At 34.6% G+C, this 72089-nt stretch overlaps 1 non-coding gene and 2 pseudogenes across 1 annotated transcript; 2 read left to right on the top strand and 1 right to left on the bottom strand.

Annotated features, from left to right (window-relative positions):
- The first annotated feature begins 46220 nt into the window (after positions 1–46220).
- Positions 46221–46327, top strand: LOC147826764 (U6 spliceosomal RNA). Its single transcript, XR_015438762.1, has one exon. It is a non-coding gene; the product is annotated as a U6 spliceosomal RNA (small nuclear RNA).
- A 3501-nt stretch (positions 46328–49828) lies between these two features.
- Positions 49829–54139, top strand: LOC101696490 (cell division cycle 7-related protein kinase pseudogene; annotated as a pseudogene).
- Positions 54140–71472: 17333 nt separating this feature from the next.
- Positions 71473–72089, bottom strand: part of LOC101726626 (archaemetzincin-2 pseudogene) — a 992-nt pseudogene continuing 375 nt past the window's right edge.

Raw genomic sequence — 72089 nt, 5'->3', positions numbered from 1 at the left:
GTCATGCTTCCAAAACTGCTATATAGATTTAATGCAATTCCAATTGAGATCCCAGGAGCATAATTCATGGACCTTGAGAAAAGAGTCCAAAAATTCATTTGGAACAGGAAGAGACTCAGAATAGCAAAAGCAATTCTAGGTAACAGATGATATCACAATCCCCAACTTGCAACTCTATTACAAAGCTACTGTGATAAAAACAGCATGGTACTGGCAAAGAAACAGATTTGAGGATCAGTGGAACAGATTAGAAGATGAAGAAACAATTCCAGACACACTCAGCCATCTCATTTTCAACAAAGGAGCCAAACACCCTCACTGGAGGAAAGATAGCCTCTTTAATAAATGGTGCTGGAAAAATTGGGCTTCAACTTGCCAAAGATGAAAACTAGACTTGTATCTCTCACCATGCACTAAACTAAAATCAAAATGGATTAAAGATCTAAATATTGAAATAGAAACTCTGAACCAGTTGGAACAGAGGGTAGGTAGAACCCTTGAAGACATCGGTGTAGGAAAAGATTTTATGAACAAAACCTCAGTTTCCCATGAACTAACACAAACAACCAACAAGTGGGATCTCTTCTTATTAAAAGGCTTCTGCACAGAAAGAGAAACCACCAGCAGTGTGAAGAGACAACCCACAATGTGGGAAAAAATCTTCACCTGCTTTTCCTCAGACAAAGGTCTACTATCTCCAATCTATAAAGAACTTAAAAAGATCAGACCTCCCAAATTTAAAGACCCAATCCAAAAATGGGCAGCTGAAATGAACAGACATTTCTCATACAAAGAAGTAGAAATAACAAATAAATACATAAAAAAAATGTTCAACATCACTGGTCATTCTAGAGATGCAAATGAAAACAATGCTGAGATTCCACTTCACTCCAGAAAGAATGGCTGCTATCGTGAAATCAACCAATAACAAATGCTGGCAGGGCCGTGTGGAAAGAGGAACCCTGCTCCACTGCTGGTGGGAGTGTAGACTGGTGCAAGCACGGTGGAAATCAGTATGAAGATACCTCAAAGAATAGGACTGGAAGTCCCATTTGACCCCGCTATTCCACTACTGCGGATCTTCCCCAAAGCATTAAAAGAATCATACCACAGTGATATATGTGCACCCATGTTCATAGCAGCACAGTTTGTAATAGCTAAAACTTGGAAACAGCCCAAATGCCCATCAACTGGAGACTGGATCAAGAAAATGTGGTTTATTTATAAAATGGAGTACTACTCGGCCATAAAGTGAAAAATTAGAGACATTTATAGCTAAGTGGATGCACAATGAGGTAATACTCTTAAGTGAAATAAATAGGACACACATGTGTAAATACAGAATAGTTTCTCTGGTGTGAGAAACTGAAAGTGTAAATAAGGACTAAATGTACAATAGATAATGTGAAATAGGAAGAAAGGGGGCAAAAGGGAAGGAAGTGGGAGGGCTAGGGGAAAGGATAGAAGGGAATGGGATTAATATGAGAAAATGGAAAAATAGGAACAAAATCTTTGTAAATAGGGAGGAATGGAGGGGTTGAAGAGAGGGCTGGGCAAGGGTAAAAAATAAGAACCAGAGAGACTATGTAAAGGTGCAAATTTCCAATGATGAATGTCATTATATTGTATACCTAAAATGTACCAATGATTTGAATGAATAATCGATAATGTAAAATAGGAAGAAAAGGTCCAAAGGGGTAGGGGTAGTGGGAGGGGCAGGGGAAAGGAAAGAAGGGAAAGAAAAAATGACAAGAAATGGAAAAAATGGAAATAAAGTCTTTGTAAATAGGGAAGGGTGGAGGGGGTGAAGGGAGGGCTAGGAATGGGGAAAAAATAAGAACCAAGATGCATTATGTAAAGGTACAATTCCCAATGAGAAATGTAATTGTGTTGTATACCTACAATGTACCAATAAAAGAATTTTAAAAAAATTAGGATCTGTTTGGCTTTTGTTATTGCTGTGGTTACTTTATCTCACTGCTGTCTTCAAATTCTTGTTCATTCTTCTTTGGAAATTGTTTTTGGTGTGGCTTTGTGTAATATAAGGTGTTTTGTTTTCTTTACCCTTCTTCCATCTACAGTAAAGACATCTTACACTGATACAATAGAGCTTGCTGCTATTCCTTGGTATCTTATGACTTTTTAAAGTGAGAAGAAGCTAAGGGTAGGAGGAAGCTTCATGTGTTTCCTACACTGGTGACTGCTGCCATTCTGCAAGCATGTATCCACAAAGTAAGCTGTATCAAGTATCTGCTAGGCCAACAAATTTTCATCACCTACAAGTGGCTATCAGGCTCCCAAGAACTCTATATTCATTAAATCCTTGGAAATTCATTAAAATGCACAGTGAATCATCTTATCCACTTGTATGGCAGTCTTGTCTTCCTTTTGTGCTTTTCCATGGGTTAATCTACTCATTCCCAATGACTTCTCACAAGCACTATGCACAAGCACTAAACTCCTCTTCTCTGATTTATGCTGTAATAGCTGAGCCAAAGCCTTTGCAACAGGCTGCAGCCATCTACTTGCATTACTATATACCAGTACAAAGTAACCTTTTTACCAGAGACTTTCACATTTTTTATTAGTCCATAGTGTGTTTTCTTCCTCATTTTCCCTATGGTTGATTTTCTAGAGGGAAGCAATAAATAGCTTATACTAACTTGAAGTCTTGACATAAAATGGAAACTCCTACAAACAAGTTTATGAATGTGAAAGAGAAAACAATATCACTGTAATGGAATAAAACTAAACTATAGTATAGTCTTCTGAGATACACAAAACAGAATTCTGGGAGGAACCTCATCTAATTATACTTTTAACTGCTTGGCTGAAATATATCTAAACTGTTATTTTTTAAATAACATGGTCTCAAATGCATAATCTAGATAGTTTAAAGTTTAAAAAATTGGAATAAAAGTTACATAGTTTAATTTAAAATTTAACTTATATTTTTTAAATTATAAATTAAATATAATATAATAAAAATATTTATTATAAGAAATGCAAATGACCAATAAATAAACTATTCAATGTCTTTACCCATCAGGGAAATGCAAATAAAACTACAATGAATGCCATCTCAACCCAGTTGGAATAGTTATAATAATGTTAGAAGAGCTGGCAATAATATGGAGAGAAAAGGAACCCTTATATACTATCAGTGGAAAAGTAAATTAGTACAACCACTAAGGATAACTATGGAATTTTTCTCAAAAAACTGAAAATAAAACTACCATATGACGCTATAAAAAAAGATACCTGCGTAAGTATTTTATAGCAGCATGATTCACAATAGCTAAGATATAGATTAAACCTTGGTTATCATCAGCCAGTGAATAGATAAATGAATAAAGAAAATGTGGTATACAAACATTATGGAATATACTCAGTCATAAAAAGGGGAATTCCTGTCATTCCTGGCAAAATAGATGGAACTGGAGAGCGAGAGGATGCCATGTTAAGTGAAATAAGCCAAACACAGAAAAATAAGTACCACATATTCTCTCTCATATGTGGAAACAAACAAACAAAAAGACCTGAAAGTAAAAGAGGGAGAGGGGCTACTAGGGAGTAGTAGGACATGTGCCAAAAGAAGAGTAGAAAAGGGGTGAATAGACATGATCAATACATAATGTATGGAAATATCACAGTGGAGCCCATTGAAAATAAAAAGACAGTGTTTTTAAAACACACTTATTTAAATATAAATAAATAGTGTTTTAAGTTTGAAACTGATTGCAATGTTCTAAGTGATGTAACTAAATTTCTATTCTGAGCTAAAATATTTCTTCATAGAAACCTGTCACCAGCATTTCAAATATAATTTTCATTACGCTCACTTGAAGCTGTAGCTTTGAAACTATCATATAATTCTACTGGCACTGGCACCAAAAAAAAGCATGTAATTATTTATTTTTGAATGTCAATCTTCCAATATATCAATACTGGGAATATTTTCTTTGAATTTTTGGTTTTACTTTAAAAGTCCTGGAGATAGAAACCACATTAAATGAAAGCTAAGTAAAAGAAATATTTAGAAATTTAAAACCTAGAAATCTAACCTTCCCTTATATCTCACTGATGGTACTACCCAGATCCCTGAAATTCTACCATACGTAATCTATTTAGTTTAGTAATTATGTTGCATTAAGATGAAAAAAAACCTCCTAAAAAGGGAAGTCATTTCCTATGCTATGCAATTGGGTATTATTTTTATCAGATCATTGGTACTGTTTGAAAACCAGATTCATCAGACATTGAGAGAAAGATATCAAAGGCAACACAGAGCTATTAGAGAGTTTTAGGATATCAGGTGGGATATGAATGCTAGTGGCCCTTCTAGTTCTTATGTCAGAGTGGGGAAGGAAGAAAATACTTGAGAGGAGATGGAAATTTGTTGATGGTGATTGCCTGTTTTACATTTTCATTTTGATACAACTATAGCAAAGAGATTAGTAATACTTGTGAAATCATACATGTATATATATATTCCAAAGACAGGGTTATAGATTGCAATGAGAGCAAAATTTTGATTTTTCCCAATCTGTGCACATAGCATGCTTATAGCTATTTACACAGTAACATATACAAGTTCTAATTTGAGATTCCCTCTTAGGGACTTTTCATGTGACTGAAGGACATGAATTTGAATCTTCCCCTATACTCAAAATGGATCAATCATCCTCTTACATCTTAAATGAAGTCATTCCTTATCATTATTTCCCAAGCATATGCCTTTAGTACTTTTATGTCTATTGGTGAAATGAACAAATTCATATCTCAGAAAAGAAAATAAATAGTGAAATTATAGAGGAAAACATGGGCATATATTCATATGTGGGAAAAAATTTCCCTCTCAAATTGCTTCATAACTAAAGCCAACTCTAAAGTTGTACCTATTGCAGTTGCTTTATAATATTTAGATACCTGAGTCAGAAAAGTCAAAGAAATTCTCAAATAAGAGCCTTTATTTTCAATTATAAACCATCTACTACTCTCTCAAATTCTCAGATATTAAGACACAGAGTCAGTGATGTGCCCACATATTTAAAATCCAGACAGGCTTAACAGATTTCTCTTCTATTAAAGAAAATGCAATGTTAGTAATAAGGATATGAAACTATACCTATTGTTAACAGTTTTATATATTCCCATAGCAATAAAAACATTGCTTCAATTACATATCTGTAATTTTCAAATGTTTCTTTGTTGAACTCCTTTGGGTCAATGGCATTTATTATTGGTATAGAAACCCAACTTCAAAGTCCTTTATTGGGAATCAAAATGACTACACATCAGTTGTTGGTTTCACAACAGAACTGCACATGACTACAAGTACTTACAAATTTCCGAAGAACCAAAAATGCATGACTACTGATTCAAGAGTTTTTTTATCTACCTAACAGATAACTTTTAGTCTTTGGTTTTAGCTTGATATGCTAATTATTTTATGTAAATGATTAATTAACTAATTTTAATAAACTCAGAGCTTCTGCAAAGACACAATTTAAACAACAGTATCTTTTATCTCTTGATCCATTCTGTAGTTTTAAACAAAAAAGTGCCCAAGAAACAGCATGTTTCAATCTTAAATTAATTATTTAAATCTCATAAAATATTTCAAGTGAGCATTAAATTTTGACTGTGCAAAACAAATATATCAGACATTATAGTTAACACTTTATTTCACCATTTAAAATTTTAAACACAAAGCTCTAATGGTACATAGAATTACAAATGCAACATAGTTCAGTTTCCATTTCACTTCCCCTATAATTTATACTGTAATTCTCCTGCTAAATGAATAAATGAGGGATAGGAAGATAAAATTAATTCTAAATTTATACTTTTATAGGTCTTGTGTGTGTAGAAACAAATAAAAACAGATCTTTATAATTTCCTGATTTTCTTACTAAGGAAAATTTAATTAAATTGTTACAATATAAAGTATATAATGGTGAAATTTTCTGAGTAATGTCTTCCAGAATCAAGGTTTATTTCTGTGCAAATAATGCAAAAATTTGCTGAGTTGTTTATGCAGCAGTTTTCCTCTTGCTAATCTATTTCGTTATTTATCCTTGTACCAGCTCTTATAAAGAAGCCTAATATATTTATTGTTGAGTACATGACTTTATTGGAAATTGTGAAAATAGGATAACACATTCAATATTGGTTCAATGAAGGTAAACTTAAAGGGTAAAAAGCATACCACCAGCCAGTTAAATATTGTCTTAAACACGTAACATACAAGGAAGTGATGGCAACAGGAAAATCTGAAACTCTAGTTAGCAACATGATTTGGTGGTAGGATTAGAGTTCACAGTAGTATGCATCCTGATAAAATATTGCAAAATGGGAGGGGGGCAAACAAAATGTCATTAAAAAATTGCTGAAAGTGTTTTTTGCAAAGATTTATGATTTTTCTCTGAGCTAGAGAGGTATATTTTATCATGAAGTGAATGGAAGAATATTTGACAACAAGAACTGCTATCAATAGATGATTCTATTGTTGTAAAATATTTTATTTTCTTGAATTGCTACAATTTCATTGGCTAAACTGTAGTCATTTTCTATACTGCCTCTTCCACAAACTTTGCATTTTGATTAAAAGTTCAATAATATAAAGAACAAAACACATTAGAAATTAACATAGGTGGTAAAAGTATCGGCACATATCAGTATATTTTACATCCAAATTTAAGATATTCATTCTAATCAACCCTAAAATCCTGCTACAGTACTACTTTCAGAGAATGTAAAGGTTTGATGAGAATGTAACCATAAGGAAACTCTATAAAATTCTGCCTGGAGTCAATGATCCATCTTTAAATGAAGCGTCCTCGATGCTACTGACCAGTCACAGTAAATCTGCTCCACGATCATTGGAAGAGCTATTAATTTATAAATCAATAAACCTATACAGACTCTAGTTTGACACACTCTAGGATTTTCAATTTCAGACTCAGTCATGTGACTTAACTCCACCAATGAGTTGTAAATACAGGTGACCTTCCTAAAAGAAAGTGGAAGCTACATTTCATCTTCCCTTCTCAACCCTCCACCAGACAGCATATGAAGCTAAGCATCTGCCTGGTTTCTGGACTCCAGATAATACAGAGCTAAGTACCAGTTAGTTGGTCTATAACAGACACATAATTTGAGCCAGAAATATTTGTGGTTCTATTTTTAAGTTTCTGTTACAACAGCACAACTAAGTCTTAGTGGAAAAATAAAATGTGTATTTAACAAACTGGGTAAAAAGATACATTATACTGTTAGCAGGAACTGATATTTTGGAGATAAGAGATTATGAATAATCTTTTTAATTTTTTTTGTTTTTCTGCATTTAACCAAAAATATATATGTAAATGCTGGGATCACTGTAGTACTTTATAAGTATTATGAAATCAAATGTTTTTAATATACACACACTGTTCTAGTTTCAGCCCACTGCAAGCAGCTAAAAAAGTACTGTGAGAAATAACCTAAAGTAATACCCATAAATGAGCAAATTGGATTACATCCTTTTTCCTTTGGAAGAACAGATCTATTCATCAGCAATATATTGGACAAATAAAGAGTTTCCCTCAAAATCTAAAGCCCTTGATGTCCGATTCTTCGTATCATGCACAGATATCTTCACTATGTTAGGCTATTTTCTGTTAATACAACAAACTGGGCCACACCCCAAGTAAGCAGCAAACAGACTGTGAAAACCTGGCCTTGTGTAATGGGGCTCCCTTCTGCCGGAGCCCCACCCCCCAGCAACCAGCTCACCCTCACAGGTGCCTGCAACAACACCCCCACACCCTCCACCCCTGCCTCTGACCTCCTGGCTGTGCTTCTACCTGGTTCCACACTACAGAGGCACAGGGGTCATAAAGGCCATTGTCCTGAGCTCCAGAAGATAGAGCAGAAATGAACTACAGAAAGAGGGCCTCTCTCAGGCTCCTTGTCGAAAATTGAAGCCCACTGGAAAAGTGAAGAAAATCTCTGCAATAAAGCCACACCAGACCACCATACTTGGTAAGTTGGAGTGATCATCAACTCCCATCAGAGCCTGGACCATCTTCAGGGGAAGGGGAGCTGGAACCTGCATTAGAACCTTGCAGAATTCAACCCTGCAGAAGGACAGGGAGCTCATCTTGGGACTTACAGCCAGAAATCTGCCTGAATCTCACAGGTCTGTGACTGGCTTGCTGAGACTCATTGACTTATATCTGCACACTGCTGCCCATTTTATCTATTGTGACAGTAGAGACATATCCTGAAGGAGGCCCTTCATTTTTATTTTTTATTTGTTATTTTCAACTTTTGGGGGGCTGGTATTTTTAATTTTTATTTTTTCTACTTCTTTCAATTTTTTCTTATTTTCTTTTATCTCTTCTCTCTCTCTCTCTCTCTCTCTCTCTCTCTCTCTCTCTCTCTCTCTCTCTCTCTCTCTCTCTTTCTCCCCCCCCCACATTGTTCTTCATCTCTCTTTGTTCCAATTCTGGTCCTAATTCAGATTTCTTCTTTATTTTTCTCTTCTCTTTTTCCTTCTCTTTATTGTTATTAGTTTTAAAGGAAAGTAAACACAGTTTCTAGCCTCCCTATTGCTGGTAAGTTGTTCTGTTCTCGTCTTCGTTCTTTCAGTCTGTCTTTTCCTCTTGTCTTCAACAGTTTCGTAGAGTTTGCATGATTTTCCTGTGTCCTCTGGCCTCACTGCTAACCTTTCCCTATTCTACCTATCTATCCCTCCATCTCCAACTCCTTCTAACTCCCCATCTTAAAGGGTAAAGTTGCTATATTGAAGAGTTTATTCATTATAAACTTGGGCTGGTCCTCAATTTGGATTTAATTCACACAGTTAAAGGTGATAGATTAATATCTACCACAAATTGTCGTTTTCTAAGCTGTGCTTCATGCTATGGTGTTACTGAATGTATCACTTCTGCTAAGGTGTTGTGATTGATATAACCAGCTGTTCTTAGAGATATAATGAAAATGAGATACCCTCAGAGTCACTAAGACTCAAAACCTAAAGACCAGATATATCTGGAAGACACTTCTGAGAAGCAATCTTTCTATAAGGGTTCTAAACACAACCAACAAAGATACTTACAATGAGCAATATCAAAGTATGAACACAGGAATTAAACCAAGGACAGTACCAAAAGCAAAAATGAGAAGACAAGAAATTTAAGCAAGGCACAAACCCAGATTTCCACACCACCAAAGGCAAATTCTGGGGGAAACGAGGTAGAAAAGTCTGATAATCACCGACCTGGACACCTTGAACTGATAGCACAGGAATTAACAAAACAGATTAATGAGGCTCTAGAAAAATTCAAAACAGAAATAATATCCCAGATAACTACAGAGATGGAGAGCAGAGTGAAAGACATGAATAGAGACTCTAGAACAGAAACAGGTTAAAAAAAAAAAAAATGATGAGCTCAGAACCATGCTGGAAGCCATGAATGCCCAGCATAAGAAAGAAATGGAGTAGTACTCCTTTTTAAAAAAAAAAAAAATGGAGTACTACTCAGCTATAAAGAATAAAAAACTAGAATCATTTATAGCTAAATGGATGCATATCAAGGCCATACTCTTAAGTGAAATAAATAGGACACACGTGTAAATACCGAATAGTTTCTCTAGTGTGAGAAACTGATAGTGTAAACAAGGGTTAAAATGATTAAAATGAATGATTCATAATTTGAAATAGGAAAAAAGGTCCAAAGATGAAGGGGTGAAGGGAAGGGAAGGGGAAAGGAAAGGAAAGAAAGGAAAAACTATGAAAAAAGAAAAAAATGGAAATGAAATCTATGTAAATAGGGAAGGGTGGAGGGGGTGAAGGGCGTACAGGTGATGGGGAAAAAATAAGAACCAAGATACATCATGTACAGGTACAAACACCCAATGATAAATGTAAATGAATTGTATACCTAAAATGTACCAATAAAAGAACTTTAAAAATAAATAAATAAACAAACAACCAAATAAATAAATAATAAAAGAAATGGAAACCATGATTGTCCAACATAGGAAAGAAATGGAATTCATGAAACAGATTCAAACAGATATCCAGGAGATTAAAAACTCCATTGAAAGTATTCACAGCAGATTGAACATACGTGAAGATAGAATATGAGATATAGAAGACAGAATTGTAGTTAGTGACCATGAAAACATGGATTTCTTAAAAATAGTAAGGGACCATGAGAAATCAATCCAGGAACTGCTAGATGATGCAAAGAAGAATAACATAAGACTGATAGGAGTCCATAAAATAGCAAGAGAAAGTATAAATGACATTAAAAAAAACCTGTTCACAGAAGTAATACTTGAAAACTTCCCAGACAGAGGTAGAGAATTGGACATACAGATAAGTGAAGCATATAGAACCCCAACTAGTCACAATAAAAAAAAGATCTACACCTAGACATATAATAGTTGAGATCCCAGAAACAAAACAGAAGAACAAAATCCTACAAGCAGTTAGAAAAAAGAAACAAATCACCTACAAAGGAAAGCCCATCAGAATCACAGCAGACTTCTCAACACAAACCCTCAAGTCAAGGAGAGCCTGGAATGAAGTATTTCAAGCCCTAAAAGAAAATAACTTCCAACCTAGACTGTTGTGCCCTGCAAAATTACCTTTCAAAATCAATGGAGAAATTAGATATTTCAACGATAAAGAACATCTGAGAAATTTCATGAACACCAAACCAGCACTCCAAACAATTCTAAACAATATCCCAGAAAAAGACAAGGAAGATCACAACTCCATGAGGCCAATAGAGGGAAGCTACCATGCAAGGTAAGAAACTAAAGGGAAAGGGGGAAAATAAAAAATAAAAGAGCCAACAAAAATAAAGCATCATGACAAGGATGAGTCAATATCCATCAATTATAACCATCAATGCTAATAGCCTCAATTCACCAATCAAAAGAAATAGACTGACTGAATTAAGAAGAAAAATCCAAAAATATGCTATATACAAGAAAAACACCTAACACAAAAGGAAATTCTTAGACTGAAAGTAAAAAGATGGAAAACTTCTCCATGTGACGGGAACCCAGAAAAAAGCAGGGGTAGTAATCTTATTTGCAGACAAAGTAGATTTCAAACCAAAACTAATTAAGAGAGACAAAGATGGTCACTACATCGTTCTGAAGGGAACAATCCAAGAGGAAGAGATGACAATCCTAAATATATATGCACCAAATATGAATGCCTCCAACTATACAAAATAAATATTAATGGACATGAAAAACCAAATAAGCACTCATACAATTGTAGTTAGGGACCTCAGTACACCACTATCACAAATAGACAGATCATCTAGACAAAAAATCAACAACAAAATTCTAGAACTGAACCAATCTATTGAACAAATGGACTTAATAGATGTTTACAGAGTATTTCACCCCACAAAATCAGAATATACATTCTTTTTGGATGCACACAGCTCATTCTTCAAAATAGACCACATGCTAGCACATAGGACATGTTTAAGTAAATGTAAAATAGATGAAGTAACCCCACTATATTATCAGACCATAGTGCAATAAAATTGGAGATCAACAGCATAAGAAACTGCAAGACCCCCACAAACACATGGAAATTGAATAACACTCTCCTGAACAACAAAATGGGTCACAGAGGAAATTAAAGAAGAAATTAGACAGTTTCTACAAGTAAATGATAATGCCAATACAACATACAGGAATCTATGGAATACAATGAAAGCAGTTCTATGAGAGAAATTCATAGCAGTGAGTACCCATATTAGGAAAAGAGAGAGCTCAAATAAACAGCCTAATGCTGAACCTCAAGCTCCTAGAAAAAGAAAAGCAGGACAAACCCAAAGCTCGTATAAGGGAGGAAATTATAAAGATCAGAACAGAAATTATAAAGACCAGAACACCCCAAATGAATGACTGAAATTGAAAATGTAATTAAAAATTTGCCAACAAAGAAAAGCCCAGGTCCTTATGGCTTCACTGCTGAATTCTACGACATTTAGAGAAGAACTATCACTGTTAATCTTTAAACTCATCAAGGAAATTGAAAGGGAAGCAAGCCTTCCAAATTCATTCCTGGAAGCAAGTGTTACTTTGATTCCAAAACCAGGGAAAGACCCAACCCAAAAAGAGAACTACAGGCCAATCTCCCTAATGAACATAGATGCAAAATTCCTCAATAAGATACTGGCAAGCAGAACACAGAGGGTCAACAAGATCATACACCCTGACCAAGTCAGATTTATCCCAGGGTTGAAGAGATGGTTCAAAATACATAAATCTATAAATGTAACACACTATATTAACAGAGCCAAGGACAAAAACCATATGATCCTCTCAATACATGCAGAAAAAGCATTCGACAAAATCCAACACCCATTCATGATAAAAACCCTACAGAAAATTGGAATAGAAGGTCTTCATCTCAACCTGATTAAGGTTATCTATGAAAAACCAATAGCCAACATCATACCAAATGGTCAAAAAATGAAAACTTTCACACTAAAATCAAGAAGAAGACAAGGATGCCCACTATTTGCACTCCTCTTCAATATAGTTCTGGAAACATTAGCCACAGCAATTAGAAAAGAGAAAGAAAAAAAAGGAATAAAGATAGGAAAGAAAGAAGTTAAACTGTCATTATTTCCTGATGATATGATACTTTAAATGGAAGACCCAAAAAACTTGGCCAAAAGACTTCTAGACTTAATTGACAGATTCAGTAGAGTAGCTGCATACAAGGTCAATACTCAAAAAACAATACCCTTCTTGTACACAAATAACAGACTCACTGAGAGAGAAATTAGGGAAACAATGCCTTTTACAATACTATCCCAAAAAATGAAATATCTAGGAATCAAACTAACAAAGGAAGCAAAAGACCTCTACACTGAAAACTACAGCACTCTGCAAAAGAGATTGAAGAGGATATAAGAAAATGGAAAGACATGCCTTGTTCCTGGGTAGGAAGAACCAATATAGTGATAATGGCCATACTTCCAAAACTACTATATAGATTCAATGCAATGCCAATTGAAATTCCAAGAATATATTTCACAGAACTAGAGAAAACAATTCAAAAATTCATTTGGAACCAGAAGAGATCTAGAATAGAAAAAGTAATTCTAGGCAACAGAGATGGCAGGGGTATCACAATCCCCAACTTGAAATTATACTAAAAAGCTACTGTGATAAAATCAGCATGGTACTGGCAAAGGAACAGACCTGAGGATCAGTGGAATGCATTAGAAGATGCAGAAACAACTCCAGACATGCTCAGCCCACTCATCTTTGACAAAGGAGCCAAGCACCATCATTGGAGGAAAGATAGCCTATTTAATAAATGATGTTGGAAAAACTGGATTTCAACCTCCCAAAGATTAAAACTAGACCCATATCTATTACCATGTACTAAACTAAGATTGAAGTGGATTCAAGATCTAAATATTAAGACAGAAACACTAAACTTGCTGTAAGATAAGTTAGGTAGAACTCTTGAAGACATTGGCATAGGAGAAGACTTTATGAACAAAACCTCAGAAGCATGGGAACTAGCACAAAGAATCAACAACTCAGATCTCATCTTATTAAAAAGCTCCTACATTGCAAGAGAAACCATCAACAGAGCTAAAAGCCAACCTACAATATGGAGAAAAAATTTTAGCAGCTGTACCTCAGACAAAGGTCTACTATTGAGAATATATAAAGAACTGAAAAAAATCAGACCCCCCAAATTTAAAGACCCAATTCAAAAATGGGCATTTGAAATGAACAGACATTTCTCAGACAAAGAAGTAAAAGCAGCAAATATATGAAAAAATGTTCAACATCATTCATCATTCGAGAGATGCAGATGAAAACAATGCTGAGATTCCACCTTGTCCTAGAAAGAATGGCTACTATCAAGTAATCAACCAATAACAAATGTTGGCTGGTTGTGGGGAGAAAATAACCCTTCTCCATTGTTGGTTGGAATGCAGACTGGTGTAACCACTGTGGAAATCAGTATGGAGATACCTCAAAGAACTAGGACTAGAGGTCCCATTTGACTCAGCTATTCCCCTGCTGAGTATCTTTCCAAAAGAATTAGAAGAATCATATCACAGTGATATATATGCACCCATGTTTGTAATAGCTAAAGCTTGGAAACAGCCCAAGTGCCCATCAACTGGAAACTGGCTAAAGAAGATGTGGTTGTTTTATAAAATAGAGTACTCCTCAGCCATAAAGAATGAGAAACTAGAGACATTTATAACTAAATGGATGCATATTGAGGTCATACTCTTCAGTGAAATAAGTAGTACATGCATTGTAAACACTGAATAGTTTCTCTGGTGTGAGAAACTGAAAGTGTAAATAAGGATTTAGCTGATTAAAATAAATAATTGATAATTTGAAATAGGAAGAAAAGGTTCAGGCCTGGGATTTACCTCAGTGGTTTCACTGCCTGCTGTGGAAGCGCAAGGACCCGAGTTCAATCCCCGGTACAAAAAAAAAAAAAAAGTAGGAAGCAAAGGTTCACAGTGGTAGGGAAAGGGGGAGGGAAAGGGGAAAGGAAAGAAGGGAAAGGAAAAATTATGAGAAAAGGGAAAAATGGAATTAAAGTCTTTGTAAACAGGGAAGGCTGGAGGGGTTGAAGGGAGGACAGGGATTGGGGAAAAAATAAGAACCAAGATCCATCGTGTACAATTACAAGTACCCAATCATAAATGTAAATGTATTGTATACCTAAAATGTACCGATGAAAGAATTTAAGGAGAAAAAAATACAACAAACCCTCTGAGGTTTGATATTTTAAAAAAAAGAGGTTTAAAATATAGTCCTGGGGGTCCAATGGCAAGGTGCTGGCATCAACTGGCTGGCCTCTGTTCAGTATTTCATGACAGATAGTATCACAATGTCAGAAACACTTGCAATTTGAAGAGCTCATGTGTAGCAAAACAAAAGAGAAGCCAGAAGTTCAGATTAGGTTCAATTCTTTCTGAGAACTCACTCTTCCTCAAACTTACTGAGATACCATCTGAATTACATTAGTCCCTTCTCAACCATATGGAATTACAGCATTCACATTCTGGGTGAAGATAGCAGGTACCTGGCAAGAGACATTATCTCAATTATCTCCTCTGTGATATTAGTTATTCACTGGCCCTTATACTTCAGTAACTCATCCCAAATCAGAATCTTTTTCCAAATCCCCTCTGAACTAGCAGGAAGCTCATGGCTGAGCCTATCCTCTTTCCCCTCTGGCATTTCCACTAGGAGCCTGGTTCTCACTTTCACACTTTTTTCTCACTTTTCTTTTCCCTCATTTTCCTTGCTTTATAAAGTAGCATCAGCACTGAAATATCTAAAACAGGCCCTCTCCTTACTACCTTTGGCTTTTCACTTCTAAATTTAGTATTTTTTAAATTAAATTAGTCTTCATTGCTACAGGTTGAAAATTCAAAAGCAGGAAAACAAAAAAAGCATTTAAAAAATTTATAAAGATTAATGTATGCCATGTCTCCAAGGAAAGTTATAAACCTAAAATTTTCAGATTCTACATCCTACAAATTTCTCTCTGTACTGAAATAGTCATAACACTATTCTTTAAGAATACCCAGAAATTCATACCAAGAAAAAGAGATTTAAGCAGTTATTTAAACAATGGTTGTTTACAAAAATATTATTCATTAAATTAACCAAAGCCACATTAACAAGCACTATAAATATGCTGCTATAATGTGAAATTATAATTTTCAAAAATATTTTAAGAAAGCATAAAATGTACATGATGTATTAAATGAAAAGTAATAATTCAAAAGTGTTGATTTATGTAAACATATATACTTCATCCAATTTTACCTTTTTAAAAGAAAAACTAGAAGGAAATAAGTATCTTAGGATCACAGAATTAGGAATTAAATGTCATTTTTATTGTCATTATATAAATCTGGGGGTTTGTTTTGTACTTTCAAATTTTTCAACAAAAACATGGCTTTCATGATTAAAAACCAAAAAATATAAAAGGAATATCTATAGTATATAAAAATTTCAGTTTTAAATAGGTCAAACACAATTTAACCAATGTCTTAGTTGAACTAATAATGTAGTATTAATATAGTAACCATTTTTAAATCCTTATGATGAAATTTTTTAAAACAGTATTTCTGAAAATAGTTTGAGAAACAACTTTGCCTACTATACTCTGTTATGTAGCTGAGCTTAAAATTTTAAGCCCTTTTCCCGCAGCATTGCAAAATTCCAACAAAGATTAAGGCCAAGGGGTGTATATTTCTGTTCATGGCGCTCAGATTGTATATCATAAAAATTAAAGCACTTTCCTAGGCCAGAACTAGAAATTATTCACTAGTAGGGTGGTGATTTTTGTCTCATGACTTCCAATTTAACCTTTTACCATGTAAAAGAAATCATATTTTAAGTGTTTGCATCATAAGACTTCATGCCCAAAATTTAACCATAAGGAATGGTTAAAATGTGAGATTAGAATTTACTTTAAATCTTAATAAGGGGCAATTTTTTTTCTGTTTTACTTTAAAATTAAACTGACCAGCCAGGTGAATGCATCTCTGTAAGAGGTAAAGAGTCCCTGAAAATATATTTATTCAGGTCCCAAGTGATCTGATTTCACTAGTGCAATGCCAAGCTTTAGAGAATCATCAAAATCTTACATGCAGTACTCAATGATATGATGTAAAAGCCCAAATTTCAATAAGTCTTAAATGCCTAATTCTGTATGAAGAAAAGTAAGGAAAACAGAAATATTTATCAATTCCTTCCTTTCTATTGTCGTCTTCTTGAATCTTCACAAAATTCCTTCTTCTTTATCCTATTAAGTTTATATCTGGAGATTTCAAGGCACGTGTTGTTATCCTTACTCTTATTCCCAGTGTTAGATATGTTAGTTCACTTATTTTTATTCATTTTTGTTTAATTTTGTTTAATAATGAAAGTCATTCAATGGCATAAAATTTGCCCCAGCAATTGATTTTGTGACAGTTTTGTGCTTCCATTCTAAATGTTGTGTTAGAAGTATTCTCTAATTACAGCTTGGTTCCCTCATTGACCATGAAATTATTCTGCAATATGTTTTGTACTTGAACAGGGTTTGCAAAAAGTAATTTTTATTCTATTGCTAATTTCTGGGTTTTAAATTATAATTATGGATCAGGTTATATAAAAAGTTTGCCTCTTCATGTTTATTGACTTTTAGACTATGATACATGATTACTTTTTAAAAACATTTCATGGGCATTTAAAAATAGTTGTAAGAAATTCAAATTGGTAGACAGTATATGATTAAGCCAAGAGCACAGTTTGTACTTGATCTTAGCCAAAAGGCCAAGAAGCAATAAACACACAGTTTAATATTATAATTCTCAATTTTTTATTTTCCTTCTTGAATTTGCAAAAATTAAAACCATTGCATTAAAGTTTACTATGCAGTCACCCTCCTATTTCTTTCCCTCTGTACTGTAATAAATTAAGGATCTTTTCAAACTCCAACACTGATTTCTTGGAATTTACTAAGAATATTAATGAATATTTTGTTTAAAAAGCCACCTTTTATTAACATGAACAATTATTTTGGACCTAGTTTAATAAGTTTAGGCTATAATTCCTGACAATGTCCTGTTTTTCATTTGTTTGGTGCTCTTTGTTTTCATATTTCTATTATAAATTTGTTTTGTCACTTTAAGTTTCAGAAGAAGTAAGACAGTTTCTTCTTTGAAATATCTTCATCAAGCTTTAGCATCAGGTTATGGTAGCCTCCATGATCCACCCAGATATGCCCACTAGTGTGCTTCTCCAGTCCCCAGGCAGATCCCAAACCCAATCAAGTTGATAATCCACCCTAACCGCCACAGACCCCAATAGCTGTGACAGGCTATTTTCATAGCTGACATACACTTTGAGTCTAATTCTCTTTGCAGGAGCTGATTTCCTCATTGTCTTTGCTAACTTTTGTCATGCAGAACCCAATGGGATTTGAGCTTCAGTACAAGTCTATTTCTGTGCATTTCCATTTATTCTAGTTCCCTTACATATTTACCATGGTTTCTGACCTACTATGTATTCTTCAAATTTCCCATACTTTATCAGTCATTCCTATGTGATAGAAGAGAGCAGAGTAGAAGGACTACAGAAGCCTTCAGTAATTCTTAACCAAGTACTGCATCTCAAAGGTTATTTCTGCAGTTCACACATGCCTAGAGAAAAAGTAACTGCCAAACATATTTTGAAGTTACTCTAGATAAGCAGAGTCCAAGTTCTCAGTCTAATATTAGACCTAGCCAAAATACTTCTGGGGGAAAAATGCTTGGAAACTGAAGGAACTTGGTCCTCATTGTTGCAATATACATCTAATATCTAATCCAAAAAGGAAGATATACTTTTTGTTTGCTTCAATATTTTATTAAATCTCTTGTTGATCTACATCTTTCTGCTTGGTTTCTTATAAAAGGAAAAATAAATGGGTACCTTTAAAATTCATGTGGAAAATAGAGCTCATTAATCCAGGGGAAGTGATGCAAAATGAGTGCAATGGGAATAGCTATCAAGAAAGGCAATGATATTACATTTATCCCTTTTAAGAGATAATTCAGATCTACTTGAGACAATTAAGGGAGAAATGAAAGTTAAGTAGGGACTTAGAAATTCTATCAGTAAGATAAATGGTTTAAGCAAAGATCAATTAAGAACTAGGGGAAGTGCTTAATGCTTAGAACAAGTGTCTTGGAATAGGCTAATAGATAAAGCGACAAACATCACCAGGAAAAACCAATAGGCTGCCAAAGATAAGAGAGCCAATATTTAGAAAGGCTAACTAGTTTTGCTGATGACAGCGTCTAATTGAACAATGAAATCTAATTTCTCTTAATACTTTTCTCACTGCTCACTTCTATTAACATGGGTTAAAGAGAAGGCAGGCACACACTTGGGAAAAAGTGAGAGGATCTTTGGAGTGGATAATGGGAAGGAAGGCCACACATATGTAGCCCAAATAATAGTTTGAACTACTTTTTTAGAAAGCTAAGATACAAAATTCCAATACTTGGGAATATATGAAAACTAAAATTATAAAAATGATTGCTACCAGTTTTTAAAAATTAGATATAACAATTCATTACATAAAAATCATTCACTAATGTATCATGCCCTGATATGATCAAATATCCTTATTTTGTGCATGTTAACATGTGTGTGCAAACACATGGTCAAGTATTACTCATTTGCCAATTTTTTCAAGTATCTAATCAACTTCTAACAACTCATATCATGTGGAGATAAAGTCCTTTTGAGAAATCATAATGCCTTCTATTTGAAACCACTTTGATTCTTTTGTCCTGTATTGATTTAAGCAAGAAAAAGTTGAATTGTTCATAAGAATCACCCCAAGATATATTATGATCATTATGTGAGAAAAGCCACTATAATTTTGGCTTAATTTATTGCCTTTAATTCCCATATCCCTGTCTCATTTAACAGCCATTGCAAAGAGTTATTAAATATTTTTGTTTATATGTGTTCCTCCAAAATGTGCTTGGTGGTTTTGTGGACACAGAACCCATGACTCTATGAAGATATAGAACGTTTCTGTCACCCTGGAAAGTTAAATCATGACCATTTCAAGTTAATTCCACTCCCTCACAAACAACTACAAATCTGTTCCAATCTCTGCTATTTTCCTAATCTAGATCTCCATCTACATAAAGTAATGCATTAATGTACTTTTTGTGCTTCTTGTTTCTGTCAGCCAGTATAATGTCTTTGATATTCAACTGTGTTGTGATTGTAATACTATTTCTTCCTTTTTATTTATGAGATATAATCTGCTTTCACATTTAACATTGCTTTCTATTCTGTCAACAACTCCATGATATTCAGTTTGTTTATTCCTTCTTTTGGTGTACCTGGGATCTTTCTGCATTTGGGATATTGTATGTGCATCATGGAAATTGTTATACAAGTCTGTTTGTGGCAGTGTGATTTCATATCTCCTAGATAAATATTTAGAAGAGATTTGCTGAACCATCAAATAGATGTACATTTAGTGTTATAAATAATCACAAAATTTTGAATTTTGTGACATTTTGCATTCCAAAATGAAAATACAATAGTTATCCTTACTCCCCATTTTGCCAAAATTTAGTATTATCAGTCCATTTATTTTTAGATATTCTACACTATTTTTGAAGTAGTGTCTTATGTCAATTTAACTTTAGAACATATGAAAATACTTCTAATAAGTTTTAATGTATTCTTTCGTTAATTCAATCAAGACTGTAAGTTTTCAGTTGATTAATCTTATGTAAATCTTGTTTTTCTATTTTTTGTTTCTGTTTTTCATGCCTGGTAATCTTTGAATTAATATAAGACAGTGAATATCATCTTGTTGATTGCTGGATTTTTTATTATTATAAATATTATTGGATTATTTCCTGAAGTGTGATTTAAGTTTCTTGAAAACTATTTGATCTTCTTGGGCAATGTTTTTATGGTTTCCTGGTGAGTCTAGAGCAGTGCTCATTAGGGTTAACTATCATCTACTACTGAGATAGTCTGCCCAGTGTCCTGTGAATTACGAGTTTTTGAGTCTAACTGGAGAAAAGGCCTTATCCCCAGCCTTTTGTGAGGGTTGGACATAGATCATTCAAATCATTTCTGATGGTGTCCTTGCCAAGCCTGGAGCTCTTTTCTCTAATGTGTGCAATGATAATACTGAGGTGAATACTTAAAGTGGGCACCTGAGAAAAAACGAGGCTCTCTCTATGAGCAGCCCCCACTTTGGCTAAAGTTTGAGGCTGTTTGCTTTGTATCATAATGACCACACAGCAACAATGAGCTACCCATCTTATAATTAAAACACAAGCAAACATAATTTCTTCCCTCTACATATCCATAATCTGTAGTCCTCTCCCTCTCTAAACTGCTTTTTCTTCCTCAAAACAATGATTCTTAAACTCTTTGCAGCTCTATGGTTTTGTGTGTATGTGTATGTTGTGTTTTGTTTTGTTGTCATTTTAATCTTAGTTCAAGAGAACTGATCACTTTCCTAGACCTCATTTTGAGGCATTTATAAGGATGGAGTCAGGGAAAGGAGATGGTAGTACATACTAATTTGTTGATATGTCATAAACCAAAAGTTTGGCAAACTGATTTTAATGACCCAAATATATTCACACCTACTACTCTACCATTAACTTTGGGTAAAATTCTTATTGTCCACAAAACAATCAGCCCTAACAACATATAAAAAATTTCTTTGATCCTAATTCTTTCTCGTTTGCTTTTCTAATTTTCTGTTTCACTCAAGTTCGATAACTATAGGCACTTTTATTTCTAACTAAAAACTTCATTACAATCTGAGATATATAAGATTTATGGGTGCTATGTTAAAAGAAAATGCCCCTTTAATGTGCTAGTAAAAAGTTTTATTTTCTACAATGTGCACTAAACTAAGGTACCAGGGACTTGTCTTCCATAGAGGGTGACATTTTGAAGATTCTTTCATATCCATAAAAGCACAAATATTATTTTATTTTAAAATTGTCCCTTAATTGAAAGATTATATCAATTTAACTGTACATTTAGTAGCAGAAAACACTATTGAAACCAGAGATCTTTAAAATGTTTTTCCAAATATCTATTCCAAATTTCTATGAAAGATTATTTTTGTAGATCTTCCTGAGTACCTTTATTCCATTTTTTCTGAGAAAAATATTGTGTAATTCAAAATTTTTACAGCCTTCTTGATTTATTTAGCACATTTTCTTTAAAGAACTTAGCCTTCCTTTTATAGAACTAACTCAAAAAAGTCCTACTAATAAATAAATGCAATGAGTTACATTCTGTTTTTCCGTTTTACATACTATTTAGAGTTTTAAACTTTTCTTACTCTACCTGGCTGTTTATTTGGTTATAAATCAGGTCCCCTCAGATACAGCGTTGCTCTGATGGGAACTTGAGAACACTCATGGTTACATTACTGACAGAATTGCACTCCAGTGTCCTGACAAAACAAAACACTGGAAAGTGCACCATAAATTCTCATAAACAAATAACTCCAGCAAAAAACCCTATTTAGTGGTAAGAAAGAAGAGAGTAGAAAAGCAAATTAAGTAAACATCATCACAACACAGCACATTAGGTGACATTTTTATAGCAATGTATAAAAATGACTTTGTCAAAACCTTTAGGGACTTACAGCCAAACTTTCTTCCATTTGCATAAAATCATCCTGATATCATTAAAATCTTTTGCAGTTATAAGGAAAGTCATTTTTTAAGGAGCACTGTAATTCTGTTTTAATATTAATGTGAATATTTTGAATTAAAATCCACTTTACAGAAAAAGCAGGTCACAACTAATTGGTGATAAATTAAACCATTAATTAAATTTATTTGTACAACTATTTTATTTTTTTAATTTATATATTTATTGGTATATTTTAGGTATAAAATACATTTACGTTAATCATTGGGTGTTTGTACCAGGACATGATGTATCTTAGTTCTTGATTTTTCTCCCATTACCTGTGCACCCTTCACCCCCATCAACCCTTCCCTATTTAAACAGACTTTGATTCCATTGTTTTTCTTTCTCATAGTTTTTCCTTTCCCTTCTTCCCTTTCTCCTTCCCCTCCGACCATCCCCAAACCCTTGAACCTTTTCCTATTTCAAATTATCAATTATGCATCTTAATCATTTTCATCCTTATTTACACTTTCAGTTTCTCACACTAGAGAAACTATTCAGTATTTACACATGTGCATCCTATTTATTTCACTTAAAGAGTATGGCCTCGATATGCATCCATTTAGCTATAAATGTCTCTAGTTTCTCATTCTTTATGGCTGAGGAGTACTCCATTTTATAAAAAAAAAACCACATCTTCTTTATGCAGTTTCCAGTCCATGGGCACTTGGGCTGTTTCCAAGCTTAAGCTATTACAAACTGTGCCGCTATAAACATAGGTGAACATATATCGCTGTGGTATGATTCTTTTAATTCTGTGGAGAAGATACCCAGCAGGGGAATAGCTGGGTCAAATGGGACCTCTAGTCCTAGTTCTGTGAGGTATCTCCATGCTGATTTCCACAGTGGTTGCACCAGTCTGCACTCCCATCAACAATGGAGAAGGGTTCCTTTCTCTCCACACCCCTGCCAGCATTTGTTGTTGGTTGATTTCTTGATAGCAGCCACTCTTTCTGGGATGAGGTGGAATCTCAGGGTTGCTTTCATCTGCATCTCTTGAATGACGAGTGATGTTGAACATTTTTTTCATATATTTGTTTGCTTCTTTTACTTCTTGTCTAAGAAATGTCTGCTCGTTTCCGATTCCCATTTTTGAATTGGGTCTTTGAATTTGGGGGGTCTGATTTTTTTCAGTTCTTTATATATTCTCAATAGTAGACCTTTGTCTGAGGTACAGCTGCTAAAATTTCTTCCCACATTGTAGGTTGTCTCTTAGCTCTGCTGGTAGTTTCTCTTGCAGTGCAGAAGCTTTTTAATACGATGAGATCCCAGTTGTTGATTCTTTGTGCTAGCTCACGTGTTACTGAAGATTTGTTCAGAAAGTCTTTTCCTATGCCAATGTCATCTAGAGTGCTACCTAACTTATCTTCCAGCAAGTTTAGTGTTTGTCTTAATATTTAGATCTTTAATTGACTTCGATCTTAGTTTAGTGCATGGTGATAGGTATGGGTCTAGTTTTAATCTTTGGCAGGTTGAAATCCAGTTTTTCCAACACCATTTATTAAATAGGCTATCTTTCCTCCAATGAGGGTGGTTGGCTCCTTTGTCAAAGATGAGGTGGCTGAATATGTCTGGAGTTGTTTCTGCATCTTCTAATCTAGTCCACTGATTTTTGGGTCTATTTCCTTGCCAGTACCATGCTGTTAAAACCCCAGTTTAAAAATGGGAATCTGAGAATAGGCATTTCTCAGAGGAAGAAATACAAACATCCAGTAAATATGTGAAAAAATGCTCAACATTTTTGGTCATTCAAGGAACACAAAACAACAGTGAGATTCCATCTCACTCCAGAAAGAATGTTTACCATCAAGAAATCAACCAATAACAAATGCTGGCAAGGCTGTGGGCAGAAAGGAACACTTCTCCATTGTTGGTGGGAGTATAAACTGATAACAACCGCTATGAACATCACTGTAGTGGTTCCAGAAAAATCTAGAAGTACAAATACCATTTCACCGTTCTATTCTATTACCCCAGCTATTCCCCTTTTAGATATCTTTCCAAAAGAGTTAAAGACATCCCATACCACAGTGATCTATGCATACCCATGTTTATAGCAGCATAATTCATAATAGCTAAATCTTTGAAGCAGCCTATATGTCCATCAACAAAGGAATGGATTTAAAAAGTAGTATTTATACACAATAGAGTACTTCTCTGCCATAAAGAAGGATAAACTTGAGCCATATGTAGGAAAATGGATGCACCTTGAGTTTTTATTACTTTTGAACATCTATTACCATTGTTTTTAATACTCATTACTTATAAATCTTTATAATTAAATTTTGAATAATGTCTCTTTTAGCAATCACCTTGCAAAATTTCAGCTTACAAAACTTAATACAAAATTCTTGCAAGACATTTGGATCCAACTCCACTATTCTACTAACATGGAGGGGATATGCCTCAGAGTGGACCAGTCAAGTGTGGTAGAGAATAGTAATTGGAAGCAGGGTGGTCCACAGACAGACAACTTGAGAAACTATACCTTAACATCCTGGAAATAACTGAATCAAAGAAGAGTCAAGAGCTATACAGGCTCATAACACAAGCTTCAAAGGAGTTGGTGAGGAAGTGATAGAGAAGTGGGGAGAAACACTAGTTGGGGAGCAGTGGAGAGCAACCATAACACCCACCTTTACTCTCAATTGTACTTAAGAGGATAAAAGCCATCCATTTTGGGGTTTCCAGGGAAACAGTGATACCAGTAGACAATGTGGTTTCAATTAGAGCACAAAGATATAAAAAACATTTGGAGAAGATGTTTAAGATACATGCCATTTGGCTAATTACTAACTATGAGTTCCAGATAACATGGGGAAGAATCTGAGAGATTAGAACACTGCAGGAGATGTGATGAGAACTACACAGGCACAAAGTTCTGAGTGATAGGGGTTGGTAAGGAAGAGGGGAGTCTTAAAAGTTTCTTAAGGTTTAATTTAAATAAGCATGAATTTCAGGTTAGAACCATAGTCTGGATGATCTCTTGGGTAGACACAAAGACTCATTCTGACTATAATGTCCTTCTAGAGACTTGTCAGGCACTGAAACAGGCACAAGCTGCCCTGTCCACTAAGAAAGATCTTACTACACCCTCACATTCCCCATTCTGGAAAGGCCATTCCTCATCATTCTTTTCAGGTTAGCCTTTTCACCATTATTCTCCCACTCAGCCTAGTATTTATTTTCTCCTGAATAACTACCAAATATGCAATTACTGGTTTACATGCTAAACTGTTTTTGTTTCTCACTAAACTATAAGCTCTAGAATGGGAAAAAAATTGTCTCTTGTTCACTAATGTACTGTCAGCATTCAGTTCAATCCATGCTAGCATATGATAGATACCCAAAGATACTTGTTTTATAAATTAATAGTTAAAAATAGAATGATCAGCAAATTTCAGCTTTGTAATTGGTTTAAGTCAAAATCAGAATTACAGAATGACAAGTATGTTGAAAGGAAGAAAAGGAAGTCATGCAAGGGTTAAATTAATTTTTTTTGGTCTGTCTAGCATCTAGATCGGTAATAAAAATCTAGAACTACCGGGGATTTACCTCAGTGGTTCTGCTGCCTGTCCCACAAATACAAGGACCTGGGTTTGATTTCTGGTACTAAACAAAAAAAAAAAATCTAGAACTTTAAAGAACGTTTGAAAAAACAAATTTGTATCTCAGCATCACCAATGTATTTGATGTAGTTGCAGATGTGGGAATACATGATGAACTAAAAGGATGTTATAATAAACAAGAAGCTAAGAGATTCAGAATGAGGATATAAATTTCTGAGAAAATTAAAATAGAGATGTAGAAGTAGAACCAAGCCAAAACAATACATTGTTTCAAGAATAAATAAGTAAAAGAAGTAGTCAGATGGGAGCAGGAGAGAGCTGAAAACTGTTTGCTGGATTTTATATTTAGTAGTTGTTAATGACTTGAGAGTAGTAATTTAATGGTGTTGTAGTAGCAAAAGTCTTATCTTAGAGATCTGTGAAGTAAACAGTTCAGAAAATAAAAACAAATAAAACATCTCTTTCAAGATGATAGATAAGAAAATCAAAGTAGCACGCAGAAAGGTACTCAAAGACAAAGGTGTTTTTCCTGAGTTTTTTTAGAGGCAATATATTTGTACATATTTATCAGCTAAGGGAAAGAGCCACTGGAGAGGAAAGCATTAAAATATAAAAGATATGGGAGGGAGATAATTGAAGGATCTTTTATTGGAGACCTCAAGGCAATATTGAGTAGTCATGAATGCATGCATGCATGTAGGAGACATTAGATGTTAGGTAGATATCTCCCATTTAATAGGGACTCTCATTGGTACACAGAATTTTTAAAGTATTAAGGTTTAAGAGAATTTATACAAGAACGAGAAAACACTTAGAACAGACAAGTGACTTATTCCCCAAAAGCACTAAGGCTACTGGGGATCATTTTTACTTATAATGGCAAGATGACACAAAAATGAATTCCCATATTATGTTCTCTGTCAGTGTTCAGAACTCTAGTAAAGTAGTTAGTTCAGAGATGAAAGGATTAATCTTCGATTGAAAGTCTGTAAAGCAGATACAGAATAGTTCAATATAAAAGAATTAAACAACATTATGTGCATAAAGATAGAAAAAGAATTAATATAATTTAGTGGAAGTTGTCAAAAATGAAGGATTAAAGATGATATAAAAAAATTAGAATGGTTAGAGGCCAGTTTTGGATTTGTTAATATTAAAACATTTATTATATTCCCAAGTAAAATACATAGTTGGATATATGAGTCTGACATAAAGAATCAGGGACTGGATATTTAGATTTGGGGTTCATCAGCATGATTGCTATGTAAATAGATGAGAGTGATGTGATAATCTAGGGAGCAAACAGGGGGAAGAAAAGAGAACCAAAGACTGGACCATGGAACCCTAGAGCACTCACACGTTGGGCAGGTGGGAGAAGATGTAGAAGGAGAGTGATACTTGGAATCTCAAGAGGACCCCCAAATTCCTGCTTCTGTGCATGCACACCCTAAATAATCCCCCTTCCATGATTGTAGGTGGGATTTGTGAATCTGATCAGATTTCACTCCTCTGATAGGTTGCATCATATGGCCAAAGTGAAGGAATTAGCAGATGTAATTTTAAGTCTCTAATCAGATTTAGGGTTAATCAAAAATGAGATCATTTTGTGTGGGCCTGACCTAATGAAGCAAGCCCTTCAAAAGAAAGTCCAAGTCATCTCTGAAGGGAGATATCCGAGAAAAGACTAAGTGAGTGAAATATTCTTCTGTTAACCTTGAAGATTCAAAGCCAAGTTTTGAGGAGGTTTGGAAAAAGCCACACAAAAAAGACCGAAAAATAACTTTAGAGGAGGGAGTAACCCCAAGCCAAGCAAAGAATAGTGGCCTCAGGCATAAAGTTGCAAGTATATGAGTTCAGACACCATGAATGATCCTGAAAGTGGAGTCTTCCCCAGTTGAGAAGGTACCTCAGACAACATTTCAACCTCATCGTGTGAGACCCTGAGCTAGATTTCTCTCCTACAGAAACTGCAAGATAATACATTGGTGTTATGTTAAGCCACAATGTTTATGACATCTTGTTACCAAAAAATGGAAAAGAAACACAAGGAGTAATCATGAAAAATTATGAGAAAAATTTGTTCTGGAAATCAAACAATTAGGGAGAGAAGAATAACTGACACACATTATTGACAAAGATAATGCAATGAGGCCTGAGTACTAATTATTGGATTTACTAAGAGAGAAATTATGAAATTAAAGTATGATCCAAGAAGAGATTCACAAAAGTAGCATAGAGACTCATCAGAGACAAAAGTAAGAAGACTTACTCAAGTTAATAAAATATGAATAGAAGAAAATTCAACTTTTCCAATATAATCCCATATAGGCATTTCCCATATCGGGTAACCCATATAGGCATTTCCATATTTCTGAAGGGTGGAATTTCTGAGCAGAAGTAAATTTGGTACCTTGGGCTGCCTGATTATTTCCAAAAAGATTATCACATCATTGATTCCATTCAAATTATGAATAATTAAAAGGACTCTCTTGCTTTTACAGCATTTCCAAAGTTATGTAAAAATTATTATGATATCTGACCATTAAATTTCCACAAGAGTACATTTTCACTATTGTTAATACTTTGTGTTTTACAAATTCTCCCCAATGCACACACACCGACACACATTACATATGCACATATACATGACTATAAATTTTCCTGTCTTTATCAACTTTAAGTGTTCTGTATACATAGCACAGAAAAATACCTTGCAGAGGAAGTAAAAAAATCTTCAAAATAAGTAGCAATGCATTATTTTCTATGCTATATTCAATTAACAGAACATGTGGCATAAGCAAGTTTCACACACATACAAACAAAAATCCACAAGCATCAGTCAAATGGATTCATTACTCACAGACTAACGATAAACTGCATTGCTGTGTTAAAGAAATGTGTCACTCTGTGGCTGCTCACTGGGCTGATGCTAATACATTTTTATACAGTAATAATAGTTTATTGTCAAGCTTGGAAAATAATGCAGAGGAAAGCTAATGACTCTTGTACTATTCCTAAGTTGATTTTGTTTGAAGATTGGTAAAAGTGTAGAGATATTGATTTTATCCTCTAATGATCATCCCTTAAACAGTATTTCAGAATGTCATTACAACCCCAGAAAAAGAGAGCAAGAACAAGTTTAATGCTTTGTATAAGCATTTGTGCAGCACTAGAGGTAACAATTTCTGATAATGTGCCTACATTTATAGTGCAGTCATTTGAGTTTTCAGCATTGCTGGAATAGTTTGGGGTTTTTTTGTTGTTGTTTTGCTGTGTTTTGGTTTTTTGTTACAAAAAGACCATATCAATGAGGTTTGGAATCAATATGCATTAATGTGAATCTACACTGGAAGAGCAAACACAGTATATCCACAGGAGTCTTATGTTTAATCTGAAAAGAGAAGCAAATGGTATCTCAATTCTGAGAACTGTTTCTCACATCAAATTGTTTTCCCGTGAAAATAATGAAAGCCATTTTGGTGAATCTCTTCTTGTGAATCAGTAACACACAAGCTTTATCTTCCCAACATAAAAGATGTAAACAAAATTTATATGAATTTTCAGGCTATTGAGAGAAGCCACCAGTAAAGAGGTATTTATGCTAAAGTGAATATTACCTATTCTCTTAGTCAGCAATCCATTATTATAAGAGGAAGTCTGTTAGTTGCACAATAAATACTTTTGAACAAAGGCTACATAAAGTAAACTTCATTTTATTTATTTTTTGAATGTTTGTCATATGACCTCAGGAGCATATAATACACTTTCAGTGTTGCTGTTGGCTGTTACAGAGAGGTGTGCTGCTAGGCATTAACATAGAATTGTATTGAGTGGAAATGCATTTTTTTTTCCTCCTGTTTAAATTCTGAGACTAATTGTGATAGTTAATCTCGAGTGTCAACTTGATTGGCTTGACAGACACTGAGATTAGCGAAGCACACTTCCGGATGTGTCTGGGTAGGACCGGGACTTGACCTTGGGACTATATCTGGTCCTGGCCCGTGCTTCTCGGGTTCTTTCCCTGCCTTCTGCTTCCTGGCTGCCATAGTGAGCAGCTTTCTTCTACCATTTCCTTCCACTATGATACTTCTGCCTTGGAAACAGCTGATCATGGGCTAAATCCTCTGAAATTAGTAGTCAAAATGACTATTTACTCTTCTAAGTTGTCACAGTGACAAAAAACTGATCAATACACAAATATTATAAGATTTTATAACATATTACATAAGAATAGTATTTGGCTTATTATACAGTAGACTATATTGATGACATTCCAAAAGCTTAGAGAAAAAAATTCTATACTCAAGAAGCATTTATAAATTTACTTATATCAGTCAATTATGGTTCTAATGAGAAAGAGGGAGAGGGAGGATAGAAAGAATTAGAAAAGAGAGAGAATGAGAGAGAAAAGATATGATTTCAAAGAATAGGCTTACCCAGTTACAAGACTCAGGAGTCCAACAACTGCAGGGCAGGTTCAAAAAATAAACTTTTCCTACCTGGCACTGGCACTGTAATCCACACTATAGGGATTCTTTCTCCTAAGGGAAAGCTCAGTGTGGTTCATATGACTGTTCAACTGACTAAATGAACCTCACTCGAGTTACCAAGGATGAGTAAAGAAGTTGGCTTCTTGAACGTTAGATTTTCAAATCCAGATGCTCTATTATTTAGAGACGCCATAGACAACTTTTTCAACTCAGCAAGCAAACTGACATTATAACTCAAATTCATCTTGACAGTAAGACTATGCTATAAATGGTTTTTTAAAAAAATCCAATACTCACTGATATTTCTGCATTTTTCCAGCCATTTGCTCTATAGGCATACAAATTGACTTCTATGGTATACCAGATAATGTGTTAACCACACATTTTGGTTTTAACATAGCAAGGGTCACCAGCTTTCAAGCCTGCAATATCTGTGTCTTTGCTATTTGCACCTGACTACTGAGTCAATGTGTCAAGTTTTAGAGTTTGTTAAGACTGTCCCATTGCCAGATACTGCAGTAAGGGGAGTACTACTTCAAATATCGCACTGCATCTTCTAAGAGAATCTTAAGCTAACAATTCAAATACATGTGTTTTGATACATCACCACAAGCCTAAGAAGGGATGTTGTCCTTCCTGCGCTGAGGCTTCAGGGACACAGACAACTTCTCTCTTGTGACACTTAAATCTTTAAAAACAGCTACTATCTCATGATCCAAGACAGCTGCTCCAGTTTCCACCCTAGGAGAGGAGGGCAAGCCATATTATTCCCTTTGAAGCCAGGATTCTAAATTTCTTAGTTCAAATTCATTCATATCTCATTGGCCATCAATTAGACACATGACTATGCTTAGCTACAAAGGAGGGAAATAAAATCTTTATGTGAGCCACATCAAAAAGTCTACTATTGTAAAAAGAGGTAAATGGATATTAAAGAAAACTAAGAGTTTGTATCACACATATAAATGGTGTAACAAAAATGATTACCTCCAAAGGAAAATTGGCAAACATAAGCAAAAAGATCTAAACAGAAAAAAGAAAAGTCATCAAGAAGCATTTGAAAATTAAACCTACCTAATGACCCCAGACAGGAACATTTAAACAGTAACCATATACATATCTCCATCAAAGTTTAAATATTATAACAACTACAGTGCCTGCTCTCATCATGATTTTAGTGAGATGTACATTTATATAAGCTATTGGTATACGTTTAAACGAGCAAACTATAGAAAAGCAAAGTGGTTATCTGTCTCAGGAGTGTTAACATATGTAGTCTTCTGACCCAAGAAATTTTATTTCTAGAAATAGATCTTAAGTCAACAATGATAAATGAGATAAAGAATTTCATAAGGGAATGCTCACTGCAATTGTAACTACAATAGCAAAAATTTTAAATCTAAATGTCTAAGAAAGGAGATATAATGAAAATAATTATGATAGAGATACATATTAGGATAATGAATTAATTGCTAAAAATCATACTTTGTAGAATATCTGACAAAATTTTCTTAAATAAAAATAGGGTATGACATGCTTTTGGAGAATTGGACCCAAATTGTGAGTATTAAATTTTGCATGGAAATACTTAAGTATGTTAATAGCATTTATCCAGAATAGGATTATAAAACAAATTACATTTTAATAAATTTTTGTATTTCCATGTTAAGCAACATATTTTACTTTAATAAATCTGAAAGCCATTGAAAATGCAGTCAAAATTGGTTAGATTACAATTATAATTTTCCCCAAATATTCAAAACTTTAAAACTCAGTAGACGGAATATTCATGGTCAAGAGTCTTCATTTTTTAAGTTTATAATTGACCTCTAATAGGTACTTGGTGTTGACATTCTGTCTGAAAAACTTTTTTACTTAACAACTTTTAATTAACTTTCTTGATACAGATTTTAAACATAACTTTCTTATTAAAGAATATGCCTTATTTGTGTGATGATTTCTTTTGTCACTATATTTTGCTATTCAGTCCAAAACTCGGTCCACAGACTCAGCAACATAATCATGCTCTTCTCTTTGAGCTCAAATAGCCAGAAATTTATATTTTCACTTATGCTGATTTTTCCTCAGAAATGAAATGTTACCTCATTTTATTTTTGCCAACTAAATCATGGGAGGAAATTAAAAGAAAAAATGTTTAAATGTATATGAAAGATATATTTTAAGTAACCACTGTTAAAATTCCCTAATTGAGTCCATTACTTCTCAGAGTGCTTGGTAGTCATTAGCCTATAGCATCCTCAGATCAATTCCTTGAAACAAGTATTATTATTAGTTTCATTTTACACAGGGAAATCTGAGGCACAGAGAGTTTAAATACTTTCCAAGGATTGCTCAGCTATAAGCTGTGGGGCTGGGACTCAAATCTAGGCAACTTGGCTCTAGAGCTGGCAAACTTGGACAGACACAACACTCTCTTCATATCAAGAAGAATGATAGAATTGCCCAAAGTTTTCAACAACTCATCCTGTGGTAACAAAAGAAAGCTACATCTTCCTGTACTGTAGCTAAAGAAAATAAATTCCTTATATGGTGATGTCATCAGAGTTCCTGCTTTATACTTTTAGCAGATCTGCTGTGGTACATTTGATAACTTTGAAGAATCTAAAAAAGGGAACAGAAAAGGGAATATTGGATTCAGATTTGATACCATAGAAAGAACAATAATAAAACATTTATCATATGTATCATATGTAGTAATAAGCACTACATAACATCAAGGTATGTGTTTGCGTGTGTGTGAGTTGAGGTGCTCAATATCTGTCTTTTGAGGCATCTTCAATTCATTATCCAGCTTCACATTCAGACTTGAAAGAAATGCTCTAAGCAAAGAATGTCCTTTCAGTTTATCTGTTTGGTTATTTAGTACAGCACATTTTCCATGCATGGCCCAACATTTTACAATTAAAAGCATAGCATACAAAAGTACAATATTTAGTGAAATGTTCATAAAATTATTCAGCTATACTACGGCAGCTTCTATGATTCTCAAAACAAAAAATCGAGTTTACTGGAGCAATGAAATAATTGCACTTATATAAGTGACATCGGATGCAGTGAGATAAATGTTCCTTCAGATTCTCAGAGGAATGAATCCTGAACCCTGGTCAGCACAGAGGAGCGCATATGAGTACATGTTGTGTCACACACCAGTCACTGGCTAGACCAGCAATTTGGGCCTAGCTATTACGCTATGTAATGCTCTGGCGTAATTTTTGCATACAATCATTTCAGGTAACCCTGACTTGACATCTTGTGGATATGCCTATGATTTATCTTTAACTTTGAGAAACTCAAAATAAAAATATTCCCCAAGTTTTTTGACTTCAAGTGTCACCATATCAAGCTCTCAGAAGTCTTTACATTCCTTTTATAGTGAAATTTAAATATATTTCACATCAAAATGAGTGAGAAGCAGCTTTGAAAGATGTGAGCTAACATCTTAAGCCAAATTCCAAAGATGGTTCTAATGTTCCCAGGATCATTTTACTACAAGGCTCTATTAGCCTAGGATCAATAAAACTGCTTGTTTTATAGAGGTCAAAAAATATTTGAGACCTAGGAAAAAAGCAACTCAAAAATATAGAGAAATATTCTTAAAATTATATAATTTCTGCAGATATATCATTACGTCATCCTGTAAATTATGACACGTTATTAGTTATAGATAAATTATATTTAATTTATGTAAGAAATACGTTTCAATGAGTGGTATATAATGTTCAGTCAATCTGAAAAATTAGAAAAATCTACTTATCTAAGTCTATTCAAATTAATGATAGCTTGTCATAGTTCTTTACTGGCATTTCCAGATGTTAAAGTTTATGAATTAACCATTTAACACAAATTACATAAATCAACATGGCCTGTTGAAGAGTTCACTAGTTTGGATTAAACATTAACTTCTAAACCTGGCCCCTGTCTGCCACAAGAGCAAGTAAAATTAAATGCAGTATAGTTACAGAAATTTTGTCACAAAACTAGAACACTTTTTAGATACCAAAACTTATGCTATATGCTTAGGCAAAACCTTATTTTATTAACAATTTCTGTTATTTTCATGATCTCCAGCCTTGGATGGACACCAGAATCACATGCAGAATTGTTTTAAATTACATATATCCTGGCTTCACATTTTTAAGTCAGAATCTCAGAGACAGGCCCAGGTATTTTTTTATAGTATTTTTTTAAGTCACAGGTAGTTCTGATGTGCTACCTCTATGAAACACAAATAGCCTAACAAGTTAAAATGCTCACATTTCATCGATTCCTTATCAGCAAAATGAACTTCCACGTGGCACTGACTATTTCGTTAACTGCGCAACATGTCAAATTTGGTCATGTTTTAAAGTGCCTTTCTGGTTATGTTGCTGCCTTGTTTTAAATGGACTGTTTTTCCAATACCTTCAGCTGAAAACAATATTTTCTGTGAGTACATGAGAAATATCAATTTCTTGCAGAGACTATACCACTACCTAACATGGTGAGAAACCACTATTTTACTTCTTAATGCCAACAAGGCATCTAGAGAGAGCCCATTTATCTTCCCTGATACTTCATGTTAGGAGAGATGAATGCATTGCCTCCTTCCTGTACTACCAAGACCAAACGAACAAAAACCAAATTAACTCATATAATTTCTAACATAATGGAATTCTTAATAAGAAATCTTTGAAATAACAGAACAAAAATATTACCTGTGAAAAAGTAGATGGAAGATTTTGAACAGAATGACTGGACTCAGTGGCCCCATATTCTACACCTTAAGAAAGATTTGTTTTTGCTTAAAATCCACACTCTGTTAAGAATTCTTAATAGCAAATAAAAATAAATTTTCTCCACATTCCAGCATCAAAGTAAAGATCTACTGGAAGAAAGCTAAACCAAGTAACCTGACAGCGTTCTGTTTTCTCACTAACAAACTGGCCCTTTCATCTATTCTAATAAGTTAAAAAGGATGAACATTAATGAAAATCTGTGTTAGTGTCCTAGCGCTACTATAACCAAGTACCACTAACTGGGAAGCTTAAAATAGAAATTTAATCCCTCAGGGCATTAGAAGCCTGAAGCCCAAAATCAAGGCATCAACAAGATTGGTTCTTCTGAGCACCTAAGAGGAAATGCCTATGGCCTTGCTTCTGATGGTTGCCAGCAATCTTTGAGATTTCCTACGCTTTCAGATGCACCATTCCAAACTTTGCCTCCTTCTCACCTAGTGTTCTCCTGTATGTGTCTGTGTCTTCACATTGCCTTCTTCTAAGGACGCCAGATTGCATTTGGGACATGCACTGTTCTAGATTAACTGCATGTTAGCTTGGTCACACCTGCAAAGACCCTAACCCCAAACAAGGTCATATTCACAGGTAAAGGAGGTCATGATTTCAACATATCCTTTGAGGGAACACAGTTCAAGTCACAACATATTCTTTTGTTACACAGTCTTTCAAACAAGAAAAAGACTAGCTAACTTTGTATTTGGGTAAAATGGTTTAACATTCTGCTTACCCTCCTAAGTTCAGCCACATCCATGCCAGGTGATGCTCAGTGAATTCCTTAGGCTTACTCAGCCTTGGTTTACTAATTTGTAGAAGACCACCTCATAGACTACTGACAAGAAATATGTAATTTATACAATTACATATGCTAAATACTACATAATAACAAGGACTTACTGAGCTCTTATTATTGAGTCTAAAACTAATTTCTTAAGAACAAGTAAGTGGACACACTAAAAATTCGAGTGCCTACTCATGGGACCTGACATGAGGTTTAAATTTTGAGATAAGCACCATATTTCCTCAATCTAGAATACTTTCCACCACATTGTTCTGTGCTTTGGGAATTGTAAAAATACTGGCATTTTTCTGTTCAGTTCTCAGTGTTATGAATGTTAATAAATCATAGTCAGAGGAATGACTTATTTTAAGATTTTCCTTGGAAAACAAGAAGGAAATAGATATTCTATATGTATCCTATTTCAATCTTCAGTCTTCCTTTCATATATATATATATATATATATACTATATATATATATATATATATATATATATAGTTTCTGTCTCTCCAACTTCATTATCTTCTATTTATAACATAGTATCCTTATTTCTGAATGTTTTCTTTCAATATTAAATTTTCTTCAGGTACAAGGAAGCCTGGGGCATCACTGGCCTTCAACTGAGTCACCTTCGATGGAAGAAACCAGAATCATAAATTTGACATGGGCTCATTTAACCACCACTCTTTCACTTGGAAGGTTTTTAAATTGGTAATTGCAAGTAGGGCACACATAGCTCTGCCAGCCTTACTTATGCACACAAGTCTACTGCATGGACTAAAATATTCCTAACTCTATTGGTGCAAATTAGAGAACTAAATCAGGCAACTCACCTCATATTTCACTCTGACAGTGTCAATTTAACTATCAATCATTATCATCATCATTATGGTTGTATTATGTTATTAATATAAAATAAAATGGAGAAATTTATGAACCATATCATTATCAACCAATTCAAGAATTTTTTTATTTAACTTTCATTGATTATTTTTATTCTGAATGTTTTTATCAATCTATCAATTGATTCTGTCTGAAAAAATTAAACTATAGAGTTGTTAAATAAATACAATTATTTTATTATATTAGTGTATTTCATACATTCCTAAATGTGATAGGGTTGGTTATTTATTCCAAAGAAATAAAAGATGTATTGTTAAGAATTCACTATGTTATAATCTAAAATATAAAATTGAATATCACTGTAAAATCACTGTGAGAAAGTGATAAACTTTATTACCTAATACCATGATTTATAAAGTGCTTTACTCAAAACTTCTGGCTCAGGAGCCAGGGATTTAGTTCAGTGGCTTCGTGCCTGCCTTGCAAGTGCAAGGTCCTGAGTTCAATCCCTGGTACCAAAAAAAAAATTCTGGCTCAACTTCAGAAAGCTTCTAATCAGTTTTTTAAAAAAACCTATAATCACTAAAACTAGACCCATACCTATCACCATGCACTAAACTAAGATCGAAGTAGATTAAAGATATAAATATTAAGACAGAAACACTAAACTTGCTGGAAGTTAAGTTAGGTAGAACTCTTGAAGACATTGGCATAGAAAAAGACTTCAGGAACAAAACCTCAGCAGCACAGGAACTAGCAGAAAGAATCAACTGGGATCTCATCTTATTAAAAATTTTCTGCCTGCAAAAGAAACCACCAACAGAGCAAAGAGACAACCTACAATATGGGAAAAAATTTTTAACAGCTGTACCTCAGACAAAGGTCTACTATCTAGAATATATAAAGAATTGAAAAAAATCAGACCCCCCAAATTCAAAGACCCAATTCAAAAATGGGTATATGAAATGAACAGACATTTCTCAGACAAGGAAGTAAAAGCAGCAAAGAAATATATGAAAAAATGTTCAACATCACTCATCATTCAAGAGATGCAGATGAAAACAACACTGAGATTCCACCTCACCCCAGAAAGAATGACTGCTATCAAGAAATCAACAAATAACAAATGCTGGCGAGGTTGTGGGGAGAAAGGAACTCTTCTCCATTGTTGGTGAGAGTGCAGACTGGTGCAACCACTGTGGAAGTCAGTATGAAGATACCTCAAAGAACTAGGACTAGAGGTCCCATTTGACACAGCTATTCCCCTGCTGGGTATCTTCCCAAAAGAATTAAAAGAATCATACCACAGTGATATATGTGCACCCATGTTCATAGTGGCACAGTTTGTGATAGCTAAAGCTTGGAAGCAGCCCAAATGCCCATCAACTGGAAACTGGCTAAAGAAGATGTGGGTTTTTTATAAAATGGAGTACTACTCAGCCATAAAGAATGAAAAACTAGAGTCATTTATAGCTAAATGGATGCATATTGAGCCCATACTCTTAAGTGAAATAAATAGGACACACATGTGTAAATACAGCATAGTTTCTCTAGTGTGAGAAACTGATAGTGTAAACAAGTGTTAAAATTATTAAAATGAATAATTGATAATTTGAAATAGGAAAAAAGGTCCAAAGACGAAGGCATGAAGGGAGGGGAAGGGGAAAGGAAAAGAGGGAAAGAAAAAACTATGAGAAAAGAAAAAAATGCAAATGAAATCTATGTAAATAGGGAAGGGTGGAGGGGGTGAAGGGCACAGGTAATGGGGAAAAAATAAGAACCAAGATATATCATGTACAGGTACAAACACCCAATGATAAATGTAAATGAATTGTATACCTAAAATCTACCAATAAAAGAACTAAAAAAAAAAACTTATAATCCCTTTTATTTTTCATATCATTAGTTTGTGACACTGAGAAATTTTTCAAAGTTTTCTAATTTTCAACAAGAATATTCAACACATAAAAGCCTTCCTTCCACATAGTAGATGATGCACACTCTATCTTAACAGGACTTTCCTTCCTTTTTAATAAATTAAATCACCCCAAAATGTAATGCTACAGTTAGAATCACTGATGCAAAGTTAATACATTTTCATGTTGTTGTATAAATCCAATAATGTGACACAGATGTCATGGACTTTAATGATCTATGCATGTCAGATTATGTGGATAATTCAAAATTCTATCCAAATAAATTAAGTGAATTAAAATTCAATTATCCAAATAGTCTCACAGTATCAGGTAGTCTGATAGCTACTATCAGCTTCTTTAATCATGTCAGACAATCATGAAAAGGCCAAAACACCATGGGGAAATGGTACCAGAAAGAATGCACTAGTATATTAAAGACCTTGCTGATCATCCCCTATCATTTTTATCTTCTTAAAAGACCATTTTGTATTTAAAGTAGCAAAATTTCATGGTTATAATGGAGAAATTAATTTGATTGATGTTTTCTCCTTATTAAAATCAGGGAGGGGTAAAAGTATTAGCTTTGTACTGGAGACACCTGAGAAACACTACCTTAGCCAACTGATCCAAGTCAGCATTAACATTTGTCAGTCATGTTAACATGTATTGATAGAGTGTGATGAATGAAAATGGCATTTTCCCTCCATAGTCCTCTTTCAAATAGCCATAAGCACAGTCTTATCGTGAGGAAAACATTAGACAGATTCCAATATTGAGCATCCTACAGAATATCTGACTAGTGTTCTTCAAAACTGGCAACATCATCAAAAGCAAGAAATGTCAGAGACTGTCACAACCTAAAGAGGCATTAATTAAATGTAATGTGGTATCCTGGAGATCATCTTGGAGCAGGAGAAAAACATTAGATAAAAACTAAAAGAATAATTTCAATAAATTACTGATATTACTTAATAGTAATGCACAAATATTGGTTCATTAATTTTAACAAATGTACCTACTAATGTAAGATGTGGATAATAAGAGACAACAAATCTGAAAACTCTGTACTAACATCAATTTTAAAACTGCTCTAAAAAACAAAGTCAATCAGAAAAATTCTCAAATTAGTCCGCTTGAAATAAGGCCAGGGAATGCACAAAACCTACTTACAGTTTTTCATTGAACATTAGCTGTGAATTAAGTTAGCTTTCCCTGGTCATTAGCAAAAAGAATATATTGATATTTTTATTGATGCAAAGATTCTCTCTCCTTCTTTCTAACAAGCTAATAATGAATACATGTTCAATTACATTCAGAAAAGGGGATTTAGTAAGAATATAAAAATCAAGGATTATCCAGGAAATAAAGGCTGAAAAGCTAGTATAATTATTAGTCTAGATTAGTGGTTTCTTGTTACTAACCTATTTCTAATTATAGATGGGCTCCTAAAGAATTATCCCTATTTCTCGTCTTATGCTATTTGGGCTCAACAGCAACACAACTTCTCTCTAAAGAAGTCATCAAAAACAAAAGCAACTTCAAATAATGTGATATCTGAAAAGGACTAGATATATATTTCTTTCAAACAAAAAGACACTTGTTAAACTTATAATGCTGGACTGGGGGTGTAGCTCAGTGTTAGACCACCTACCTAGCATCCATGATGCCCTAGGTTCAAATGTCACCACACACACACACACACACACACAATAGTAACAGTGTATGTGTAAGAAAGATGATATTAAGAGTTGACACACTGCCTTTGGCTCCTCATCACTCTTTTCTTTCTTTTTTCTTACTTTATTTCTTTCCTTCTTTCTTCCTTAATTCTATCCTTGCTTTCTTTTTTTAAATTTTATTTCTTCAGGTATTTATTTTTACTAATATATAGAGGTAACCCATATTTATGAAATACATATGGTATTTCAGTACATGTATACATTGTATACTATTTAAGTCAGAGTAAACACATCTGTCTCACTGAACATTTATCCTTTTTAGTGGTAAAACATTCAAAATACTTTCTTTTAGGTTTTTTTTGAACTGTACAGTACATTACCAATATACATAGTCATTGCTATGCAATGGAGCATCAAAACTTACCCCTCCTATCCAACCACAATTTATAGTACCATTGATGAGCCTTCTTCCCTTCTTTGAAATGCAAAAGTTTTATGGGAGTATAACAAAAGAAAATGCCCAGATATAAAGTTTAGCTCAATGTATTTTCACAGAGTGAATACTTCCATTAAACAAGCCCCTAGAAGGAGCATCACCAACTACTAGATTCTCCCAAAAGTCCCCTTCAAGTCAGAAACAGCTAACTGTAAATATTATCTCAAGTGTTAACAAAATCAATTTTGATTTTGATTGAGAAATTGAAATGACATTGTACTGTATATATTTTCTGTTTATAGGTCCATTTACCTGACATTATATTTTTCAGCTTCATCCATGCTATTATATTTTTAAATTTATATATTTTCTTTTTAAATTGTTGTTGAGTTGTATTCCATTGTCTGAGTAGGTAGCAATTTATCCATCTACTGGGCATTTAGGTTTACTCCAACTTAAGACTGTTATGAATAGTGTTGCTATGAACTTGCTTATAATTGCCCATTACCCTCTTTTTGACCTTCCTGTACCTTCATGGTCCAACATCTCTAGGAATAAAAGCCAATTCAATATTTTCTAAAATCAGAAAATGCATGGATGGTATTAAATCATTTTTAAATCTCCACAGATCTAGAACAATGCTATTAAGAAAAGACCAAGGCCACATTGTTCTCAATCTGTCCAATGAGTGATAAAATAGTTCCTCTGAATGTAGGCAAGCAAATAAGATTGGTGGTATTGAAAACAGAAGTAGACTAGATTCCAGGCAACACAAAAAACTTACCATCAGTTGATGCCAATAGAACATGAGCTTTCCATGTTACAGTATAATCTAAGAAATCAAAAGAGTCCTAAGCAAAAACAAATTTCCATCATTTGACATTTCACAAAGCTATTATCACAAAATATCTTTGGACTAATTACAAGCACATTTGTCTGGTTACAGAGACCATTCTCAAGGAGAAAGGCAGGATTATTATATCATTCCATCCATTAAGAGATACAGATAACAAACATGTTCTATAAATTTGCCCTAATCCTTCCACTTGAAGGAGAATCTTGTTAATTACCTAAAAGTTCAGTTGATATAATGGCAAAGAAAAATACCCTACAGAATCCCAAATTTGTCTCAGATCTAAATTTGTCAGTGAACACTATTTGAAACTGTTTATGTTTAGTCTGTTTATTAAGTCCACCTAAGAATATGTGTGGTTAATCTTGGCAGTATTTTAAGAGAAATTTGGGGAGGGATGAATCATAGTCTGAGAGTTTGAAATGACCCTTAAATGACTTCTACTCCACATAAATTCAGAAAACTCTTAGATAAAGGAAAGGAAAAATTATTTTCAATAATTTCATCTAACAAAATTAATGGAAAAGAAACTTCATCAGGATCCCAAGTTTTTCTGAGTTATAGTAAAACTGACTACAAGATCTTCTACTTATTTAGAGCAGGAACTAAAGGTAAGAGCTGTCTTTTAAGATGGTATGTGAAAAGAAGCCCCACTATAGAAAGAACTTAATGTGACCTTAAAGTTGCAGATCTCTACAGTTTTAAATTGTCATATGGGAACATTTCTAGATAGATACAATATGGGCCAAGATGTTGAATCCTCAAAATTCTCAGCTTTAATCCTCAGCTTATTCATTGGTTCCCTGCTAGATTCTAAAGAATAAGGACACAGAGGACAAACACTGGCAGAGGAACATGTCCAGACACTAATAAAGATGGGCCCCCAAATTCTTTTCTTTTGTCTTACCCTCAAGAGAGACTTGGATAAGATGAGTTGAGAAACCTTTTGCCCCTAGAGCACTCAAGGAATATAAAGGCCCATCATCTCTATCACCCCTGTTGTACCCCAAACTAAAAGAGAAAATCTAATATCAGATAAAGGATCTATCCCATTCCTAAACACTTTTTTTTTCCTCCAAATAGTTTCTGGTTCCACAATTTTCATGCTTGAGATTTCTAACACATTTTAATATAAACATCACACAACTAAGCACATAGAAAACAGTAAAATAAATTCCAGGGCGGGGCGGGGAAGGACCTAGTTGGTGTTAGATTCTAACAACAAATCATAAATGAACATAAGCAAACCATTAGGGAAAAGCTCTCTCTTCTCTGATCTTTTCATTTTGATAGAATAGGCACAGAAAACATATGCTGCAATCTGCAGATGGTAATACATCAAATGAAGGACTGGTGTACATTACATGACACAATAAGCCTTGGGAGATGCATGAAATGATAGAAGTCCCTGAAAAGTTTAAAAATATGGGCATTCTGAATCTCTGCAAATCTTTGGGGAATTAAGAGAACTCAGATAGGCAATTTATTTCTTGCTATAGTTACAGCACTATGGGATTTAGGGAATGCACATTTCATATGCGATTTTTAAAAGTAGGCTAATACAGGAGGTCAGAGTATTTTCTTCACAAAATTTCATTTTTGTGAGACTACTGAGATTGCACAATTTTTAATGCCACAAGAAGAACAGAAATTTCTGTGTTATGTGTGTGATGCCAAGCATTGTAGCTGAAGGGTCAGTGATCGCTGGTCTGATGAGTGACCTACAAGCCCAAGCTTTTGGAAACAGTGGCACACACCTCTCTTGTCCAAAATTGATGACTGAGAATGAGAAGGGATTTCCAGCTGGAGAGGTCAGGAGAATAACGGATTTTGCAATAACACCACAGTTAGAGCTAACTCTCCAGAGCTCCAGTGGACAGATTTGCATCCTAGTTGCAACTCCAGACAATTGATTCATTCTCTTGATAACAGTACTTTTTGTTTTTGGGGGTGTATCAGGTTGTACTAAGAAAGCACAAATCTCATTCCTTGAAGAATTTGCCATTTAGGTAAATTGCAGGAAACAAGCAATTACTGGATACTTCCAACAAAAAAAAAGGTTACCAAAGAAAAACAAATCTGTTGCATCAAAATTTTACATATTAGAAAAACATGATTTATACAAACAGCAAACACAATCTAAATGTAAAAGCAAATTAAATATTAAGTATATCCAAGTGTAGCTATGATGTAGACATTAAAAATGATACTGTACTTCTAGAGAAAACGTAATTTTGACAGAAGCATCTAACTACTGTTTCCTTCACTCCCTATTGAAATAAACAAAAATAAAATAAGACAGAGAAGAAATCACAGCAACATTAGTGCTTATATGATTTTTCATATCTATTAGTATTTGTTTTATGTAGTTGGGCCCACTAGTGTTTGGTGCATAGATATTTATGATTGTCATCTCTTCCTCTTGGATTGTTCCCTTTACAAGGATGTGGTGTCCTTTGTCTCTCTTAATCAGTGTTGGTTTGAAATCCACTTGATCTGCAAAGAGGATAGCTACTCCTGCTTTTTGGGGGGATTCCCGTTGCACGGAGTATTGTTTTCCACCCTTTAACTTTCAGTCTATGAGTTTCTTTTTTAATTAAATGTGTTTCTTGTTTATGCAGCATATTGTTGGATCTTGCTTCTTGACCCATTCTGTCAGTCTATTTCTTTTCATTGGTGAGTTGTGACCATTAACATTGATGGTTATAACTGATACATATTGACTTATTATGGTCATGACTTTTTCTTCCTGTTGGATTCTCCCCCTTTGCATTTAATTTCATGTTGTGCCTGATGGATTCATTCTGCTGGGATTCCTGGGGTTGTGATCCTCATTGACTTTCCCAGGATATTGTTTAAAATTTTTTGGAATGCTGGTTTGGTATTCATGAATTTCCTCAGGTGCTCTTTGTCAAGAAGGTATCTTATTTCTCCATCAATTTTGAAAGATAGTTTTGCAGGATACATCAATCTGGGTTGGAAGCTGTTGTCCTTTAGGGCTTGGAATATGTCACTCCAAGCTCATCTTGCCTTGAGAGTTTGCATTGAGAAGTCTGCTGTGATTCTGATGGGTTTTCATTTGTATGTGATTTGTTTGTTTTCTCTAACTGCTTGCAGAACTTTGTTCTTTTGTTGAGTTTCTGGAATCTTAACAATTATATGCCTACATGTAGATTTTTTTTTGATCAAGGCTAATTGGAGTCCTATATGCCTCACTTATCTGTATGTCACGTTCTTTTCCCCTGCTGGGAAGTTTTCTGCCATCACTTCTGTGAACAGTTTTTTATGTTGTCTGCACTCTCTCTTGTTTCTTCATTATTCTTATGTTCTTATATTATTCTTCTTTGCATCATCTAGCATCTGCTGGATTGATTTCTTGTGGACCCTTAAAATTTTAAAACAATTTTTCTTTTCCTGGTCACTAATTGCAATCTTATCTTCTATATCTGAAATTCTGTCCTCACATTGGTTCATTCTGCTGCATAGACTTTCAATGGAGTTTTTAATCTCCTGGAAATGTTTGTATCTGTTTTATGGATTCCATTTTTTTCCTATGTTGGGATTCCATCATGTTCCACAGGTCCTCTATTTTTTATCTGTGTCCTCTCTAGATTTATTAATCATGTCTTGCACTATGGACACAATCTCTGCTGTTATCTGAGAAATTATTTCTGATTTCATTTTTTCCAGGTCCACTTTTCTTGCCAGTTCAGGGAGTCCAGGTGGTTGAGTATCAGAGTGTTCCATCTTATTTCCCTTTGGGGTTGCTGTAGGTGATCTGGAAGTCTGGTTTGGGGACTTGTTTACATATCTTCTAATTTTGACTGGGGAGGGGTGCTGTTGGCACCCACATGGCTCACCTCCTCTGTGCTGGGAGCAGTGGAATGACAGCCCAGAAGCGCCTACCTCTGGGCTGGGAGCAGTGGAATGGTGGCCCAGAAGTGCCTTCCTCTATGCTGGGAGTAGTGGAACAGCGGGCTGGAAGCCAAGAATGATAATTTTCAAATAGGGATTGTAGATAATATATAACATGGGCTGTGATTTGTGTTAAAGTAAGTTATATACTTGTACAAATTCTTGTTACAACTATAAGGAATAAAATAATCTTGGAATAGAAAAAAATAACACATGATATGAACAGGAAGATTATAATGACTAGTTTTTTTCTTAATGTCTAAATATCCATAATATGGTTATATTTTTAACTAATTTACACATAATTGACATCTAATCATTATGTAATAAATACATACTATGACAGTTGTGACTAAGGTGCCATAACAGTATCACACTTTCCAGCCTCTAAACAGATTATAGAATGACTAACAAACCTCAATATATATTTAAAAGATTTTTAAAAATTTGAAACATTGGAAAATAAAATAAACTTGGAGGCTTAAAATGGAACCACCCTTTGAAAAAGTGTAATGGTTACCACTGATTAATTGTTGGCATTATCAGAATTTTATAAGTAACAAATGTACAGCTAATGGTGAATGACAGAGTCACCACGAAGAACTGACTATAATGAGACTAAAGCAATAAAAGAAAAACAAGGTATTTTGGATGTGGTTAAAAATTAGACAGGAGTACTTGTTTTGGCAGCACATATACTAAAACTGGAACGATACAGAGAAGATTAGCATGGCCCCTGCTCAAGGATGACACTCAAATTTGTGAAGCATTTCAAATTTTTTGCAAAATTATCCTTCAAAATCATTGGGGAGAGCTGAGGATATAGCTCAGTGGTTTCACCACCTGCTGCTCAATCACAAGGACCCGAGTTTGATCCCCAATACCAAAAAAAGAAAAATCGATGGGGAAATTAGATACATCCATGGCAAAGAACACCTGAGAAATTTCATGAACACCAAAACAGCACTCCAAACAATTCTAAGCAATATCCTAGAAAAAGACAATGAAGGTCACAACTCCATGAGGCCCAACAGAGCGAAGCCACCACACAAGGTAAGACACTAAAGGGAAAGGGGGAAAAAAATGAGAAAAGAGCCAACAAAAGCAAAACATCATGACAAGGATGAGCTAATATCTATCAATTATAATTCTCAATGCTAATGGCCTCAGTTCACCAATCAAAAGAAATAGACTGACAGACTGGATTAAGAAGCAAAATCCAACAATATGCTGTATACAAGAAACACACCTAACTCAAAAAGAAATTCATAGACTGAAAGTAAAAGGATGGAAAACAGTTCTCCATGTGACAGGAACTCAGAAAAAAACAGGGGTAGCAGTCTTATTTGCAGACAAGGTAGATGTCAAACCAAAACTAATTAAAAGAGACAAAGATGGTTACTGCATCCTTGTGAAAGGAACAATCCAAGGGGAAGAGATGACAATCATAAATATATATGTACCAAATATGAATGCCCCCAACTATACAAAACAAATATTAATGGACATGAAAAATCAAATAAGCATTAATACAATTGTAGTGGGGACTTCAATACCCCACTGTCACAAATAGACAGATCATCTAGAGAAGAAATTAACGACGAAATTTTAGAACTGAACCAAGCTATTGAACAAATGGACTTAATAGATGTTTACAGAGTGTTCCAGCCCACAAAATCAGAATACACATTCTTTTCACCTGCAGATGGGTCATTCTCAAAAATAGACCCCATGCTAGCTTATAGGACATGTCTAAGTAAATGTAAAAGAATTGAAGTTACCTTCTGTATATTATCAGACCATAGTGCAATAAAATTGGAGGTCAATAACATAAGAAACCGGGCCGGGGATTTAGCTCAGTGGTTTCGCCACCTGCTGCACAAGCGCAAGGACCCGAGTTCAATCTCCGGTACCAAAACAAAAACATAAGAAACTGCAAAACTCCCACAAACACATGGAAATTGAATACCAACCTCCTGAACAACCAATGGGTCACAGAGGAAGTTAAAAAAGAAATCAGACAGTTTCTACAAGTAAATGATTATGCCAGTACAGCATACAGGAATCTATGGGACACAATGAAAGCAGTTCTACACGGGAAATTCATAGCAGTGAATGCCCATATTAGGAAAACAGAGAGAACTCAGATAAATAACCTAATGCAGAACCTTAAGCTCCTAGAAAAAGAAGAGCATAACAAACCCAAAGCTCATACAAGAAAGGAAATTATAAAGATCAGAGCAGAAATCAATGCAATGGAGACTAAGAGAACAATACAAAAAAAAAATCAATGAATCAAAGAGTTGATTTTTCAAAGAATAAATAAAATTGATAAACCTTTAGCCAACCTTATCAAAAAAAAGGAAAGAAAAGGCTCAAATCCATGTAATTAAGAAGGAAAAAGGTGAAGTCACAACAGACCCACCAAAAATCCAGAGGATCATCAACTACTTTGAGAAACTGTACTCTAATAAAATGGAAAACACAGAAGTGGTCAGATTCCTAGATACATATGAATTGCCAAAGTTAAATGAAGAAGATATAGAAATTCTAAACACCCCAATTACAATGAGTAAAATTGAAAATGTAATAAAAAATTTACCAACAAAGAAAAGCTCAGGTCCTGATGGTTTCACTGCTGAATTCTACAAGACATTTAAAGAAGAACTATCGTCATTACTCTTTAAACTCATCAAGGAAATTGAAAGGGAAGCAAGGCTTCCAAATTCATTCCTGGAAACAAGTGTCACTTAGATTCCAAAACCAGGGAAAGAGCCAATCCAAAAAGAGAACTACAGACCAATCTCCCTAATGAACATAGATGCAAAAATCCTCAACAAGATACTGGCAAACGGAATACAGAGTGTCATCAAGAAGATCATACACCCTTACCAAGTTGGATTTATCCCAGAGATTCAAGGATGTTTCAACATTCATAAATCAATAAATGTAATACACTATATTAACAGAGTCAAGGAAAAAAAACATATAATCATCTCAATAAATGCAGAAAAGGCATTTGACAAAATCCAACACCCATTGATGATATAAAAAAAAAAGCTACAGAAAATTGGAATAGAAGGTCTTTATCTCAACCTGATTAAGGTTATTTATGAAAAACCAACAGCCAATATCATACTAAGTGTTCAAAAACTGAAAACTTTCACTCCAAAATTAGGAACAAAACAAGGATGCCCACTATCATCACTCCTGTTCAATACAGTTCTGCAAACATTAGCCACAGCAATTAGAAAAGAGAAAGAAGTAAAAGGAATAAAGATAGGAAAGGAAGAAGTTAAACTGTCATTATTTTCCGACGCTATGATACTCTACATAGAAGACCCAGAAAACTCGGCCAAAATACTTCTAGGCCTAATTAACAGATTCAGTAGAGTAGCTAGATATAAGGTCAACACTCAAAAAAAAAAAAAAATAGCCTTCTTATACACAAATAGCAGAATTGGGAAACAATTCCTTTTACAATACCATCCCAAAAAATGAAATATCTAGGAATCAATCTAACAAGATGCAAAAGACCTCTACACTGAAAACTACAGCACTCTGAAAAAGGAGATTGAGGAGAATATAAGAAAATGGAAAGATATCCCCTGTTCCTGGGTAGGAAGAACCAATATAATGAAAATGCCCATACTTCCAAAACTACTCTACAGATTTAATGCAATCCCAATTGAAATTCCAGCAATATACTTCACAGAACTAGAGGAAACAATCCAAAAATTCATTTGGAACCAGAAGAGACCTAGAATAGCAAAAGCAATTCTAGGCAGCAGAGACAAGGCTGGGGGTATCACAATCCCAAACTTGAAACTATTCTACAAAGCTATTGTGATAAAAACAGCATGGTACTGGCAAAGGAACAGACCTGAGGATCAGTGGAATACATTAGAAGATGCAGGAACAACTTCAGACATACTCAGCCACCTCATCTTTGACAAAGGAACCAACCCTCCTCAGGCAGGAAATATAGCCTATTTAATAAATGGTGTTGGAAAAACTGAATTTCAACCTGCCAAAGATTAAAATTAGACCCATACTTATAACCATGCACTAAACTAAAATCAAAGTGGATTAAAGATCTAAATATTAAGACAGAAACACTAAACTTGCTGGAAGATAAGTTAGGTAGAACTCTTGAAGACATTGGCATAGGAAAAGGCTTTATGAACAAAACCCCAGTAGCGCTAAGTGGGGAGCTCTGGAGGCGGCGACCCAGGCAACTGGGGAGCCATGGAAGTCCTAATCCCTTAAACCTTTTTTTGTGATGGAGGCATCTTTGGGGATTCAGATGGATGACCCAATGGCTTTTACTCCACTGTGTGACCAGTTTCAAACTGATGATTCTTTTAAAAAATATGAGCAGAATTTTAAACTTCCAGGTGTTAAAAAAGACATCGAGAAACTTTATGAAGCTGTACCACAGCTTGGTAGTGTGTTTACAATTAAGGACAAAATTGGAGAAGGGGGCAAGACAACATCATGGAAGTTAAATACTGCTTTAGGAAAAATTGTAATGTTGTTATTGCTATGCCATATCTGGAGCATGAGTCTTTTTTGGACATTTTGAATTCTCTTTCCTTTCAAGAAGTATGAGAATATATGTTTAATCTTTTCAAAGCTTTGAAATCCATTCATCAATTTGATATTGTTCACCATGATGTTAAGCCCAGTAATTTTTTATGTAATAGACACCTAAAAAAGTATGTCTTGGTAGATTTTGCTTTGGCCCAAGGAACCCATGATACAAAAATAGAGCTTCTCAAATCGGTCCAGTCTGAAGCTGAGCAAGAAAGTTGTTCACAGAACAAGTCTGACATACTCATTGGAAACAAGATCTCATTGAGTGGCTCAGCACCTAAGGAGTTTGATCAGCAGTCCACCACAAAAACTTCTATCAAAAGACCCTATACAAATGCACAAATTCAGATTAAACAAGGAAAAGGTGGAAAGGAGGGATCTGTAGGCCTTTCTGACCAGCGCTCTGTTTTTGGAGAAAGAAATTTCAATATATACAGCTCCATTCCACATGAGAGCCCTGCAGTGAAACTTATAAAGACGTCAAAGACTATGGATGTAGCATCAAAAAAATTAGCAACAAAAAAGAAGCTATTTCTACAAAAACTATGAATAGTGGTGTGGCAAAGAAAACTGCCAGTTCTTGCCCAGCCAGCCTGACCTATGACTGCTATGAAACAAAGTTTGCGGTATTTACCTTTCAAGGCATCAGCGAGTTGCCCCTAGGGCAGGTACACCAGGCAGGATTCAGAGCACCAGAGGTCTTGACAAAATGTCCAAATCAAACTACAGCAATTGGCATGTGGTCTGCAGGTGTTATATTCCTTTCTCTGCTTAGTTGACGGTATCCATTTTATAAAGCAAATGATGATTTAACTGCTTTGGCTCAAATTATGACAATTCAGGGATCCAGGGAAACTATCCAGGCTGCTAAAACTTTTGGCAAATCAGTATTATGTAGCAAAGAAGTCCCAGCACAAAACCTGAGGAAACTCTGCGAGAGACTCAGGAGTCTAGATTCTAACAGTCTCAAATTAGCAAGTGATACCCACGGAGGTCCTTCTCATGATACACCTTTTTCAGAGAAGACTGACCATAAAGCTTCTTACATCATACAAAGATCTCAAGCACAGCCCTCAGATTCATTATATAAAGGGGATAGTAATGGGTGTGGGAGTCATTTTGATGATAAGACCAATTTAGAAGGCTGGGATGAGGTACCTGATGAAGCTTATGATCTGCTTGATAAACTTCTAGACCTAAATCCAGCTTCAATAATAACAGCAGAAGAAACCTTGTTGCATCCATTTTTTAAAGATATGAGCTTATGGGCTGGGGATTTAGCTCAGTGGTTCTGGCACCTGCCTCGCAAGCGCAAGGTCCTGAGTTCAATCCCCGGTACCAAAAAAAAACCACACATACACATAAAGATATGAGCTTATGATGATGGTTCTTCATTTAATGTTATTGTTGTGTATTGTGAGGTGGAATGAAAGAGTCTTTTATAATAGCCATAAGTTATTTAAAGACCAGGGAGGGATGAATAATTTATTGTAAAATTTTAGTATTTGGGGGGGTGGCAGATTATGAAATATAAGTTAAAATTACTTGAAATGCCTCAAAGAGTTATTTGGAGTAACTACGTGATCTTGGAGTTGAACTCAACAAACTAGAATCAGATCTTTAGTTTCCTCTCACCACATGCAAAAGAGGGAACAGTTTTACCCTCTGACACGAGTTCAGGGTATAAAATTAATGGATGTGATAGGGGTTAAATGAGTCAGAAAGGTTAGTTTCCTGTTGCCTTAAGCTTATGAGCTGTATATCCTTTTGGAAAATTCAACCTGATGCTGGTGCTCTCAACAGTTATTTTAGGTAAAGAAATACTATCCTCTTCTGGAGATATACATTATAACTTTTATGAACATTAAGTGAGGAAATGTTCTTTATGAGCAAAATATCTCTTAAAATTGTATTTCATTGTTCATTTAAAAATATCTCATGAAACTTTTTTTTGCATTAATCATCAGGTTTTTGGGTTTTTCTTCTGCCTCTGCCCCTGCCTAACACATTCTCCTTGGAAATGATATGGTACCACAAATTTCTGGGTGCTTTACTAAGTGTAACATGTTTACAGTTGGGGATTAAAAATAATAACACGCACACTGGTTGATAAGGGGAAGCTTTCATGACTAAGGTGAATTTTAAAACTTAATATTTTATTAAGTTTCTCCACAGCATCTTATGTATAATTAGATAACTGCTCAAGGGAACAGTGGACATAGAATTGAGAATTTTACTGGAGATATTGTTCTTTACCTAGAACCATCCAGATTTCAACATCCTGTTTTGACTATGTTGATCATATTCAGAAGAATGATTACTGGAGTCTTAGGTGGATTGGAAAGACATAAATGAAGGATGCAAAGAAGAAAAGGACCTACTATAGAGGTTTATAGTTTATCCACATTCCAAAATAATCAGTGACAGTATATCACACTTCTTGTGGAAAATAAATCTGGGAGAAGTTTCCCATTTAGGAGTTATAGGTTATAAAAATAATTTAGGGACAAACATTCACAGTGTTATTTTGAGCATTGGTATGTCAGTGTGCTTATCTAATGTTTAGTAAATGTAGTACTATGTGTGTGTGTGTGTGCGCACACGTGCGTATGTGCCATTGCCATTGATCTGATGTCTTATGCTGTAATTAAAAAAAACTTGAATGTTCTTAAATTTGCATATTTAATAAAATTATTCCTTTAAAAAAAAAACTCAGTAGCATGGGAACTAACACAAAGAATCAACAACTGGGATCTCATCTTTTTAAAAAAGCTTCTACACTGCAAGAGAAACCACCAACAGAGCTAACAGACAACCTACAATGTGGGGAAAAAATTTTAGTAGCTGTGCCTCAGACAAAGGTCTACTATCTAGAATATATAAAGAATTGAAAAAAATCAGACCCCTCAAATTCAAAGACCCAATTCAAAAATAGGCATCCGAAATGAACAGACATTTCTCAGACAAAGAAGTAAAAGCAGCAAACAAATATATGAAAAAATGTTTAACATCACTGGTCATTCGAGAGATCCGGATGAAAACAACCCTGAGATTCCACCTCACCCCAGAAAGAATGGCTGCTATCAAGAAATCAACCAATAACAAATGCTGGCAGTGGTGTGGGGAGAAAGGAACCCTTCTCCACTGTTGGTGGTAGTGCAGACTGGTGCAACCACTATGGAAATCAGTATGGAGATACCTCAAAGAGCTAGGGCTAGAGGTCCCATTTGACACAGGTGTTCCCCTGCTGGGTATCTTCCCAAAAGAATTAAAAGAATCATACCACAGTAATATATGTGAACCCATTTTTATAGTGGCACAGTTTGGAATAGCTAAATCTTGGAAACAGCCCAAGTGCCCATCAACTGGAAACTGGATAAGGAAGATGTGGGTTTTTTTTAATAAAATGGAGTACTACTCAGTCATAAAGAATGAGAAACTAGAGATATTTATAGCTAAATGGATGCTAGTGCGAGAAACTGAAAGTGCAAATAAGGATGAAAATGATTAAAATGAATAATTGATAATTTGAAATACGAAAAGGTCCAAAGGTGTAGGGGTGGTAGGAGGGGAAGGGGAAAGGAAAGAAGGGAAAGGAAAAATTATGAGAAAAGACAAAACATGGAAATGAAATCTATGTAAATAGGAAAGGGTGGAGGGGGTGAAGTGCACACAGGTAATGGGGAAAAAAATAAGATCCAAGATACATCATGTACAGGTACAGGCACCCAATGATAAATGTAAACATATTGTATGCCTAAAATGTACCAATAAAAGAATTTTTTAAAAAATTAGACAGGAATTTTTATGGAAATTCAGTGTTCCTTACTAGGAAGAAAAGCCACAAGGCCAGAGAGCCTCAATTCCTGAAACTCTCGTTCTTGTAAACATTTCAAGAAGCCATTGTCAGAGAAATGAACTCCATCCTGCTTTTGATTTAGAACAAGTTCTTATCACAGAGCTGTCACTTCCAGGCATTCCAACCTCAGGCACATGATGAGCTGTGGCCTGACAAAAGCTATAATCAGAAGTAAAGCAACTGGTGATAAAGTATGAGGTGACATAAGTTTTGATATAAATCAATAGAGAAATTCCATCTCTATCCAGTTAAATCATTTATAACTTTATTGTCTTACAGGAAATACAACCTGTGTCAAAAGAAAGACAAACTCAGAATATCCTGCTATAATTTCTATGTTCTTAACAGTTCTTGGGCAAACTCCTTTGATCTTAGTATTTGAAAGACCATGACTAATTCAAAGTGCCTCACTTTAACCCTACTTTGGATACAAGGGTAGAATCTTAACTGTGTTAAGTTCCCAGATAGCTCCTGCTCCACAAATTGCCCTTAACTGGCAGAATCTATTTAACCCTCCTCACATCCAGGCACAGCCCAAGATAATGGCTGAATATTTGAAGAGTACAAAAGGACCCCACCTTACCCTTTCTGGGGTTTATACTCACTCACCAAGCTGATACACAAATTCCTCACCTCTGTGGATCAAACCAAGGCCAGACCTCCTCTGATACCACAACCGTCCTGTGCTGAGCTCTACTTTTCCCTCCTCCCTTTCTTCTCTTTCCTGCTTCATTCCCTCCATTAAAGGTTTTTCCTAAAGAGCACTTCCTGAGTAAATTACAGGTAGCAGAATTCCTGTTAAGTTCTGCTTCTATGAGGAATCAATCTAAAACAGGGCAAGAATGAAAATAAACATAATCTAAAATGAAATTAAATGTTAAGACAGGTAACACAAAACTGATACTCTATCAACACTATGCTTGACCTTCTTTAGATTTTTTTCCTAATGAGAACTTGTTTCCCTGCTATCTTTAAAAGACTGTAGCAGTTCAACAAATGGATGCTGACTTCCTGAGTTATAGGACAATTCTTACATCTATGAATAAGCACAGCCTCAGTGTTTGGGCTAGATCCATCTCCTAACATACATTCAGACTTCATATTAGCTCCAATAACTCTGAAATTAGTACTAGAATATAAAATATCCTCTCTTTCCCTCACATGTCTCTATTCTTCACAAAATAGAAACATAGAATGTTTTTTAATGGCTGTTAGCCATGCTACATTACACAGCTCTCTGTGGCTCCTAAGTCAATTAATATGTGTGGGAGAACTTGTTTCAATTTGCTTCAATTCCTGCTGAGTGTTTTAATCTCCATTCCAATCACTGGGGATAAAAGTTTTGAAACCACCTGCTTTCTGCAAGGACCCAGGGATAAAATAGTGAACAGACAAGAAAATCTTCAATTTTTTAAATGCTGCTTACATTTTAATTGGGATTTCTCCCCCCCAAAAAAATCAGAAAATAAAATAAACTAGGTTATAGCTGGACAATGTAATATTATTTGCAGTAGAAAGAAATGAGCTATTATCCATGAAGACTTAGAAGAAACCTAAGTGCATAATACTGCATGAAAGAAGCCAGTTTTTTAAAGGCTACATATTCTAAAGTTCAAATATGTGACATTCTGAAAAGGCAAAAGTATGGAGACAGTAAAAAGGTTAAGTGTTTGCCAAGGGTTAGTCAGAAAGAAGGAGAAACAGGCAGAGCCCAGGAGAATTTTAGGGAAATGAAAGTAATCTGCATGATACTATAGCAGTTGATTCATGCCATATATTAGTCCAAATTTATAGAAAGTACACCAAGCATGAACTCAAATGTAAATGATGTAAATGATGGCCTTTGGGTCATAATGGCATATCCGTGTAGGCTCATAGATTGTAACAGATGTACTACTCTTGTTGGAGAAGTTGATAATGAGGGAAGCTATGCATCGAGTGGAGGATACGTAGGAAATCTCTGAACCTTCTGCTCAGTTTAGCTGAAAGCCTAAAACTACTCCTAGAAAGAAAAATTTTTAAACAAAAATATATAAAATTATAAATTACATTAATGAAGCAATTTTTTAAAATTATATAGTATTCATCTTTAATATGCATCACATTCTAGGCTAAAAAGCTTAGTGAGCATTTAGCAAAATATAGATTGATCAAGTACTTTAATATGGTTATTTCAATTCCACCTCAAAGAGTCAAGAGCATATCCATATAAAGAAAGTACTGGTTTCTCCAACAAGATAAGCTGAATCAATTCACCACTTATTAGTGGCATTATTTTGTTTTTGGTTTGGGTTTTGGTTTTTTTGGTACCAGGGATTGAACTCGGGTCCTTGCACTTGCACAGAAGGCATTGAAACTTCTGAGCTAAATCCCCAGCCTACTGGCATTATTTTTAAAGCAAATATTTGAAAAAATTTCTTCACAAATTATAGACAAACTATAACAATTTAATCAACACTTTTAATAACATGATTATTCTGCATCCATTTCATAATAAAATTAGATATCAATTACTGAAAAGTGTAGACTATGATGTAATTCCTCAAGAGTGGAAAAAACAATTGCTAGGTTACCCCAAATTTGCATTGCCCCATTCTGTGCATACTGTTATTCCCTTGTGAACACTGCAGCATCCAACTCAGCCTGTATTTCACCAACTGTACCACGACTATGCTTCCAGTAGACCACTGGAGTAATGGACACATTTACTTTGGGAGCTGATAACCAAATTGGAGCAAGGGATCACACACAGCTCCAGCCACAGCCGCTATGAACACTGCCAGATGATGAAATACATGGTGAAGGTTCCAGGAGTCCCAGATGATACTAATCAAAGGTCTATAGAGCTCATGAAAAATAAAAACATATACCCATTTTGTGAAAACTAGTATTAATATTTCTTGACTCACAAGTATTTCTTCACGTAATCTTCTAAAATCATATCCCCAATGATAATACAGTCTCAACTAGAAGACATATTAGAAATCATTTTGTAAATTTATTATAACTTTTCAATATCCTTACTATTTCCATAAAGGGGGATGTTCCATCCTCTAAAAAGTATATCAGGTATAGTCTGTGTATGTTTCATATATACTTGACAGATGAATGAGTTATATAATTTCTATATTATGTTTGTATGCTGATTTGAACTACCATTATTACTCAAATGTGTACTTTAAAATAACTATATCAGGACTCTACTAATATCTACTCAAAACTAAAAACCAAGCTCTCGAGTTTTTTTAATCACCTAGTTAGAATTGTATATTTGTTCTTAACAAAATTAACAGCTCACATTTTTAATGATTAAATAACAGGTATTTTGGCAAATTGTTTTTTAACATTTAACAACATTTTTTCCTCAAAAAAAAAAAACTATGGATAATTCTTTCTGTAGTTTTTACTTTCTCTACTGTAGTAGTAGTTCAAGTACTATGCCAAACTCAATTTCACGAGTATCATACTAGTAAAGTTTACCAGTAAGACGTCACTGAACATTACAGTGTAATTTAATGACTGAGTGGCTAGGAGAATTTAATCTCCTTTCTTTAGAATGTCACAAGAATAGCTGCTACTACCAGTGTAAAGGTGCAGTACATGATGGGAAATATAGCTTGAGCAGCTAACTCTTCAAGTTTGAAAGGAACTATAAAATTTAAATGTATTACACACACATAAAGCTACCATTTCCTTTCCTGGAAATGTCTTGTTCTGACTTTTGATCAATGTCCTGTTTTGACTTTCCTTCTCAAAAATGGAAAGTTAAAAAAAAATCCAAAGAGCTATCTTTATTAAGCATTCACATTATCCCCTACAAGAGGAGTACACAGCTAAATACACATCATTTTTAAACATAAATATAAACTGAATCAAAAAGGATTAAAAGATTGAGAGTAACATTCAGACATTTAATGTTATCCATAGATCTATGTAGATAACAATAAACCTAATTTTAAAAATTCTTTTATGATATGGTGGTCTCAAAAGGAAAGAACCAATGAGAAATGAGTCAATGCAACTTACCGCTGGATAACATACGGATATTATTGATTACTCCAGCCACTAAAACATGCAGAGCCTTTTTATGAGCACCCATGAGAAAAATTTCTCCACAATTTCTGTACTAAAAATGGTTCTTATTTTTGGCTCACTAATGACTCTTTCCCCTGTTTGTGTCTCTATTTGCTCTAACTTCTGGAGAATCCAAGCCAAAGTTCACACCCCTTTATTTTCTTATTTTCTGAACCTCATGTATGTCTAAAAACTCCAATATCTAATCCTCTTTAAATAAATAGTACATTGGGAGTCTTAGGTTTTTGTTTAATTTTGTTGTTGTTTTGTTTTGATTTTTGCTTGTTTGTTTTTCTTTTCATCATACTTGGGATTGAATCCAGGATCATTGCACCAAGCTACATCTCTAGACCTTTTTTCTTTTTCATGAGACAGAGTCTCACTAATTTGCTAAGTTGCTCAGGCAGAACTTGAATTTGTGATCTTCCCTTCACAGTCTCCCAGAGTGCTGGGATTACAGCCATGCACCACTATGTCCAGCTATATTATTTTAAAGGACATTTACAAAATCCTTCAAAAGATAGAGGTTTTTCCCTGTACCTACTCCCAGTGGAATGTCTCACGGCTTACTATGCACAAATTATTAGGTAATACAAAAGAAAATATTTCCCAAGACCATTTTATAGAAAATGAGAAGCTAGTTCTATATAACCTCTTACTTCAATTTTTGATCAACGGTTGAATATTCCCCTTTTTTGACACTGCACTTGTTTCAATTTCCTCCTGACTAGAAGTTCACATTCCCAGTCCTCCCTTCTTCTTTCTAACTCACAATTTTGCAGTGCTCAGCCCTTGGCACTCTTTTCCTTATCTGATCTCACTTTCTTGGATTCATATCTATCTTACAGCCATCTAAATGCTGACAAGTCCCAGAGTGTTGCCACTTTACACTACTCTTCAAATTTTGAACTATATACTTAACTGGTTGTTCAAAATCACCACCTGAATACCAACCTTCCAGAGTTAACATTTCTGAAACCAAACTTGTGATTTTCCTCCCAAACATACTCCACTGGTAGCCTTCCCTAAGTCAATGCTACATCCATTTTTCCAACTGTTCAAGCCAAAGTTCTAGAATTAGCTTTGATACCTCTTTCTTTCCCACTCTAATTTATCTAAGATATTCCGATGGCTCTATTTTTTTGAACTGAGAATCGAACTCAGGACCTTGTGGCTCTAGTTTTTAAATATTTCCAGAATCCAATAAATTCTTACCATTTATCACTCCTATGTAAGCCACCAACCTCATTCACTTAAAATTTACTATTCTAGGTCTTCCTGCTCCTACACCAGCCTCCTTCTACATAGTGAATTCTGTACATGAAGGCCAGAGTATGCCTTTTAAAACATAAGTTAAATCATGTCACTTGTCAGCTCAAAACCATAAAGTGATTCTTCATTCACTTAAAAGAAATCTGAAGTCTTTACAAGACTTTGTAAGTAGTAGCCCCTACCTTGCATTTCTGAATTTATCTCCACCATGGCCTCCCTGACACTGCTCAGCCACACCAGCTCCTTGCGGTGAGCACCACCGGGCCTCATTGCCATAAGGCCTGTTTTCTAAGCTGTTCTCCCTGACTAGGAAGTTCCTCCCCCAAATATCTTTTGGTAACTCTCATTCTCTTCAAGTCTTCTCATGAATTTCATCTTTTCAAGTCTCTTTTTTTCTTCTACTTCCTTCATTCCTTCTTTTATTTATTCACTTATTCATTTATAGTATATCATTCTGCCAAATAAGAACAAGATGACATAGATCACTTGGGGGCTTTCTGAATACTCTTCTATTATAATGTATAATTTTAAAAACTAAAATATATGTTGAGTCTCTAAAATGAGAAAGGGGAAGATGTCCCATGACCCCACATGAATGCTCAAGTACTTCACTTTCTTTGTGAAAGAAAAGTAAACATTTATTTTTGATTATTCATTAATCTATGAATAAGTATGGTTAAAACCATCAGATATTCCTCCATTAAAACACAAATTGTGGACTCAAATCAAAAGTATTTCATTTTCTGCTAACAAAGAGGAACACTGGCATGTAAAGCAGTGAATAATACTTATGCATAAATCCATTCAAGTGCATACTGTTAGGAATAGCACATTTCTTTCAGTATTTCTCTCATCTATTCTTTCTGTTCTATTTTATTATCATTGTTTCCTGCAGCACAGATACCCATCAGTTGATACCAGTTTTGCTGGAAATCTTTCCTGCTCTCCCTGGGTACTCTGAAGTTTCCTCCTTTTAAATTCATTTTCAGACGATCTTCTTGAGCATTACATTTAGCGGTAAATACTTATGATTAAGACACTTTTTCTCTGGGTTTGAAAGTCTTCTAGCACTCAGACCTAGAATATGTGTTCAAACTTACTTCCTACTAGCCCAGTATTATTCACATGACAAATCAACTACACTCGGGGAAGTTCCTTTATTATAATGTCTGTATTTACACCACAAGGATAATGACAATTCCCATATGACCCACTGCTATGGAATCCTCTGCATCTGCTCATGAGTCCCTTCACTCACCCAGATTTGACCTTCAGAACTTAATTCTGCTCCATCAAATATCCTCTCACCCTCCCGATTCCATTCTGATATGTAAATAGGTCTCATTGTGAGTTTTAGTTTTATTTCTTTTACTTATTCTTGATTTGTGGTGTTTTGTTGTCTATTTTTGCTTTTATAAGGCATATGTCCCTGAAAGCCTAAGAGCCACTATCTTTAATTCTTGAGAACTTGCCTCTCATGATAAAAGTGCTAGGAGACAGTTACCAAAAGCATTAAAATGTATATCTTATACCCCAGTAGAAATCTACATATGTTAGGATTTGTTACTACAATCACTAATTTTACCAGCTAGTTTTTATTTGTCCACACATGTTCATGTTGACAGTGAATTTGCCAATCTCAGCTTCTCCATTAATGGAACACATTCTCATCAGTATCACAGTACGATACAGTGTGTCATCTGCCTGACTGTTAAGAAATTATTTCTACTTTCAATAAGCTTTTGTCTAGAAATAATACACTATAAGTACTCATTAAAATTTTATCAAATAATTTCTTTTACGTACTTGTGTATAAATGAAAAAATAGAAAATGCCATGTGGCACAGGAATGCTAAAGAGAATGACTTTTTATGAAAAAATATTTCAATTTTACTGAAAAGAGTAATCAGAAGATTCACATCACAATTCAAGGCATATTAATATTTTTAACTTTCAAATATTTTTGTAGAACATAAAAATGCTAACATATGTAATCCTCAAAATAACCTCATACCCAGTAAATGTTCCCATTTTGTGGATGAGAAAGCCGAGGCACAACTTTCTCAAAGTCTCATGACTAGTAAGTGGCTGAGTTAGGATTCAAATCTAGCCAGACTTGTTCCACAGGCTGTGCTTTCAGCAACTATGAAATATTGCCACTCTGTAGAAAGGCTTATTTTTTAAAATAAAAAAATACAGTGCCACCCAGTGTAATAAAGCCTCTTCACAAAATGTAAAAAATATATATTTATATTAATATATATATTTAATTACTCAAATAAGAAACTTTATTGTTTCCTACAAGCGAAAATTTGTTTTGAGAGTTTATTTAGCAGCCTGGCTCTGATGAGTAAAAATTCTCTTAATTTCCCTCAATGTGAGACAATTAATGCATCAAAGATAAATCAGTGTCAGCTGGCATGATTAAGATAATGCTACCAGGCATCCCTCTGAGGCTTGTCTGTGCTTGTATCATCCTATTATTATGTATACTGAGCATCTGCAAAACAGTATTACCCAAGCAGACACATCTCACCTGATGGCACCAAATAGAGATATCCTGAGAGAAGTGAGTACTTTTTACCAGGGGAAACACAATATGTTTGTCAAGGATGTAGCAGAGAATGATTATTTAAAGCCGCCTCTATCAAACTGGCAAACTCATTGTGTTTGCTCCTTACTCGTGCCTCTAGACTTTCACAGGATATGTAAAATAGTCAGAAATGACCATTTGCTGTTTCCATCCACATTTTTGATTGGTGTGGTAGCAAATGCTGTTTGTTGTACCAGGGAGTCACCTCCTCCCACCCCAATCTTCCTTGTTAACAGAACTATAATTCTGTTGAGGTGGCAATATTCTCAGGGAAAGGACCCACCTCTGGAGCATTAATTAGGTTTTGTCTCAGCCTATGACAATTCCACTCTCCACTTCCCTGGACTGTTGTCAGAGAGTGGTTTGGTAGCAGGCATTGTATCCAATTCTGAGCACTGAGGAACACTGAAGAGGAGAAGTCTGCTGGGACCTTCTGGGACAGAACTTCTTCCCAGGAGAAAGAAAGACATGGAGGTCTGATACTACTGAGCATTAAATCAGTTCTGGAACAGCTTGTTTCTGAACTTCTTATCATGTGAAATTATAAGCCTCTATTACCGAAGCTATAGTAATATGATACCCTATTACTTGCAATCAAAAGTATCCTAATTTAGGGCCAGGGATTTAGCTCAGTGGTGCCGCTGCCTGCCTCACAAGTGCAAGGTTCTGAGTTCCATCCCCGGTACCAAAAAAAAAAAAAAAGTATCCTAATTTATAAACTTGACTTGCTGCCCGATTCCGAGGCCATTGTCATCAATGTGTGCATGCTACTGTGTCCTCTCATCTACGTTATCAAAATTTCTCCTCATAGAGACCTCATTCTCTTTGCATTCTTTTACATGTAAATTGAATACATTTAAATGAGATCCAATAATTAGAAGAGAAAATAAACATTTGAGGTTTTCATTGTCCTAATTGTAATAATGACAACCATCATTAATTAAGATGGAATAAACTTTCCCTAATGGCAAGAAATCTAGCCAACACACTCAGGTTGCAGAAGCATTCAGAAATAAGGTCATATTTCTGTCAAGTACTTACATGAGTCCCTGTGAGCACACAATTCTCCTTCTCTGAATTCTGAAGCATACTTACCACCTGCAGATACTTTGAAAACTGACAAATAGCTTCTGACAAATAGGCAACTATTCTATAGCAAAATGACACTGGGAAACATATACGGTGCCAAATGGCATTTTATATTGAAGAAAATACACTAAATTTTCACATTGTAGGTCAAATTTATATACTTTAAGACATCACATTTGAGGAAATGCTTTATTCTTTCCTCTTTTATAATATCCTTGTAACAACTGCAGTCAGAAATCCAAGGGGAAACTAAACGATATGCAATGACAGTCTCAAATTAGAAAATTGTTCCCTGGCTAGAACGCTTACAAGTTTGCTAAAATTGGGCACTTCAATTTCAAGAGACAACAATGGTCAGAGATGTGCAGTACACTTTAAAGAGTCTGCATATTGGCAACAAAACATCAGGGAGAATAAGCAATGTCATTCAGGTAATGAAATAAATATTTTTACAGTGTCTATCAGTACAGAGGCTACTGTGTATTAGAGCAGATAACAGTTTAGATTCCAAATAAATGAAACTATTGTCTAAAATCCATAAAGCATTATTTGGAAAAAAATCTAATAAAAGATTGGGTGCTAAAGACCACTTTGGGGTCTGTTATGGTTTAGGTCTAGAATGTCCCCAAGAGCTTCATGTGTTCTGAGGAGGGGATTTGGGAAGCAGACTGGATCCTAGGGGTGTTATATGTATCAGTGGATTCCTAGCTGAATGTACATAGTGAGGCTGGTCAGAGGAAGTGGACCACTGGTGGTAGGACCTGGAAGGGTGTATCTCCTTCCTGAGCTTATCTTTTGTTTTTTGGCTTCTTCACTGCTGTGATATGGGCAGCTCTCCCCAAGACCCTTCTATCATTTCCTTTCTGTCCTGGAGCCAGCCAACCAGAGACTGTAATTATGAGTCAAAGTAAACCTCTCCTCTTTTAAGTTACAGGTGTAGGTCTTGTGTCCAAGTGACAGGAAAGTGACTAAGACATTGTTGAAATACTCATTGTGCTGGATAGTAAGCAGTAAGCAGGCAAGATGCAATAGAACTCAACTGAAGTAAATACTTCACTATCTAAATCCTCCCTCTCTCACTTTGGTATGCAACTTCAAAACTTCGAAATATAACACCCTAACAGAGAAAATATGAACCAAAGCACTAAGATTGAGCCCTTGGGCTTCCAACATTTATGTTACTGTTGCCATAAGCACCTAACATAGAAATAAAAACATTAAACATTCTTTTAAATCTTTCTATCAACTGCCCACTTCTTCAAAGGGGATTTCATTTTTATCTTGAACAGATGGCAGGCCCATCACAGTGAATTCTTTATGATCAGAGCATAAACACTCTCTGATTAAATTGTTCTGAAGCCAATTTAAAACAGCACTTACTTTGGTGAGACATATTTACAATAAGAGAATGAATACGAGCAAACTTTATCAACTTATTGACTCATCTCCTGAGAAAAAAGGGTAACAGGGGGCATGGGTTAACATACGAAATCATGTACTTCTGATTAGTTGTTCCTTGCCACCTAAGTTCTCAATAAAAAGCACAATTGACCAGAGATTACAATTCCTTTCTCAAAAAAGTGTTGTAATTTCTCAGTGATAAAGTCATCACACACACATGCATACATGCACACACACATACAAACACAATCACTGATCAGTCACTAATTTTAACACCTTGACCTCACTAGAGAAATAAAATAAAGCAGTATAGATAACTCCAGCGCAAGTCTGGACTTAGTTTCCTGTTTATCAGACAGTATATCACATGACCACCTTACATTACCCCTTTATTCTTCAAAATATTTCATTATATAAATACTATTATTATACTATTTTACAAATCAAGAAGCTGTGCCTTCATTAGGTTAAGAACTTGCCCGCATCACACAGCTAGTACAAAGAAGAACAAGCAAGAGCTAGGCTTTGTACCATGCTTGAAATGATTATCTTCCATTTCCTTTCTTTAAAAAGCAATGTTTTCCATGCCCCTTTAGAGAAAATCAAATTAAAAGTGAAAACTCTTTAAATCTCACTATCACTAGAAAAATTATTTTCCAGCATTGCAAACAACTAAAGACCTAGTCACAAATCATTCTCATTTCTTCATTAAAGCAAAATGAAGGTGTCTGTTTACTCCAAATTACTATATATACTTAAATAAATTACTCTACAGTCTATAATTCAAATTAATTAAAAAGGATAGACTTTAAATATTTTAAGATTTATATTTTAAGATTTTTTAAACTATACTATAAATTATGAATTTTAAATAGTATCCATGTTATATTAAAATGTAACCTAATATACCTGAAATTCATCATCTAATATGGAACCTAATATACCTGAAAGTTAATATACCTAAAATTCATCCCCAAAAGACCATATATTATGGATTACCTAACTATGCATGGGTCTAGGTATTTGACAAAGCTTTTCCATGCATGGCCCCAACCGAAGTGAAGGATTTCAAGTGCTAAAACTGGACCTGGGGATGAGGGGGATTCCAAATAAATGAGGATAAGATGATACCCTTAATCCTAGATGAGTGCGAGGTACTAGAGAAAATCATTGTCCAGGAAAGATGCAAATACGTGGGAAAACATTCTTATTATGTCATTTAGTTCTGGAAAAAAATGCATGTGAAATTATATATTTTCTGGAGAAATTTGACAATTATAACTCTGCTAGCTCATTCAAGTCTGAAATTTTTCCTACAACTGGAGAAAAACTAAAATAAACCTATCTTTTTCAGGATCTTTCTCCAAGGGTGTTATCAAAAAAATGTTTCAGTGGTTAGATATTACAAACTGCTCTGCTTAGTTTTATTTGATCTCTGAGAGAATAAGTTATCACACAAAATTGGCATCTTCACATGCAGGTATAGCTAGCTGTCTGTCACACCAATATTTACTAGTTTAATGCATACTAATGATTATTCTGGATGGGGGGTTGATAACTGCAAATTCAGGAAATGGATAATTTTTGTTAAAATTGTTGCATTATGTTGCATGTGAGTAAATATTCTACTCAAAAGGGCTATTTTTAAGTTTTGCTATTAATATTTACATATCAATTAAGTTAAATTTGAATTTAACAGATTCCACTATTTCCCAGCCAAGGCAAAGCTAAGTTTGGATCTAGCCCTCTCAAAAATCTAACCCAGTGACAAGAAACTAATCAAATTAATTAACTAATCAAATTACTAATAGGTCATTATCAAGTTCATCACAAGTAGAAGAAAAAGTTCAAAATGCAATTCCTTTTTAAAAAAACATAATGAATAATAGCAATATAATATCAAATGAGAGATATAAAAGCATATATTGTCAAGTATTTTCTTGTCAAACTTAAAATGGCAAATTTGATTTATGAAGACTGTCAGCTGCAATAAAATAGATTAGAACATAATCGTGTTACCAATAAGTAACATAGTGTTCTAAATTATCTTAACTTAAAACATATTTAAAAAGCTTTCAGAGACGGAGATTTAGTTCAACGGTTCCTCCCCTGCCTCACAAGAGCAAGGATCCAAGTTCGACCCACGGTACCAAAAAAAAAAAAAAAAACAAGCTTTTAAAGTCAAGAACTGACCAACTACAAATTTACCTAAGAGGAAGAAAGGGAGAGCTGATTGAAAATATAATTTATTCTTGATTTATTAGAGAAAGGACAGAAAATTTTGATGAAAATAAAAATCAGCACATTTTAAGCCAGAGTAAGCACGTTGCATTTTCTTCAATATCTTTCTATCCCAATACATGCATTGTTATAAGGAAATTATTTTTCACATACATTTTGTGATTTTTATTTCATCTATTGATGTGCTAGCCCTATGGTAATTGTGCTTATTGTGTTATTTTAAATAAATATACTAATGAATAAAACCAGGTAATGCACAAAGTAAAGAGATTGTATCATGTAATAATGATTAGAATTTTAAGTACTTGAGATCCCTTAATATAAGAGCTTACCACCTATTTAAATCTTCATTATTAGGGTCAGAAAACCAATAAGATGATGGGGTTAATCTTCCTGCCTCTGGTTGACGTTTCCATTTCACCTATGTGTCTCTGATACATTATCTTGAAACTTCAAAAGCTACATATTAATTGTGAAATACAGACCAGGTCAAGAGACCCCATGGTGCAGATGGGATTTTTCCTTCCCTATCCTCTCACTGAAGCACACAATCCAGCTCACATGAGGATCTAGCTCTGGAGAACTTCTCTGAAGTTCAGCATCTCTTTCTTCCTAACACAACCTTACTTACCTTGTAAGAAGTAACACAAATGCTGCCACATCTTCAAATTATCTAGTCTGAAGCCTATTTTTACTCTGTATATCAAAACATATTAAATGTATTCCTATCATTATTTTATCTACAGTACTTCATGTATATTGCTAGTCTAGGAAAAATGTATTGAATTCTATTAATAAGCAACAAACAGATTTGGAGGAAGAGTTGTGACCAAAACATATGCAAGGTCCTCAGAGAATTTACAACTTAGAATTATTTACATCCCTAACTCACTTGTCCTATGTTATAACAAAAGATATTCTGAAATAGGAAGAAAAGATCTAAAGGAGTAGCGGAAGTGGGAGGGGTAGAGGAAAGGAAAGAAGGGAAAAGAAAAAATATGAGAAAAGGAAAAGAAAAAAATGGAAACAGTCTTTGTAAATAAGGAAGGGTAGAGGGGCTGAAGGGAGGACAGGGAATGGGGAAAAAATAAGAACCAAGATACATCATGTAAAGGTACAAGTTCCCTATGAGAAATGTAACTGTATTGTATGCCTAAAATGTACCAATAAACTTAATGGAAAAAAAAAAGTAACTTTCGATAAGTTTCACCTTTATGTATTTCCTAATAAATACCACACAAAAGGTAATTAATTAATAAATATTACTTCAAATCTACCTATACTATTTTAATTTCAGAGCCCAGTAAGCTAACCAAAGAATCACAGATCATATTGCCTTTCATATGTTTCCTATAATTGTGTCTGAATAAATTTTGCAATTCTTGACAGTGTGTCTTATCACTAAATTAGCTATGAAGAAAAAGCTTACAGGCAAAAACTAACAGCCTACTGGTAAAACCTGGAATGCTCATAAGATCTAAAAAGCTAAAATGAATCACCATTAAAGTCATTATTTGTTTTGTTTCTCAAAAAAGACCTTGGAATTGAGATGTATTACGTACATGTACTAATTTCACAGGAGGAATGTAAACATTACATACTGCAAACAACGTGTACCCCCAAAAAAGGAAGGGGAGCAAGAGATAGGTAGAGGAGTGAGGCAGGGAAGGGAAAGGGATATAAAAAGGAATCAAGATGTGCCAGGCCGGGGATTTAGCTCAGTGGTTCCAGAGCCTGCCTTGCAAGCGCAAGGTCCTGAGTTCGATTCCCAGTACCAAAAAAAAAAAAGGATGTGTTATATGCACATACCCACTTCCCACAAGGAAAGTAAACATTATGTACTACACACGTGACCTAATAAACTAAACAAACAAACAAAAGAGATGTTGGACTGATATCTCCTGTAGCCTGTCTGTTTTTTCAGGCCGCCATGAAAAAATACTGTACCATAATCTAGGTGGCTTATAAATGATAAGAATCTATTTCTATTTGTAGCTCTGGAAACTAGAAAGTACAAAATCAAGGTGTTGACACATTTAGTACCTGATGGGGTTCCTCTTACAGATGGAGTGTTGTCACTGTGTCTTCACATTATATAAGGGTAAATTCCTGTGAGCCTCTTACAAGGTCACTGATCTCATTCATGAGTTCTCTACTCTGATGACCAATCTCTTCGCAGAGAAGCCTACAGTTAGGATTTCAACATATGTATTTTAAGGGCACATAAATATTCAGACAGAGTTATGGCCAGAGATATTCCTGTATTTGACTTTTTCCATATATTGCCAGTAATTCAAATGGCAAAGGTTTTTTTGCACTTACTAATGTGCAACAAATTATACCACAGTGACATCCTAAATCCACAGTATTTCATTCATTCTTATTTATAATATTACTTCAAATTATCTAGAAATAAGTAATCTCTGATTATAAGAACAAGATATGTCTCTTCAGTCTAGAACTTCAGTTGAGGTAAATGACAAATAGAAATTGAAAACTTCCCTATGGGTGATCACAAACCTTTAACACTTACATTTCAAGATTGAGAATAGAATTCTAAGACCAAAAAAGGAACTAACTGCATCAGTCCCAAGCTCAGTCATAATATTTTCTTCATCTTCTTAATTAGGTAATGCAATTTCTCACTTGAGAGACTAAAGCTCAAAATACATACATCCATTGCAACTGTGAGTGGCTATGTGACACAGTTCTTAGCAATGAAATGGAAACAGAAATGTCCTGAATGGATCATTCACACATACATTACTTTTCTGATTTAAAAAAAAATGGACCTATGGACCTTGTCATTCCCTTTTTGAAGATGCCCATGGTAGATAGATTAGAGTTGGTACAGTATTTTGAAACAATGTGAATGAAAGTCACACTGAGGTTGGAGATTCAAAAGCAAGAAGTGTTGGTAATCAGCAACTTCTTTTACCAGCTGTGAATGGGCCAGCACTTCACTTGTGGTCATATAAGGATGGAAGGCTCTATCTGGTCAAAGCACTTAGCTTTGCCTTACCTCAGCCAAAAGCAATTCTACCTGACATGGCATCCCTGTTTATGAGCCATAACCAGGTTGGACTTACTTCTTGCAAAATGAATAAAAAATGCAAAGATGAGTTGGCGGTTAGAAAACTTTGCTTTAACATGAAAGACATAACATCAAGAATTGATTTTTAAAAGGACACTACAGGAAATGAGAGCTTAGAAACATTTTCTTCTGTTCATAATAAAATTCAAAGTATAGACCTGTGAGATAAGCACTGAGAGAGGATGAGATAACATTCTAATATAAAAGAAATTTGGCTAGGAGTTAAGTTGAACTAAAAAGAAATTAAGTTTAAAATAAAGTGGTAAAATTAATATCTTTTGGAAATTAGAATCTCTCAAGATTAGATCTGCAAAAGAACAAGGCAAACTGATGAAAATTCAATACCAATATGAACAACAAATTTGAACAGCTACCCCTAAGGTGTAAGAAATGAGAATAGATTAAAAAGATGAGAGAAGAAAAGTAAATGTAGTTGCCAAAGAAATGATAGAACAAAATTTGTATTCTTGGAGAAAATATCTTAACAGAAGCTTAATACATCTGAATTATAACAGGACTGTGTATTCCTAAGCAAAAGAAAGGCTTAAGACTATAGATATAATTAATAGGCAACATTAATGAGGACAAAGGTCTAAACAGATCTTGTTGAAATTCGCAAGTTCAAGAATAAAGAAGCAAAAAATACATTTTAGTTCCTAACTAGGCAGAAATGTTTGCTTACAAAAAGAACAATTCAATTAACATGATATTCTCTTCCTCTACAATACCAGAAAGAAATGAGCTAACATCCATGTGGTTTGAGTTGGCAAAAATCATAAACCAAGAAATCCATACATAAAATATTTATTTGTGAGGATTTAGGTTAAAAAGATATAAGTAATTTAAATATGTCAATTATATTTTTAATTTTTATTTTTATTAGTGCATGTTTGCAGTACATAATGATTACATTCATTCTAGGGTGTTGTACATGTCTTAATTCTTTTTATCCCCTTTTTCTCCCTTTGCTCCCCTCCTCTTTTCATCTCTTGGTCCCCTTCCCTTTTAAATATGAAAAATTTAAACATCAAATTCTACCATAAAGATTAATTAAAAATTAAGGATTCAATAATAAAAACAAAAAATTCTAAGAATAACCAAGTATATGAAAAAAATTTTTACCATACATGTGTCCTACAGGTAAAAATTTGAAACATACAAATGACTATATACACAAAATTAATAAATGAAATGGATTATTAGTATCATTATTGATGACTATGATGTGGCTTTTTTAAACCACATATTCAAATAATGAAAATACAGGAAATCATCACTACTTGTTTTTCTCCCCTTATCCGCTCTTTTGCACCCTGTGTTTTCAGCACAATTGAAAATATTAAATAGAAAATTCTAAAACTAAATAATTCATAAATTTTAATATGCATCCCATTCTGAGTAGCATGGCCAGAGTCTCCTGTAGTTCCACCCTGTCCTGCCTAAGAACTGAATCTCACTGTTGTCCACATCCCTCAGTAGCCCACCTCAAGTACCTCACCCACTCTGGTACCATGGCAGTGTTTGTTTATAAGGTTTGTTACATCTGATGTTCCAAACTCACTTTTTCTTTTGAAAGCATAATATAAAAGTATTTATTTTAATCACTCTTATTTGAAAGTCCTTATTTTTGGAGAGCAGCAAGGCATTTTATTATTCACTCTCAATTCCTTAAAGACCTCCACAAGTTTTTGGCGAATTCTTATTATTCTAACAACTGTGTTTCGGAGTTGTTCTCTGTTTATCAGCAGATTCGTCATGAATCCACCCCATCAGCACCTTCTATCTTTCTACGGTACTGAAGCCAAGAGCAGATTGCAGCTTGTGCGAACAGACAGGACAAAGATTGAGAGGGTCTGGTCAGCTTCTTCCAACAGGTTGGAGCCTTGCATTAAGCATGCAAGTCATTGGCAGTGTCGCAGTCCAAATATATGTCCAATCTCATGTGTTAAAGTCTTACAGTATCACAGCAGTAAAGCTAGTGATTTCAGGAATATAATAGCTATCGAAAATGGAATAGTCACCCGAAGAATTTTTTGTGTAGTTTCTTTGTTTTGCTTTCATAGCGTGACGTATAGAAATCCCTGCCACGCCTGGGTAACCTGAATGTTCCCACATCATCTGCCAGAGAGGCCTATCTGAAGGCAAAATTTCAGGGGTCTCTTGGGTAAAGATCAGTCATTGTTATTCCAGCAACAGAGAAGGCATCTTCAGGTGTCTTCTTTTTTAAGATAGTCAGGACACATCCTGAGTGAATTTGTAGATTCTGTGTGATCAGAACCTCTAAAGCAACACCTGGCTGCGGAAACAAAAACTGGTTCTGGAAG

Source organism: Heterocephalus glaber, unplaced genomic scaffold (genome assembly GCF_053883595.1).
Source record: "Heterocephalus glaber isolate CG9 unplaced genomic scaffold, H.glaber_assembly_v1.0 deba00001461, whole genome shotgun sequence".
Lineage (NCBI taxonomy): Eukaryota > Metazoa > Chordata > Mammalia > Rodentia > Bathyergidae > Heterocephalus > Heterocephalus glaber.
This window is presented reverse-complemented; position numbering and strand designations above follow the sequence as displayed.